Source organism: Hordeum vulgare, chromosome 6H, assembly GCF_904849725.1.
Source record: "Hordeum vulgare subsp. vulgare chromosome 6H, MorexV3_pseudomolecules_assembly, whole genome shotgun sequence".
Taxonomy (NCBI): domain Eukaryota; kingdom Viridiplantae; phylum Streptophyta; class Magnoliopsida; order Poales; family Poaceae; genus Hordeum; species Hordeum vulgare.
The window spans coordinates 386,742,142-386,814,230 of record NC_058523.1 but is presented as its reverse complement, the minus strand read 5'-3'; the positions used below and the strand labels follow the sequence as shown (position 1 = coordinate 386,814,230).

Here is a 72,089-nt window from a genome sequence, read left to right as displayed (position 1 = left end):
AAGATTCTTAGTAGGAGGTGTCCACATATCACCATTCGCATGCTGAAGCTCAAATTTGTCTTGAGTCCTTCTTGCTGTCTTTCCATCGGCAAATCCGTTGGCCTCGCCATGACAACACAGAAATTCGATGCAGCTGAGTTTCAGATCATGACACCGAAGGATTTCCATGTTTCCACTGATGCCCATCGCGTGCTCTTTGCTAAGCAGTTCAATACTTTTGTTCATGATTGTCCTGATGCATTTGCTGGTCTCACACGTCTGCATCTACAGAACATGAATTTTGGTGAATCAGATATACCCAACATACTTAGCTATTGCAAGCGGCTGGAGTCACTGTCTTTCTTCATGTGTGGCGCGGGGAGCAGTTCGGTGATGTATCTAGAACACGCTCAACTCGTCGAGCTTGTTATCTCCTATTGTCGATTCAAAACAGTGGAGGTCAAAAGTCTACCAAAGCTCCAAAGGATGACCTTTGGTGACTGGACCTGTGATGAAAATCCCTTGGTTCTTAATTTTGTCCCTCAGCTTTCAAAGCTCAGTCTTGCTAATCCAAACTTTTCGGGCAAGACCCTCAACTTAAGCAAGCTGCTTGCAAATGCCCCTACTGTAAACGATTTCTTTCTGGAGTTTCGAAGTGAAAAGGTACTCACTCTAATCATCTCTATCCATTGTTGTTTATTGTATGATGTTTGTATCTGATGGTAGTAACTTATGCATCACTTGATGATGCAATTTATGCACAACTTGCACGCATTATTACTTCTAATTTGTTTTATCTCTACCAGATTTGGGTTCAACCAGAATGCCCGAAAGTACTTGCTCCTTTGCTCGCCGAACTACGGTTTGTGAATCTGGACCATCTTCGCGAAGAATGTGATATCTCTTGGACAATGTTCCTTCTTGAAGCTGCACCATCAGTAGAGGACCTTTGCATCACAGTATGGGATCATAAGTGACGAAAGAAGTCACATGAGAGTTACTCCAAGAAAACAGATGTGAAGTGGGAGCCATCTGATCCTGATTTTAAACACAAGAATCTGGCGAGGCTAACTATTTACGGTTTCGAGTCCGATGACAATTTCACAGGATATGTCAGGCGTGTCATTCAAGCTGCGGTGAACATCAGGAAGGTATCTCTGCATGACAGGAAGGTGTGCAAGCTCTGTTCTGAAAAGTTCCCTCATGCCGAGGCTCGTCCTTCGGGTTACCCATGGACCAGCGAGGAGATGGATTTGTCGAGGAAGAAGATGGCAGCGGCGTCGGTGACGACCTGCCCTGATATTCACTTCTGCCCATAAGGTTGATTTGAACATGAATATGGTTGGAAGGAGCGATGTTGCTTTTCTGCTGAAATGTCCCTGGTCGCCGTAAGAGTAGGAGCTACCGTAGAGTCGTCTGTTCCCAGTGGCTGCTCCGCCCAGCAAGAGCAGTCCATGGTCGCCATAAAACATAAGAGTAGGGGCTGCCGCAGAGTCGTCTGTTCCGAGCGACCGCTCTGCCCGGCAAGAGCAGTCTCTAGTCTCCGTAGAGTAGGGGCTGCCGCAGAGTCGTTTGTTCCCAGCGGCCGGCTTCCTTGAAGAGAGGGAATACTTGCTGGTGGGGAGCAGATCTGTTGAAGATTTGAACGCTAGATAAGTTCATCATCGATCTCTACACTTGGCTCTCTTACCACAACATGTATATGACATTATGTGGGAGAAAGTTTGTGTGATTGTTTATCTGGCCGGCTATAGCTAGCACAAGTGAGCGTTCTAGTTCGTTAATTATATACTCCCTTCGAAAAAGATGTCAACGTGGAAATTTTGCGGGAAAAAAACCCTCAGTGAATTCCTAATAAACCTTGCACTCTCTCCGCTCGTCTCCCGCCGGAGATCCCCTACTCGGCTCCCTGCATCGGAGCTCTCCTGCTCGGCTCCCCGCACCGGAGCTCCCCTACTCGGGTCCCCACGCAGCTTGCCCAGGCGTCTCCGGAGCTCCCCCTCATTGTTTATCTCCTTCACCGTATTGTTGGAAATATGCCCTAGAGGCAATAATAAAGTGATTATTATTATATTTCTTTGTTCATGATAATTGTCTATTATTCATGCTATAATTGTATTAACCGAAAACCGTAATACGTGTGTGAATACATACACCACAACATGTTCCTAGTGAGCCTCTAGTTGGCTAGCTCGTTGATCAATGGATGATCATGGTTTCCTGATCATGGACATTGGATGTCATTGATAACGGGATCACATCATTAGGAGAATGATGTGATGGACAAGACCCAATTCTAAGCATAGCACAAAATCGAATAGTTTCGTGTGCTAGAGCTTTTATAATGTCAAGTACCATTTTCTTAGACCATGAGATTGTGCAACTTCCGGATACCGTAGGAGTGCTTTAGGTGTATCAAACGTCACAACGTAATTGGGTGATTGTAAAGGTGCACTACATGTATCTCCGAAAGTGTTTGTTGGGTTGATACGAATCGAGACTGGGATTTGTCGCTCCGTGTGACGGAGAGGTATCTTTGGGCCACTCGTAATGCATCATCATAATGAGCTCAATGTGACTAAGGAGTTAGTCACGGATGATGTGCTACAGAACGAGTGCTTGGCGAAGCCCTGCCGGAGAACCGCAAACTCCATCACCACCACGCCGACGTGCTGCCGGAGTTCTCCCTCAACTTCTCCTCCCTCCTTGCTGGATCAAGAAGGAGGAGACGTCTCCGGGCTGTAGGTGTGTTGAATGCGGAGACACCGAACGTTCGGTGTTTGGATCGGATCACCGCGAGTACGACTCCATCGACCGCGTTCATAGTAACGCTTCCACTTTGCGATCTTCAACGGTATGAAGATGCTCTTCCACACTCGTTGCTGGTTTCTCCTAGATGATCTTGGTGTGACGTAGGAATTTTTTTGAATTATTACTACGATCCCCAATAGTGGTGTTAGAGCATATTTCTCCATATGTGGTTTTAGTAATTGACGACAATTCCTATGGACTAATGGTTGCCTTAAGTTATATTTATAGGATTTGTCCATAGGCACTTCTTGAAGTCCATCTGTTGGGTTTGAGGAGTTTATATGATGACCAAGATGGTATTCAAGGTATTATCCAAAGAATGGTCATAGAGACACAAGGTTGATCAAGATCGTCAGACAAAGAGTAAATCAAGATGATCAACACACAAAGCGTACAAGATGTACCGAGAGGGATCAAGTGATCCCATGGTATGGTAAGCATTGTCCATTACGTGTTTTGTGTACTAACCCATGGTCTTGGTGAGAGTTCTATGTGGGGGTTAGGTGTGTTTCCATGGGCTTGCGTCAAAAGGAAGATCTCATACAACCCATGAAGGATGACATCAAGTGGTGATCGTCATCAAGATTGCGGTGTGCAAGTTCAAGTGGATCAGCACGAATATATCATGCTTGAAGCTTGCCGTCCATTGTGGTGGCAATGGACTTGTGAAGATATGCTGAAGAGTGGCTCACCCATAGTGAGTATGGGGAGCAATCAACTAGTCTTCATCAAGCCAACGCAATCAAGAAAGGTGGTCCATCTTGAGGAAGCCAAGATCATCATCTAGATCAAGAGGACGAGGTGCAAGGTATAGGTTTTCCCTTGATAGGTTTTCTGTTTTAGGATAGATTGTTGTATTGTCAAGAGGGGCTCTCAAGTGAGTAGCTTGATCGTATCGTTCGTTGAGAGCTCAAACCATTTGCATCCTTGCATCATACTTCTTGGTTCTTGTTTGGTGTTTCTCTTTGTGAGTTTTAGAGCTTACGGTCATCTTCATGACAAGCTTGAGTTCATCGAAAACGGAGTCCATATGCATCTTCTATGATGTTTTCGATGTTGGGAGTTTTTACCGGTCTTATTCGAAGAAGGCTTCTCACCATTTTATTATGGGCCTTTTCTCACTTGCTTCTTATTGATATTTCTATCAAGATTGTGTTAGCCCATGTCGTTAGCTTTCCAACAAACTTGGTTTCGTTGAATTCGGAGTCCGTATGCGAAAGTTAGAGCAGTTTCAGTATCCAGCGGTAGTACCGCTCCTCGTGCCAGCGATAGTACCACTCCTGGTACCAGCGGTAGTACTGCTCCCGTAGCTGTACTATCACCCCCGGAGCGGTAGCAATTTCTTACTACCTCTCCCTAGTGGTAGTACCGCTCTAGGATCGGTAGTACTGCTCCAGGTGGGCTGTAGTACCGCTTCGGGACAGTAGTACCTCTCTCTGAGCGGTTGTTCTTCGTCGGACTTTTTGCAAAGACTTTCTTTAGAGGTAGTACCGCCAGGGTCTAGCGGTAGTATCGCCACGGGCTAGTGGTAGTACCGCCAGGGCTAGCGGTAGTACCGCTGTGCTCGTGCTGTAAGTGGGGGTAACGGTCTGATTTCTTCCCCCACTATATAAAGGGGGTCTTCTTCCCCCTTGACTAATTTATCCGTTGAGCTTGTGTTCTTCCCCCATTGTTGACCTTCTTAGAGCTTGCTAACTCTCAATCCCTCCAATGATTCTTGCTAGTTCTTGAGGAAAAAGAGAGAGGAGATCTAGATCCACATCTCCACCAATCACTTTCTCCTCTATGTGAGGGGACCCCCTTGGATCTAGATCTTGGAGTTCTTTGTGAGCTCCTTGTTTGTCCTCTCATATTTCTCCATAGCTTTTGTTGTTGTGGAGGGATTTGAGTGTGAGGGACTTGACCACTTCATGTGTTCTTTCCATTGCATTAGTTGCATCGGTTTGAGTTCTCCACGGTGATACATGGAAGTGAGAAGTTGAGAAGCTTATTACCCTTTGGTACTTAGTACCCTAGAGATTGTTCTTCGTGGACACTTTGGCGTCCTAGAAGCTTGGTGGTGTCTCGGAGCTCAATCATTGTGGTGTAAAGCGTCGGGGTTTCCAATTAGTTTGTGGAGATTGCCCTGAGCAATTTGTATGGGTACTGGTGACTGCCCCCAAGGGTTGCCATTTGTACGGGTTCGATGACCGCCCTCAAGGGTCCCTTAGTGGAATCACATCATCTTGCATTGTGCGAGGGAGTGAAGAGATTACGGTGGCCTTACTGGCATCTTGGGGAGCATTGTGCCTCCACACCGCTCCAACGGAGATTAGAATCTGCAAGGGTGTGAACTTCGGGATACATCATCGTCTCCGCGTGCCTTGATTATCTCTTACCCGAACCCTTTACTTATGCACTTTACTTTGTGATAGCCATATTGTTTATTGTCATATATCTCGCTATCACTTAGTTATTTATCTTGCTTAGCATAAGGAGTTGGTGCACATAGGTGAGCCTAGTTGTTTTAGGTTTTGTGCTCGACAAATTAAACATTAGTTTTATTCCGCATTTGTTCAAGCCTAAACCATAATTATTTTAAAGCGCCTATTCACCCCCCTCTAGGCGACATCCACGTCCTTTCAATTGGTATCAGAGCTAGGTCTCTCTTTATTAGGTTCAACCACCTAGAGAGTAAGGATGTCGACTAGGGGTTTAGGATTCTCTGACACTCTTAGTTTCAATGGCACAAATTTTGATGTTTGGGTAATTCACATGCTTAATCACTTTAGGGTCATGGACCCAAACTTGGAGCGAATTGTAGATATGGGTTTTTCTCCTCCAAAGGATTCTCAAAATATATCTTTAGAGGATGATAAAAACTCTTATCTCAATGCTCAAGCTTCTAATGTGCTTTTTGATGCTTTGAGCAATGTAGTTATATTTCAACTCATGCCATTCTGGGATGCTCATGAGTTGTGGACAAAGCTTCAAGATAAATATGGTATGTCCAAGATTTGTGGGAATGATTGTTCTCCATCCACATCCGGTCGTGTGGTCTTCTCAACTTCATCTACTTTACCTACATGTGGATTGCCACAAGGTAATGATATGGTGAGTAGTGGAGATCATTGCAATGATGATAGTGGGCTTATTGTTGATGATCCTTCATCACTATATTATTGCAATGCTTCATCTTTGGGCATTAACACTTCGAGCACTCTAAATGTTTTACATGCTTGTGTTGATAGTCCTTGCATATCATGTAAAAAATTCTTGACTAAATCTCATGATGATATGCTTCCTATATCTTGTTGCCATGATAAAAAATGTATATATTTCCTCGAGTTGTTGTGCTAACAATGTAGAGGAAATTCATCACTCCATGGAACAAGATGTGGCCTTGAATGATGCTTCAAGGGATCCTACATCATCATCTATTGTTACTCACTTTTGCCTTATGGCTAAGGCTTCAAAGGTATCTCCTACTTTGAATCCCAATGTATCTCATGATGATGATGTTGATGATAATGAGGATGAGAATATTGATGAATAGAGTGATATTATTGCATCCTTCAAAATTAAGGGTGAAATGATTTTTAAATCTCTTTATAAAAATAAACTTGCTTGTTCCAACTTCTTGGAAATCATGTCTATTGCCACTCAGGGCAAGAAATACATTGAGGAGTTGGAAGCTCATCTCGAGGAGCATGATGCCACCATTGAGACAATGGAAGGTCATGAGCGTGATTACGCTAACGAGATCGCGGACCTATCTCAAGCTCTTGAAAATGAACAAACCACCAAGGAATCTCTTGAGGAAACCTTTGCTATAGAATTATCTAGATTAAAGGAATCCCATGATAGAGCTCTCGAGGTGGCTAATGATTTTAGAACTTAAAACGATAAGCTTGAAGTTGCACATGCTGAACTCATTGAGGACTATGAGCACCTCGAAAATGGCTCAAGGGCTATTAAGAGTTCACTCATCGAACTCACCGAGTGTCATGCTCAACTTCAAGCTTCATATGCTAAAGAGCTTGCCAAGTTGCCTTCTCCTCTTATTGTTAATAATGATGCTTGTGCTACTAACTCTACTTCTTGTGAAGCATCCATTTTAAAGGAGAATGTTGAGCTAAGGGCTCAACTTGAGTTGCTATCTAGCAATTATGGGAAATTGGAAGAAAGTCATGTAATGCCGACAAGCTCTCATTATGATATTCTAGTATCCCATAATGTGCTAAAATTAGCTCATGAGGCTATTACTACCAAGGTAACATTGAGTGAGCCTCATGTGGACATTAGCACTACTTCTAGTCAAAAAACTATATTGCCATGTGCTAGTCCTCGTAATTCATCTACTCATAATGTTGCTACATCTTGTAATGAATTACTTTCCATGCCTTGTTGCTCTAATAATGAAGCTTATACTTCCCCTAGTACTTGTGTTGATACTAACCATGTAGAGGAAATCAAAGAGCTCAAGGCCCAAGTCACTTCCTTGAAGAAAGGCTTGGAAAAGAGTCATGAAGAAATGTCCACACTCAACAATGTCTTGTGTGGGCAAAAATCCCCAAATGACAAAGATGAACTTGGATTCAACTCCAACAATAATAATAAGTCAAAAAGCTTCAATAAGAAGGGCCAAGAACAAGTCAAGAATTCGGCCAAGATTATTTGCTTCAAGTGCAAAATTGAAGGGCACCATGTTAGGTCTTGCCCACTAAAGAAGAAGCCCCAAAGTCACAAGCAACAAGGGAAACGGACACAAGTTGAATCACATACTCAAATACAAGTTGAATAAAGGCCCCTTCCCAAGAAGACCCAAGCCAACACTCTGCATGTTGAGAAATCAATAGGGAAGAAATTAAAGGGTAGATGTTGCTACTTTTGTCGTGAGAAGGGTCACTTCGCTTCTTCTTGCACGAGAGGTAATTTATCCAACCCAATCATTATTGATGATATCTGTTCTCTTGGTAAGGATAAGGTTGGCAATGTGTTTGCCAAGTTTGTTGGTACTCAAAGTGGTGTGAAGAAAAGTACCATTTGGGTTGCCAAGCCTATTGTGACTAACCTCTTAGGACCCAACGTGGTTGGGGACCAACAAGCTCAAACTTGATCAATAGGTGAATGTGGAGTACATTAGAGACTTGGATACATAATGAAGAATTAAGGGGTCTTCATCATCCATATTATCTCAAGCCAAGTCATTTGGATTATTGAGTTTCTATCTTATATCCAATGTGCCTCCTTACGATAACTTGTACTTAAACTGTTTACATTGTTAGTTGCTTGCCCCTTTGCATGTTGTGGTTTTGTACCTTGCATGTGTTTGTATATGTTGTGCTTCCAACTTGCTTATCTTGAGTAATCGAGTATGTGTATGTTGGTTTGCATATCATGTACATGTGAGTCTTGTATTAAGCCTTTTTGCATCTTGTTTGTATCTTTGTTGGCTCTTGCGAGAGAGTAACGGATTATCCCATTGTGGGGGAGTGATGTGCTTTGCACACCTCACAATCCTATAATTGTGTATACATGGGGAATGTGTATACATGGGGAATACCACTTAGTATTGATATTTCAAGATTATCTAGTTTCTATGTGGTATGTCTTACTCATGAGAAATTCAAATTCTATATGGTCCATTAATTATCTCTTGTTGGTTTTAATTTTCCACTTGTTAATATTGTTGGGTTATCACATTATGGGGGAGTAATATGCTATGTGCATATTACAAGCCTAGAAAATGTGTACATTTGAGGTATTGCCACTTAGTGTTGATATTGTAAATTATCTTGTTCCTAGGTGGCATGTTAGCTCTACAAATGTCATTTGCTTGCGTTTTATGGGTAAAGATGATCTTGGATATATTTGCGATCTACCAATGAGTATCATTTCCAAAATACTTCTTGTCCTTGACAATTGGTTTTCCCATCATGTGGTAGGAATTGCTAATCGTCTTTACATTGGATTTTGTGTTTCGTTTGTCTTCCTTGCCTCTTGTGGATCTATTTTAACATGTCTAGTGTTTTTATAGATGTAGAGAAAGTGATGATCCCATCTTGTGCATTTTGTATTTAAATGCAAATTCTATATAATGCACATCCCTTGGGGGAGCTATCCTATTTTCTTTAGAACACTCTCTTTATTCGCCCATCATAAAATCTTTTGATCCCCATCAAGTGTGTGTTGATGGGAGGCAAGTCTTGCTCTTTATGATGCTTTGTGCCATCATGAAAAATTTGTCGAGGGTTTGGTTTGTTGGAACCTAGCTCTCTTTTGGAAACTAGATACCTCGTGTTTTTTTCCTTCAATTGGTATCTTGTTTCCTTTTATTTGGCATGTGTAAATGGATATCTCATTCCTTTAGGTATGTTTTAATTGATATCCTTCAAGTGATAGTTTTTCGTTTGGTATCTTATTATCACTTGATACCTTGTCTTTTGGTGTATTATCAACTTTGTGTTGAGTTGATTCTTGAAAGCCTTGAGCATGCATATTTACTATATATAGCTTATTTTGCTTGCTTTCTTTCTTTGACCCAATATATAGGGGAAACTCCACCTTGTCATAAATTGGCTAAAGTGTGCATGAAATTCAAATTCATATCTATGTGCACATATGTATGTGGAGTTTGTCCTATGTATTGTTGGTTTTCTAACTCTTTGGTCCCAATGAGCTTGGGCACCATTTTGTTTGTTTTGTTGTTCCAGGAACAATTGGAGATGCGTTGGATGCTCGGCTAACCTATAAGGAAGGTGTTGAGACCATGTGATTATTGGAGCCAAGTTAGGATGATCAACGAACAACTATCTACTACATCAATCCAATGTTGTCTCGGTAACAAGTATCTACTTCATGCATTCATTTCTAGCAAAGGCCCAAACCTGTCTTTTCTTTTCCACGTTGCATCATGGCATGAATCTCTTGATTCGTTCTTGTAGTACTTGTTTCCTTTCTCAAAGCATCCAAACGATGATGTCTTATTGCTAGGTTGGATGTCTTTGATGTTCGTATGTTGGAAGTTCATATTGTACAATAAGAAAATATTAGGCCATGTGCTATGCTTCCAAGCAAAGATCTTATTGATATATTTATGACTTCCTTTTGGATATCTTGTTTGTTCCTTCTTGTAACCATTTAGTGTGTACATACTTCTTTGTGGATATATATCATCAGGATTGTCTTCTACTTAGAATCTTTTACACATGAGAGAAGTTACATCTCTAATTGATATCCTCTTTTCTTTGACGTCCACCGTTGCATTTCCTTTTTCAATTTTGGTGGCTTCGTGAAAGGATTTGTCTTGAGTGCATATCTTATTTTCCTACATCTTGATGCACACTTTGGCCGTGAAGATTATTTTTCCTCATGCTTGTATTGATGAGGGTTTTACCATTTCGATTGGTATCCCTCCTCTTGACAAGGTTCTTATTTCCTATTTTCACCATGGGTTGTGGCAAGCGTTGGTTCTTATTTTGTTTATTAGTAAGCTTGTGAACCCATTTTCTAGTATGTGTGCGTGGGAATGATATGTCTTGCACTTTGTTTCTCATTTCATCAAGACTATGTTGATGAGTAATGCTCATCCTTGTCTTAGTCTTCTCAAGTGCTTTGCCATGACTCACACACAATATTTTGGTTGAGCCTATTCTTAAGTTGCTTCTTTTACATGTTGCTCAACCATTTGTTTTGTGCAAGTGATATGCTTATTGTCTCATCTATATTCTTGCACTCGTTGTGTGTTTTTATTAATTTTGGGGGAGCAACGATCCTATTTTGTGCATGTAACGACTAAGATGCGGTCCTTTCCGATTTAGGGAACGAGGCCCCAAAATGGAAAGAAGCGCATCTAAGCGTTTCGCAAGCAAGATAAACATAGCACATACATAATAAAAGAATGACAAATAGGGAATCATTTGACATCTCATAGATAATATCAGAGTTTGCATCACACATTTATTCAGACAAGGTAGTTCCGCTACGGACTACATAACATGAGAAAAGGCTATGCTATCCCACATGCTTGCCCACGATCACGACCATGCCTCAGTCTTCTGGATAGTTCACATACAGGCGGTCGTTCTCCTCATCGTACTACCACACCGACTGCGTGCCATCTGGATCACCTGTGTCGGGCGTACCTGTACCTGTTGGGGTGTTGAAGTAATCTGTCAGCCACAGGGACTCAGCAATCTATGACCTCGGTACCGAAACTAGTCAAGGTATTAAGTAAGGAAAGTTCACTGTTTAGGTTGCAGCATCATAAGCATTTATGGTGGCTAACTTACGATGAACAAGATATAGATGTGGTGGTCTAGGCGAGCGGTCGAAGACTAGGTGATCACTAAGTGATCATGAACACCTACCTACGTCAAACATAACCCCACCATGTTCCCGATCGAAGAGAGATCTTCGAAGGGGACAGTCACGGTTACGCACACGGTTGGCAATTTTATTAGAATTAGTTCATGTTATCTAGAACCGGATGTTAACAAATATTCCAAGTTGCCACATAACCGCGGGCACGGCTTTCCGAAAGATTAAACCCTGCACGGGTGCTCCAACTAGTCCATCACAAACGGTCACGGGTCGCAAAGTAATCCTCTATCACGAATCTCGTCGGATTCCTTAGGGGAAAACCTCAACTCTGGGGAGAACCAAAGCTTCACCGGGATTCCTATACACAAGATATATTGCCAAGGTAAGACAAGACTAGCAGGACCTCCCGTCGTGTCGACGACCCCGATAAGAGCCGCGTATCTCAATCTCAGGACACGACGGATGAGCGATGGTTACCACGCCAAAACACCGAGTTGCCCCGGGGAGCGTAATAAGGTGCTCTGGGTTGGACCAACACTCATGAGGAGCACTGTCCCGGGTTGTTGATTAATTCCTCGGGGTAGCTATTCCCTATGCTAATTTATTATTAAGTGATTAGCAGATTAAAACCAATGTTGGGTCCTGCCGGACAAGTCTTAACACTACATGATTTATCAAGGGGGTCCCCATAACAACTCCGAACGTGTGAGGAGCGATCAGTTATGGAATCAAACACCGGTAGCCGAAAACTAAGGCGGCAATAATGGAACAAATCACCCGGCAAAAGTTAGGCCTTCCATCATTTACCAAGTATATAGGTGCATTAATTAAATAACAGAATCAGAACATAATGATATCAAAACTCATGTTATCACATGAGACAATTGCACGTGCAACTAGAAATGCTAACATTAGAAAAATATCAGTTTTCAGGGACTTAGTGAAATTCTCAGACTTTCACCACCTGTTTATGCTCTGAAGCATTTTGACAACACCAAAAGCAATATCTATAGGAAGTGAAATGTAATCAAAATTGACAGAGAGCTAGACAAACACAAAAGCTAAAACTCTCTAGTTGATTGCAAGGGCAGATTCCCAACACATGAACTTTTGCAAGCACAACTACAAGGGAAGAAAATATCAGCAGTTTCTCAGACTTAGTGAAAATCACAGATTTTCACTAAACTGACAATTTCAGCCACATGCCTACTTTGACAAAGCATAACTTGCACATACAAACTCCTAATCATAAAACAAAACCACCATGCTGTAGAGGGGTTCACCCTCTACTGCCACATCAAGGAATCACCCTCTTAGGCTCATCACATCACATGGAACCAAGCTCTAAACAAAGCATCAAACAAAAAAATGACATCTCCAGAAAGTGTTCCAAAGGGAAATCTGATTCCACCAATGGATTACTGGGATGATTCTACCCCAAAAACATATATAATACCTAGGTACTTGCATACAACAACTAGGCACAAAGCTAAGATGAAAAACTACATGGAATCACAAGGATGCAAATAGTGCTATATCACATGTGTTACACACTAGCTCATCACCTACACATGCATTTGCGCACACTCACAACTCCAATGGTGACATGAGGGTTTACACCTCATGTATGTGTGCCATAGCACATCACCATTCTCACACACATGCCTCAAGCATACACACACTCACATGCATTCACTCACATCAACTTCCACTATCACACACACATGTACGCTTGCAACACAAGAGCTCACTAAGGCAATACCATGCCTTGGGCATGTGGGTGTCACACACACATGCACACACACACATAATATCATGCATGCTTACATCTATAACAACACAAGGACATACTCCTACACATACACCAGTGCATAACACCACAAGCTCACAAACACAATCACTTGGGTGCTTGCACCACACAAGCACACACCTCAACATCACCTACACAAACATGTGGGTGCTTGCACCACACATATACTAGAAAACACCATGTGCACAACCTACACCTAGTGCACACTCACATACTAACACACACACATGTAAGCTTGCTCACACATACACCCAAGGATCACAATCTCCTACACATGCACATAACTAGAACAAGGTGAAAAACCTACTGGTGTTCATATTTTTGGCAAGACAACATTGCTGCCCAAGCATTACAACTAACTAACAAAGCAAAACAGCAAAACACAAAAAAATAACAAGAAAATAAAAAAAAGGATGGCCTGGGAATCAAACCCAAGACCTACTAGTCTAACACACCACCACACACCACTGTACTACACTTCTCTGGCTAGACAGAACAGAGAGAGTATACAGGATAAGCTATCTCCCCTACGCTACTGTGCCCAAGAAACAAAATAGCAAAAGGGGTGATGCCGCGGGGTTTCGAACCCACAACCATCTACTATGCAAAACACCACCTACGACTACGCTATGCTATCAAAACTTAACAGAGTAGAGGATGATACTCTTTTGGGTAACCCCTCTGTGCTCCTGCAACAGATCGGCGGCGACCGGAACAGGGGACGACCAACAATGAGGCTACGCCCCAAATTGATCCGCGGCTGCTTGCGGGGAGGAAGAGGGATCCACCTGGGACCCATTCCCGTGCCTACCACAGCAAGAGGAAGCCTGCCACGACGGCGCAACTATGCTCAGCTAGGCGGCGGCTACGGCGACGGAGCGGAGGCTCTACGGCCCTGGGATGCTACGCGCGAGGCGGAAAAGGAACATGAGGACGAGCAGCTCACCCTGGAGTTCCCGGGGACGATCGGCTTCGACGGAGAAGAAGAAGAGGAAGTAGCCCTCGCGCGACCCGCAGCTTGCTCCGGTGACGATGACGCGGAGGAGACGCCAGGAAGGAGGATTGGCCTCGCTAGCGTCGGGAATGGAATGGGGGTTGATCCCCCATCCTCGTGGACGGCTCGGGCTTGACGGAGACGTGTTGACGACGAGGGGAGGGACGACGGAACGCCGGCGGCGATCACTGAACCCTGAACCTCTCCTACAGATCTTACCTGACGGGGAGAGGGAGAGAGAGATGGAAGGGAGGTGGTGGTGCTTGGAGGGAGGACGCGGAACCCTAGGCAGCAGGGCACGCACACTGAGGTTATATAGGGCATCGACGTCCGTGAACTCACGGCGTCGCTACGCTCTCTCAACCTCGCGCCAGATACTGACAGAAGAAACAGGGGAAGGGAACAAGACGCCATCAGAGAGAAGGGAGGAACGCGCGTGGGCTGTTGCTGGGGCAAACAGAGAGGGACAAGATGGGCCACGGGAGGGGAAGGAGGCCCATGCTGGCGCTAGATAGAAGAAGAAGGAAAACCTTTTGGTTTTCCTATTTAAGACAAAGCCAGCAAACAATAAATCTCCTAGGTAATCTATGGCTTCAAAAATAAAGATAAAAATGCCCCTGGTCATAAGGAATTATGACCTATTTAAATAAAATGATAAAGGAATTATTGGAGCATTTAAATATTTACAAGACATAATTTAAATAACTGTTTTGTGAATATCTACCCCACTTAAACAAACTTTAAACCTAGCACCACATTCACCACAAATCACTTTGAAATATAAACATCTTTGAATAAGGGAAAGGGCAAGTAAAACTTGAGCTTTGAGAAAAATGGAGAGGGGGGTTTGAAACCTATTGAAATCTAGCAAATTTGCAACCCAATTACAAACCCCACTCCACATCACTTCACATAGAACCTCACACCACATAGCACATCCATGGAACAACAACAACAACAAAACAATGAAGGCATGGATGAATGGATGCAAGAATGCAAGGGTAGGCAAGCTAACATCACATGAAATAACACATGCGTAGATCTCACATGGCAATGACAAGATGGACCCACATACAAGAAGGTTCCAAATATGGCAAGTTACACTCTCACGCATTACAAACTCTCCCACACTACAAAAAGATCTCGTCCCGAGATCTAGGACTGAAAGAACTCTGGGAATTCAGAACGGAGGTGATCCTCGTGTTCCCAAGTGGCCTCTTTATCGGATGTGACCACTGCACCTTGAGAAATTTGATAGACTTGTTGCGGGTCTTGCGTTCAGTCGCCTCAAGAACCGCAACTGGATGCTCGCGATAGGATAGGTCGGGTTGAAGGTCGATGTCTTGAAGATGAACTGTGCGCTCGGGAGTCTTGAAGCATCTCCAGAGCTAAGAGACATGGAACACGTCTTGCACATTTGCAAAGTTTGAAGGGAGCCCAAGATGATACGCAAGGTCGCCTCTCTTGCCAACAACTCTAAAAGGACCCACGAAACAAGGCGCGAGATTGCCTTTGATGCCAAAACACTGTCTACCCTTCATAGGGGACACCTTGAGATAGACAAAGTCATCGAGCTCATAAGACATGTCATGATGCGTGCTATCATAATAGCTCTTCTGACGGGATTGCGCTGCTCTGAGATTATCCCGAATGACCCGACACATCTCTTCAGCTTCTTCTATCAAGTCATTCCCAAGAATCTGACGCTCGCCGATCTCAGACCAGCTGAGCGGGGTACGTCACTTCCTGCCATAGCGAATCTCAAACGGAGCTTTGCCTGAACTAGGTTGATAAATGTTGTTATACGAGAACTCAACGAAAGGCATGCAGTCTTCCCACTTCATGCCAAAAAGACTCTCTCCACTTGCCCGCTAGTCTGAGGATGAAAAGTTGTGCTGAATTGTATCTTCGTACCCATCGCAGACTGAAAAGAGTCCCAGAACTTGGAAGTGAAGATACTTACGCGATCCAAAGAAATCAACATAGGCACGCCGTGCAAAGATACTATCCTGGAAGTGTACAGATCTGCAAGCTGAGCTGTCGAAATGGATTCCTTGACTGGAAGAAAATGAGCCACTTTACTCAACTTGTCGATGACGACGATGGCATCGTTACCCTTCTTGGACTTCGGAAACCCGGTGACGAAATCCATCTCAATATGGTCGAACTTCCACTCGGGAATGGGCAATGGATGCAAAAGACCTGCTGGACATTGATGCTTGCTACTGCGACAACAGACCTTCCCTGGTACGACGCCAGGAATCCTGCTACTACGGCTACGCCTTTAGGGACTTCCTTGGAAAATATGCAAAGGATTTCCCCGCGGCCTTGGAGCCTTGCGGTGGTGTTCCCTTGAAGAGGAAAGGGTGATGTAGCACAGCGACGGTAAGTATTTCCCTCAGTTTTGAGAACCAAGGTATCGAACCAATGGAAGATCTCGTCAAGTCACAAGTACCTGCACAAACACAAAGAGCTTGCACCCAATGCTATGAAGGGGTTGTCAATCCCTTATAGATTGTTTACAAAGTGAGAACTGAAAGCAACAAAGTAAACAAGCAAAGTAAAAGTGAAAGTGGAAACAATAGGTGTGAATAGACCCGGGGGCCGTAGTGTTCACTAGTGGCTTCTCTCATGAAAGCAAGTAGATGGTGGGTGAACGAATTACTGTCGAGCAATAGATAGAACCGCACAAAGTCGTGACATTATCTAAGGCAATGATTATATCTATAGGCATCACGTCCAAAACAAGTAGACCGATACTTTCTGCATCTACTACTATTACTCCACACGTCGATCGCTATCCAGCATGCATCTAGTGTATTAAGTCCAAAAGAACAGAGTAACGTCTTAAGCAAGATGACATGATGTAGATCGACAGTCTCATATCTACGATAAAAGCCCATCTTGTTACCCTTGATGGCAACAACACGATGCGTGCCTTGCCGCCCCTTCTGTCACTGGGAAAGGTCACCACACGGTATGAACCCAAAACCAAGCACTTCTCCCATTGCAAGAATCATAGATCTAGTTGGCCAAACAAAACCCAAGACTCGGAGAGAGTTACAAGGATATCAAATCATGCATATAAGAAATCAGCAAAGACTCAAATATAATTCATAGATAATCTGATCACAAATCCACAATTCATCGGATCTCGACAAACACACCGCCAAAGAGGATTACATCGGATAGATCTCCATGAAGATCATGGAGAAGTTTGTATTGAAGATCCAAGAGAGATAAGAAGACATCTAGCTACTAATTACGGACCCGTAGGTCTGAAGTGGACTACTCACGAGTCATTGGAGAGGCGATGATGTTGATGTAGAAGCCCTCCAACTCCAAAATCCCCTCCGGCAGGGCACCGGGAAGGGTCTCCAGATGAGATCTCGCGGAAACGGAAGCTTGCGGCGGCGGGGAAGTGTTTTCGTGGATGCCCTGATTTTTTCTAGATTTTTAGGGAATTTATAGGCCAAAGACCTAGGGCAGGGGAGCGCCAGGGGGCCACAAGCTTGGTTGCCGCGGCCTCCCCCTGGCTGCGGCAACATGGCTTGTGGGCCCCCTGTGGGCCCACTGCCTTGGCCCTCAAGCCTCCCGATCTTCTGTCGTTCTGGAAAAATTTATTTCGGGGATTTTATTCCGTTTGGACCCCGAGGATTTAATCAACAACCCGGGCCAGTGCTCCTCATGAGTGTTGGTCCAAACTAGATTCGTGTGCGGGGCCAACCCGGGGCAACTCGGCAGATGTCTATCTGGCCACTGTACGCTGTGCTCATCCGTCGTGTCCTGAGACTGAGATACGCGGCTCTTATCGGGGTCGTCGACACGACGGGAGGTCCTTCTAGTCTTTTCTTACCTTAGCGATATATCTGGCGTATAGGAATCCCGGTGAAGCTTTGGTTCTCCCCAGAGTTGAGGTTTTCCTCTAAGGAATCTGACGAGATCACGAGATTCGTGATAGAGGATTACTTTGCGGCCCGTGACCGTTTATGATGGACTAGTTGGAGCACCCCTGCAGGGTTTAATCTTTTGGAAAGCCATGCCCACGGTTATGTGGCAACATGGATTATTTGTTAACATCCAGTTATAGATAACTTGAACTAACTCTAATAAAACTGCCAACTGTGTGCGTCACCGTGACTGTCTCTTTCGAAGACCTCTCTTCGATCGGGAACACGGTGGGGTTATGTTTGATGTAGGTAGGTGTTCAGGATCACTTAGTAATCACCTAGTCTTTGACCGCTCGCGTAGTCCACCACATCTACAACTTTGATCTTCGTAAGTTATCCACCATAAATGCTTAGGATGCTGCAACCTAAACACCGAACCTTCACCACCTAATAACTTGACTAGTTCCGGTACCAAGGTCATCGATTGCTGAGTCCCCGTGGCTCACAGATTACTTCAACACCCCGACAGGTACAGGTACGTGCGATGCAGGTGATCTAGATGGCACGCAGCTGGCGTGGCAGTACGATGAGGAGAACGACCGCCTGTACGTGAACTATCCAGAAGACCGAGGCCGTGGTCGTGATCGTGGGCAAGCATGCGGGATAGGATAGTCTTTTCCTTGTGTTATGTAGTCCGTAGCGGAACTACCTTGTTTGAATAAATGTGTGGATGCAAACTCTGATATTATCTATGTGAGATGGCAAATGAATGCCATGTTTGTCAATCTTAAATTATGTATGTGTTATGTTTATCTCGCTTGCGAAACGCTTAGATGCGCTTCTTTCCCTTTTGGGGCATCGCCCCCTAAATAGGAAAGGACCGCATCTTAGTCGTTACAGCTGATTTCAAAGATGTGTTGGAAAATTGTAAAGAAGGGAGAACATGGAATAAGTTCATCATTAATAATGGATTTGCGTTTCGTGCTAACAAGCTATGCATTCCAGCTAGCTCCTTTCGTCTTTTGTTGTTACAGGAGGCACACGGAGGAGGATTGATGGGACACTTTGGCATAAAGAAAACGGAGGACATACTTGCTACACATTTCTTTTGGCCAAGGATGCGACGGGATGTTGAGTGTTTTGTTGCTCACTGCACGACATGTCAAAAAGCTAAGTCATGACTTAATCCTCATGGTTTATATATGCCTTTGCCTGTACCTAGTGTTCCATGGGAGGATATATCTATGGACTTTGTTTTAGGTTTACCTCGAACAAAGAAGGGGAGGGATAGCATATTTTTTGTCGTGGACAAATTTTCTAAAATGGCACACTTTATACCATGTCATAAAAGTGATGATGCCACTAATGTGGCTGATTTGTTCTTTCGTGAAATTATCCGCTTGCATACTGTGCCAAATACGATTGTTTCAGATCGTGATCCTAAATTTCTTAGCCACTTTTAGCGATGTTTATGGGCTAAGTTGGGGACAAAATTACTTTTTAGTACTACATGTCACCCCCAAACTGATGGACAAACTGAAGTAGTCAATAGATCTTTGTCTACTATGCTTAGGGCTGTTTTGAAGAACAATCTAAAACTGTGGGAAGAATGCTTGCCTCATATTGAATTTGCTTATAATCGTTCGCTCCATTCTACTACAAAGATGTGGCCTTTTGAAGTTGTGTATGGTTTCCTACCTCGTGCACCTATTGATTTGTTACCTCTTCCATCTTCGGAGAAGGTTAATTTTGATGCTAAAGAACGTGCTGATTTGATATTAAAGATGCATGAGGTAACTAAGGAAAAGATTGAGCGCATGAATGCTAAATATAAACTTGCTGGTGATAAGGGTAGAAAACATGTTGTCTTTGCACCTGGAGATCTTGTTTGGTTGCATTTGCGTAAGGATAGGTTTCCTGATTTGCGCAAGTCAAAACTAACGCTGCATGCTGATGGTCCTTTCAAAGTGTTAGAGAAAATAAATGATAATGCATATAGACTTGAGCTGCCTGCAGATTTTGGGGGTTAGTCCCACTTTTAAGATTGCAGATTTGAAGCCATATTTGGGTGATGAAGATGAGCTTCCGTCGAGGACGACTTCAGTTCAAGAAGGGGAGGATGATGAGGACATCAACACCATTGTTAGACCCACAACCCTAGCCGGTATACATATTGGACCAGTTACTAGAGCTCGTGCACGCCAATTGAATTACGAGGTACTTTTGTTTCTTGGGAATACTTCTAATGTTCATGAACATATGATGTTTCCTAAGTTAGATACTTTTGTTGTGCTCATGAAAGAAGGACCTAGCATGGACAAGAAGGATATCCGTTGGAGCAGGATCAAGCATGGAGAAGAAGGTGCACGGGCGGGAGAGAACAATGGAGCTTCCACTCGTGATATTCGCACTCTAAAGGCACCATAAGGAGAGCATGAAGGCTTTGGACGAAATATTCAAGACGCCACTTTATAAATTTCGCCCATAGGCTATTATAGGTGTTGCGCCACCTTATTTTTGGGCCAGGCCCATGTAATTTCGAAATACCATAATATAAGCTATTTTTAGAGTACGTATGTGTGGGGAAACCGAGTTTAGGGATGTTTTCGGACCCCCTCCTCCAAGGGTCACGAAATTGCCTCTCTATTCCCTCATATATACAGCCCTTAGCGCACCGTTTAGACTTGGGTTTTGTTTAGATTACAAGTTCGCCATAGCTGCAACTTCGCCTTCTTCGTTTGTGTTCTACAACCAGACAAAGGCGTCACAGAACCGCACCTTTATCAATAAAGCTTTCCTCTTATATTCGCAATATCTTGATTGCATCTCGGTTTCTTGCTTGTTCTTCGTTTGCGTGCAGGAAACAGACCTTCGTGGTCAGGTTGATCATGCTCCGGCGTGGTCAATAACCTCTCGGAGTTGGTTTAGCGATTGCTAAGGCGCGACGTCCTCACACGTTCGTAGTCGTATCGTCAAAGTCTACTCCACCAAAATGATTCCCACGATCTCATCGAAAGACAGAGACAACTTCGCCTCTATCATTGTGGTCCACTTCCCTATGTTTACGGGGGTGCGGTAGTAGGCCTCTTTGTCCATATCCTTGAGATCTTCGGAGGCGTAGCCTAGTGTGTCGGTTAGATCTTCGACGATGGCGATCAAGTGGGTGGTGGGTGGGTCGTAGAAGTCCCCATAATCCACATCGGAGCCGATCTTTGAACAAGTCGGACTTCGGGTAAGCGAGATTTGGAGCGACTAGATTTGGTCGAGCATCTCGTATAACATCGAGAGGCTGACCTCACCAATCCTTTATGTGTTTTCGGAGTTAACCTCTACGACTTTCCGGGAAGGAAATCAATTCGGCAATAGTCGTTTCCCTTTGTCTTGACAGAGCGGTCAGTTCCAAGCTCGAGGCGTTCTCTCCGAGGAGGAGGAGACCAAGACCATGGTCGGACAGGGGACCCGGAGATAAGGCTTTGGGGTTTTGCACTTCACCGGATGAGGCCGTGAGGTTAGCGGGGAACAGATTGCCCCGTGAGTTGGTGGAGACTTCGAACTCTCCGAACCTTATCCAGTGACCGCGGACAAAACCACTGATTAGGCTAGGATGACCGGTTAGGTCCGTACTCAACGTCGAGTAGTCGAGCGCGGAGATGTATCCGGGGGCAAGGATGCCCTCGTCGCGGACTCGGTCGTCGATGATCAAGCGAGCCATCTATCTTTGCAGTGATCTAGCGACGGGACTCTCAATGAAAGCACCAATGTCGGCGTCAAAACCGGCAGATCTCGGTTAGGGGGTCCCGAACTATGGAGCTTAGATCGATGGATTGCAGGAGAGAGGGGGAGACAATGTTTACCCAGGTTTGGGCCCTCTTGCGGAGGTTAAACCCTACGTCTGCTTGATTATATTGATGGGGAACGATGATTACACAGTTGATCTACCTCAAGCTCGTATGAGCTAACCTTAGATCAGATGATGCCCTACTACGTATAGGGGCCTCCGATTTATATATACACCAGGTGATATGGAGCATCCCACGGACATCACCATGGAAATAGCCCCTTTGCTAAGTGACACGTGCTACATCTACTTCATACATATAAAGGTGAATATTCTCCTTTACAGGTGTCAGCTTGTGCCCTTCGAGGATGGTATACTACTTGACACTCCTCTCGTGTGCATGCATAGGTATTGCCGGAGCTTCCCAGATGATGAGGAGGAGTGCCAGCACCTCCATACGACTACACCATCGGCGAGGGAAGCGTGTAAGAGAAGGAAGAAGAATGAATATCGGCTTCTCAAAGACCCGGACCTTCCGGCCTGCCCGGAACCTCCGGACCCCAGAACTTCCGGCCTACCCGGACCTTCCGGCCTCCGTCGACAAGAGAAGCACCGAGGCGCGCCAACTCTTGGGTTATCCCGGACCTCGCCCGGAACCTCCGACGCCCGGAACTTCCGGCCTCAGCGCACCCGGAGCGCGCCAACACTCGGGAAACCCCGCACCCTGTCCAGACCTTCCCCGGAACTTCCGTCCTGGGCGTGCCACCACTCGGGCCCGAGGCCCATGTACCCCTCTCTCCCTCCTATCTCACCCTAGACTATATAAGGGTCTATTTGGGACTGCTTCAATTCACCAAAATCAGCTTTACTTCATCAAATTAATTGTGGAGCAGTTTCATACATAAGCTATAGCACTATCAAGAGAATGTTTGGCTTCCATCTAGCTCCAACTTAGAGAATAGAAAATTTGGTGGAAAGAATCTATTTGATTGGTTGAGGGGAAGGAAATGAAGGGGTATCCACTTACTGGTCGCAGTGGTGGGTAATTTTCCCCCAACTCCAGCTTCTAGTCTTTTTTGGAGCACCCTTTGAGGAGCTTCATAAAAAACTTTGAAGTTGTATCCCAGATTCTAGTTTTTTTTGTGGAGCAGCATATCGTGGAGCTACCCCGTATGGCTTGTTTTTTCTCGAGCAAAGCTGAATTTTAAGGAGCAGAGCAGTCCCAAACAGGCTCTAAATACTTGTCTCCCACCTTCGTTTTAGGGTTAGCTAACCTTATGCATATCATTTGTTAAGCATAGCTCCATCTACTACCTCCTCCCATGGAGATGCCTCCATGTGAGAAGACCACGTAGTGGATGACAAGGCCCCTTTTGAGGGAAGATCCCCTAGTGGATCCAAGGCACCATCTCCCCATGGGATTTGGGATGAACCCTACCATGTATCTTACTTTCCCTTTGTTGTTCATGTACCCTTGTGGATCTTGTGTGTGGTGAGTCTAGGGGATGTGTCATTGGTCTTGTTCTTAAGTGTTCCCCTGTGATTTCTCCTCGTTCTTCCCCGTATTCTTCGTGTTCTTGAGGAACCCCCCTCCAATTCGTGAAAGATCGACAACCACGGGTGTGCCCTTTATCATATTGGTATCAAGAGCCACTTCTTTGATGAATTTGGAGTCCCTCCCGTCGATTTCTAGCCTCAATTTTGTGCATTTTTGTCCCAATTCAAAAATCCCCACCAAAAACATCCATACCAAAAATTTTGTGACTTGGTTCTTGTGAGATTTTGTTGATTTTTTATCCTTGGAATTCATGTTTAGCAAGTAGATCTAGCTTCCCCTCCACGAAATTCCCCACAATTTTCTTCCGCCCCCCATCAAATTTGACCATGGAAATCGAGTTTCCGCCCCCATTTCCAGATCTGAAAACTGGGTTCATCCCAGAAGAAAAATCATGACCAGCAGAACTTCCGGTACCCCCGAGACCTTCCGGAGCCCGGAACTTTCGACCTAACCAGAGTGTGTGCATGGTTTCAGTTTCAGCCTTTTCACCGTTTCGGTGATAACTTCTACTCCCGAACTCTGATTTGAGTGTTCTTTGGCTCGTTTTGAAGCTATCGATGTGCCTGAGAATCTCATCTTGGTTTGACCACCATTTGACGCCATAAACTTTTTGAATTTTGGCATCTTTGCCTAGGCCTCCATCATAACCTCCGCATAGTTTTCCCACCATACTTTTCCGCCAACACAACCCTATTTTGTTTCAGATTTTGAGTTGCGGTTCCCATTTCCTAAGGTGTTTCAAATAATTAGGGACGGTTCGACATCGACAACACCGCAGCTCATCATCACCTCGGCCTCGACATCGACATCGGCCACTTCGCCTTTTCGCACCCAACCGTAAGCAAGGACGGTAACCTCGATGACATCATTGTCTATTTCCTTGCCATTGCTTTTATCGCTATGAGCCTATTGCGTACCTTAACTATTGAGACTAGCGAGTTGAGAATTGTCGTGCCACATTACTTGTGCACCGTAGTGATACTCTTATGTCGCATAGCTACATTTAGCGTGCGAACATCTTGTTAACTACTTTGTGCCATAAGTCTCTCCCATGCATACACATCATACTTGTCTCATATATATATATATATATAGAAACTCTATTCATCATCCAGGGTGCAGAATAGTTTATTCTTCACCCGAGATAATCTTACGATCAATTTACAAATAAATTACATTTGAAATACAAACAGTTACATTTATATTAAATCACTACGTAAAATTTGTCAAAAGAAAAACAAAAATATAGGTCACAAGACCAAAAAAATTGAATTTATTGTATTTTTTGCACTATTTTTGTATGTACGTAATTTTACGTGACATAAATATTTTTACATTGATTATATTTTTTTACGGTCTCATTTTACGTATAAAATAAGACAAAATTTACGGAGCGTAAAATTACGATGCATTGATGTTAAAATAGAGGAGGGTGAAAAATAACTATTCCTCATCCAGGGTGACGAATAGCGCGACCCTATAAAAAAGAGCAAAACAAGAAAAAACTTTTAAGCAAAAGAGGAGATACAAAAGAGCTTCTAAGAAATAGCAATAGCATCGCCAAATTGCATATCATATTGGTAGCATATCATAGCATACTTGATCATCTTGGATCATACATACATAACATACTTGGGATTGAAGATGTCACATTTACTCTTATAGGTTGGTGCAAAAGCGCGCATCTAGCCCATTTAAGCAATCGAGCTATTGTCTCTCAAGTATCCGTGCAACAAGAGCTTTTCCCGGTTCTCACATATTTTTTGCTCATTCCTTGGTTGCGCGGATCCCATTTATCTATCTGTTTGTGTTTTCCTAGTGCCACCATAGCTATTAATCTATTTGCTTTCCATTGCAATTTTGTGAATCTTCCTCAACATTTTCGATATCTTGACTAACATTTTGCTTGAATTTTGTGCCACTTGTCCTAACCGAGCCACTCGATAAGCTTTACTTGTAGGTGTGCGTGAACAAGTCTGGTACCAATTTCACTATTCTCTCCTTTCACATTGAGTGAAACGGGATATCCTCAACTTTGGGAATCTGTATTGGTATTGTTTATCTCATTTCCCACTCACCTTTGCTCGGGTGTTGTGATGGATAGGCAAAGCCCATCTTCTCCGGTCTTCAACGACAACGACGGTGCGAACAACTACATCACCCAAACACTTGAGTGGCTCGCCATCGATATACAGCACTCCGAAGCTTGGAGAAGATACTACATCGACAACAAGTTGGATGCACACACGAAGGAACTTTGACATGTGTTGGCCAACTACAAGTCTTCTTCCCCTTTGTCATCTTCAAGGCGGAGACGCTCAAGTCATACATCTTCTGAATGCAATCGACTACAAGCTTCGACGCCAGCATCAAGGCGAGTGACTACAAGCACGGATGACCCTTCCATCTTCGGAAGCATCCCATGAGGATGGCCGAGCACGGGAGTTTCCCTTAGGTCATAGAGGAGAGTGATGATGTGCCATCTTTGGCCTTCATCCATGACCATGGCGACAAGACGGTTGAGCATGGGATTTTCCTTCGACCACGACGGCGTCTCAAGATGAGTTGAGAGACTTTTGCCACCATATTGATGTTGGGGAACGTCGCATGGGAAACAAAAAATTTCTTACGCGCACGAAGACCTATCATGGTGATGTCCATCTACGAGAGGGGATTTCCGATCTATCTACCGTTGTAGATCACACAGCAGAAGCGTTAGTGAACGCGGTTGATGTAGTGGAACGTCCTCACGTTCCTCGATCCGCCCCGCGAACCGTCCCACGAACCGTCCCGCGATCCGTCCCACGATCTAGTGCCGAACGGACGCCACATTCGCGTTCAGCACACGTATGGCTCGACGATGATCTCGGCCTTCTTGATCCACCAAGAGAGACGGAGAGGTAGATGAGTTCTCCGGCAGCGTGACGGCGCTCCGGAGGTTGGTGGTGATCTAATCTCAGCAGGGCTCCGCCCGAGCTCCGCCGAAACGCGATCTAGAGGTAAAACCGTGGAGGTATGTGGTCGGGCTGCCTTGAAAAAGTTGTCTCAAATCAGCCCTAATAGCTCCATATATATAGGAGGAGGGAGGGGAAGCTTGCCTTGAGGCTCAAGGAGCCCCAAGGGCTGCGCACCAAGGGGAGGAGGTGTCCTCCTCCAATCCTAGTCCAACTAGGATTGGAAGGTGGAGTCCTTCTCTCCCTTCCCACCTCTTTTTTTTCTTTTCTCTTTGATTTTCTATCTACGGCGCATAGTGCCTTCTTGGGCTGTCCCACCAGCCCACCGAGAGCTAGTGCGCCACCCCCAAGGCCTATGGGCTTCCCCAGGGTGGGCTGCCCCCCCCCCCCCCCCCGGTGAACACTCGGAACCCATTCGTCATTCCCGGTAACTCCGAAAACCTTCCGGTAATCAAATGAGGTCATCCTATATATCAATCATCATTTCCGGACCATTCCGGAAACCCTCGTGACGTGCGTGATCTCATCCGGGACTCCGAACAACATTCGGTAACCAACCATATAACTCAAATACGCATAAAACAACGTCGAACCTTAAGTGTGCAGACCCTGCGGGTTCGAGAACTATGTAGACATGACCCGACTGACTCCTCGGTCAATATCCAATAGCGGGACCTGGATGCCCATATTGGATCCCACATATTCTACGAAGATCTTATCGTTTGAAACTCAGTGCCAGGGATTCATATAATCCCGTATGTCATTCCCTTTGTCCTTCGGTATGTTACTTGCCCGAGATTCGATCGTCAGTATCCGCATACCTATTTCAATCTCGTTTACCGGCAAGTCTCTTTACTCGTTCCGTAATACAAGATCCCACAACTTACACTAAGTTACATTGCTTGCAAGGCTTGTGTGTGATGTTGTATTACCGAGTGGGCCCTAAGATACCTCTCCGTCACACAGAGTGACAAATCCCAGTCTCGATCCATACTAACTCAACGAACACCTTCGGAGATACCTGTAGAGCATCTTTATAGTCACCCAGTTACGTTGCGACGTTTGATACACACTAAGCATTCCTCCAGTGTCAGTGAGTTATATGATCTCATGGTCATAGGAACAAATACTTGACACGCAGAAAACAGTAGCAACAAAATGACACGATCAACATGCTACGTCTATTAGTTTGGGTCTAGTCCATCACGTGATTCTCCTAATGACGTGATCCAGTTATCAAGCAAGAACACCTTGTACATAGTCAGAAGACCCTGACTATCTTTGATCAACTGGCTAGCCAACTAGAGGCTTGCTAGGGACAGTGGTTTGCCTATGTATCCACACATGTATATAAGTCTTCATTCAATACAATTATAGCATGGATAATAAACAATTATCTTGATACAGGAATTATAATAATAACTATATTTATTATTGCCTCTAGGGCATAATTCCAACATTCTCCCACTTGCACTAGAGTCAATAATCTAGCCCTCACATCACCATGCGAATTACATTGTAATAAATCTAACACCCATACAGTTCTGGTGTTGATCATGCTTTGCCCGTGGAAGAGGTTTAGTCAACGGGTCTGCTACATTCAGATCTGTGTGCACTTTGCATATATTTACGTCCTCCCTTTCGACGTAGTCGCGGATGAGGTTGAAGCGTCATTTGATGTGTCTGGTCTTCTTGTGAAACCGTGGTTCCTTTGCTAAGGCAATGGCACCCGTGTTGTCACAGCACAAGGTCATTGCATTCAGTGTGCTTGGCACCACTCCAAGATCCGTCATGAACTGCTTCATCCAGACACCCTCCTTAGCCGCCTCCGAGGTAGCCATGTACTCCGCTTCACATGTAGAATCAGCTACGACGCTTTGCTTGGAACTGCACCAGCTTACCGCACCCCCATTAAGAATAAATACGTATCCGGTCTGCGACTTAGAGTTGTCCGGATCTATGTCAAAGCTTGCATTGACGTAACCCTTTACGACAAGCTCTTCGTCACCTCCATACACGAGAAACATCTCCTTAGTCCTTTTCAGTTAATTCAGGATATTCTTGATCGCCGTCCAGCGATCCACTCCTGGATTACTCTGGAACCTGTCTGCCATACTTACGGTCAGGCTAACGTCCGGTCTAGTGCACACCATTGCATACATGATAGATCCTATGGCTGAAGCATAGGGGACGGTGCTCATATGCTCCCTATCTTTATCAGTTGATGGGCACTGAGTCTTACTCAATCTCGTACCTTGTAAAACTGGTAAGAACCCTTTCTTGGACTGTTCCATTTTGAACCTCTTCAAAACTTTATCAAGGTATGTGCTTTGTGAAAGTCCTATCAGGCGTTTCGATCTATCCCTGTAGATCTTAATGCCAAGAATGTAAGCAACTTCTCCTAGGTCCTTCGTAGAGAAACTTTTATTCAAGTAATCCTTTATGCTCTCCAAAAACTCTACATTGTTTCCAATCGGCAATATGTCATCCACATATAATATTAGAAACGCCACAGAGCTCCCACTCACTTTCTTGTAAATACAAGATTCTCCAACCACTTGTATAAACCCAAATGCTTTGATCACCTCATCAAAGCGTTTATTCCAACTCCGAGATGCCTGCACCAGTCCATAAATGGATCGCTGGAGCTTGCATACCTTGTTAGCATTTTAGGATCGACAAAACCTTCGGGTTGCATCATATACAACTCTTCCTTAAGGAAACCGTTAAGGAACGTCGTTTTGACATCCATCTGCCAGATTTCATAATCGAAAAATGCAGCTATTGCTAACATGATTCTGACGGACTTAAGCATCGCTGCGGGTGAGAATGTCTCATCGTAGTCAACTCCTTGAACTTGTGAAAAACCCTTTGCCACAAGTCGAGCTTTATAAATGGTTACATTGCCGTCAGCGTCCATCTTCTTCTTAAAGATCCATTTGTTCTGAATAGCCTTGCGGCCCTCAGGTAGTACTTCCAAAGTCCACACTTTGTTTTCATACATGGATCCTATCTCGGACTTCATGGCCTCCAGCCATTTGTTGGAATCTGGTCCCACCATTGCTTCTTCATAATTTGCAGGTTCATTGTTGTCTAACAACATGATTGAAAAACGGGATTACCGTACCACTCTGGAGCAGCACGTCGTCTCGTCGACCGGCGTGGTTCGATAGGAACTTGAACCGGAGTTTCATGATCATCATCATTAACTTCCTCCTCAACCGGCGTCGCAACGACAGAGGTTTCCCCTTGCCCTGCGCCACCATCTAGAGGGATGAGAGGTTCGACAACCTCATCAAGTTCTATCTTCCTCCCACTCAATTCTCTCGAGAGAAACTCCTTCTCGAGAAAAGCTCTGTTTTTAGCAACAAACACTTTTCCCTCGGATTTGAGATAGAAGGTGTACCCAACTATCTCTTTTGGGTAACCTATGAAGATGCACTTTTCTACTTTGGGTTCCAGCTTTTCAGGCTGAAGCTTTTTGACATAAGCATCACATCCCCAAACTTTAAGAAATGACAACTTTGGCCTTTTGCCACACCACGGTTCGTATGGTGTCGTCTCAACGGATTTTGATGGTGCCCTATTTAAAGTGAATGCAGCTGTGTCTAATGCATAACCCCAAAACGATAACGGCAAATCGGTAAGAGACATCATAGATCGCACCATCTCTAATAAAGTACGATTACGACGTTCGGACACACCATTACGTTGTGGTGTTCCAGGCGGTGTCAACTGTGAAATAATTCCACATTGTCTTAAGTGAGCACCAAACTTGAAACTCGGATATTCACCCCCACGATCAGACCGTAGGAACTTGATCTTCTTGTTACGATGATTTTCAACTTCACTCTGAAATTGCTTGAACTTTTCAAATGATTCAGACTTGTGCTTCATTAAGAATACATAACCATATCTACTCAAATCGTCAGTGAAGGTGAGAAAATAACGATATCCGCCGCGTGCCTCCACACGCATCGGACCGCACACATCGGTATGTATGATTTCCAACAAGTCACTGGCACGCTCCATTGTTCTGGAGAACGGAGTTTTAGTCATCTTGCCCATGAGGCATGGTTCGCACGTGTCAAGTGAATCAAAGTCAAGTGACTCCAAAAGTCCATCGGTATGGAGTTTCTTCATGCGCTTTACACCAATATGACCTAAGCGGCAGTGCCACAAAAACATGGCGCTATCATTGTTAACTCTAACTCTTTTGGTCTCAATGTTATGTATTTGTGTATTATCACTATCAAGATTCAATATGAACAATCCTCTCACATTGGGTGCATGACCATAAAAGATGTTACTCATAGAAATAGAACAACCATTATTCTCTGACTTAAAAGAGTAACCGTCTCGCAATAAACAAGATCCAGATATAATGTTCATGCTCAACGTAGGCACTAAATAACAATTATTCAAGTTCATAACTAATCATGATGGTAACTGAAGTGAAACTGTGCCGACGACGATTGCATCAACCTTGGAACCATTTCCTAAGCGCATCGTCACTTCATCTTTCGCCAGCCTTCGCCTATTCCGTAGTTCCTGCTTCGAGTTGCAAATATGAGCAACAGAACCAGTATCGAATACCCAGGCACTACTACAAGAGCCGGTTAAGTACACATCAATAACATGTATATCAAATATACCTGATTTTTCTTTGGCCGCCTTCTTATCAGCCACATACTTGGGGCAGTTGCGCTTCTAGTGACCCATACCCTTGCAATAGTAGCACTCTATTTCAGGCTTAGGTCCAGCTTTGGGTTTTTTCTTCGGATTGGCAACAGGCTTGCCGCTCTTCTTTGAATTACCCTTCTTCCCTTTGCCGTTTCTCTTGAAACTAGTGGTCTTATTCACCATGAGCACTTGATGCTCTTTACGGAGTTCAGACTGTGCGACTTTCAGCATCGCAAACAACTCGCCGGGTGACTTGTTCATCCCTTGCATGTTGTAGTTCAACACAAAGCCCATATAGCTTGGCGGGAGTGATTGAAGAATTCTGTCAGTGATAGCCTCTTGCGGGAGTTCAATCCCCAGCTCAGCTAGATGGTTTGAGTACCCAGACATTTTGAGCACATGTTCACTGACAAACGAATTCTCCTCCATCTTGCAAGCATAGAATTTATCGGAGGTCTCATACCTCTCGATCCATGCGTTCTTCTGAAAGATAAACTTCAACTCCTGGAACATCTCATATGCTCCATGACTCTCAAAGCGACGTTGAAGTCCCGGCTCTAAGCCATACAAGACTGCACATTGAACTACTGAGTAGTCCTCCTTACGTGTTTACCAAGCGTACTTAACATCTTGGTCAGCCATAGCGGGTGGTTCATCTCCTACCGCAGAATTAAGGACATAATCCTTCTTCCCAGCTTGTAGGATCAACTTAAGATTACGAGCCTAGTCTACAAAGTTGCTTCCATCATCTTTCAACTTAGCTTTCTCTAGGAACGTATTAAAATTCAGGGTGACTCTTGCGTGAGCCATGATCTACAACACAAATATATTCAAAGTGGACTTAGACTATGTTCAAGATAATTAGAGTTTAACTTAATCAAATTACTTGCTAAACTCCCACTCAAAAAGTACATCTCTCTAGTCATTTGAGTGGTTCATGACCCACTTACACTAGCTCAAGTCCGATCATCACGTGAGTTGAGTATAGTTTCAGTGATAAGCATCCCTATGCTAATCATATCAACTATATGATTCATGATCGACCTTTCGGTCTCATGTCTTCCGAGGCCATGTCTGCACATGCTAGGCTCGTCAAGCTTAACCCGAGTGTTCCGCGTGTGCAACTCTTTTGCACCCGTTGTATGTGAACGTTGAGTCTATCACACCCGATCATCACGTGGTGTCTCGAAACGACGAACTGTAGCAACGGTGCATAGTCGGGGAGAACACAATTTCGTCTTGAAATTTTAGTGAGAGATCACCTCATAATTCTACAGTCGTTCTAAGAAAAATAAGGTGCATAAAAGGATTAACATCACATGCAATTCATAAGTGACATGATATGGCCATCATCACGTGCTCCTTGATCTCCATCACGAAAGCACCGACACGATCTTCTTGTCACCGGCGCCACACCATGATCTCCATCAACGTGTCGCCATCGGGGTTATCGTGCTACTCATGCTATTACTACTAAAGCTACATCCTAGCAAAATAGTAAACGCATCTGCATGCACAAACGTTAGTTTAAAGACAACCCTATGGCTCCTGCCGGTTGCCGTACCATCGACGTGCAAGTCGATATTATCTATTACAACATGATCATCTCATACATCCAATATATCACATCACATCATTGGCCATATCACATCACAAGCATACCCTGCAAAAACAAGTTAGACGTTCTCTAATTTGTTGTTGCATGTTTTACGTGGTGACCATGGGTATCTAGTAGGATCGCATCTTACTTACGCAAACACCACAATGGAGATATATGAATTGCTATTTAACCTTATCCAAGGACCTCCTCGGTCAAATCCGATTCAACTAAAGTTGGAGAAACCGACACTTGCCAGTCATCTTTGAGCAACGGAGTTACTCATAGCGATGAAACTAGTCTCTCGTAAGCGTACGAGTAATGTCGGTCCAAGCCGCTTCAATCCAACAATACCGCGGAATCAAGAAAAGACTAAGGAGGGCACCAAGACGCACATCACCGCCCACAAAAACTTTTGTGTTCTACTCGAGATTACATCTACGCATGAACCTAGCTCATGATGCCACTGTTGGGGAACATCGCATGGGAAACAAAAATTTTCTTACGCGCACGAAGACCTATCATGGTGATGTCCATCTACGAGAGGGGATTTCCGATCTACGTACCCTTGTAGATCGCACAGCAGAAGCGTTAGTGAACGCGGTTGATGTAGTGGAACGTCCTCACGTCCCTCGACCCTCCCCGCGAATCGTCCCACGAACCGTCCCGCGATCCGTCCCACGATCTAGTGCCGAACGGACGGCACCTCCGCGTTCAGCACACGTACGGCTCGACGATGATCTCGGCCTTCTTAATCCAGCAAGAGAGACGGAGAGTTAGATGAGTTCTCCGGCAGCGTGACGGCGCTCCAGAGGTTGGTGGTGATCTAATCTCACCAGGGCTCCGCCCGAGCTCCGCCGAAACGCGATCTAGAGGTAAAACCGTGGAGGTATGTGGTCGGGCTGCCTTGAAAAAGTTATCTCAAATCAGCCCTAATATCTCCATATATATAGGAGGAGGGAGGGGAGGCTTGCCTTGAGGCTCAAGGAGCCCCAAGGGTTGCGCACCAAGGGGAGGAGTCCTCCTCCTCCAATACTAGTCCAACTAGGATTGGAAGGTGGAGTCCTTCTCTCCCTTCCCACCTCTTTTTTTTCTTTTCTCTTTGATTTTCTATCTATGGCGCATAGGGCCTTCTTAGGCTGTCCCACCAGCCCACCAAGGGCTGGTGCGCCACCCCCAAGGCCTATGGGCTTCCCCGGGGTGGGCTGCCCCCCCCCCCCCCGGTGAACACTCGGAACCCATTCGTCATTCCCGGTACATTCCCGGTAACTCCGAATACCTTCCGGTAATCAAATGAGGTCATACTATATATCAATCTTCGTTTCCGGACCATTCAGGAAACCCTCGTGACGTCCGTCATCTCATCCCGGACTCCGAACAACATTCGGTAACCAACCATATAACTCAAATACGCATAAAACAACGTTGAACCTTAAGTGTGCAGACCCTGCGGGTTCGAGAACTATGTAGACATGACCCGAGTGACTCCTCGGTCAATATCCAATAGCGGGACCTGGATGCCCATATTGGATCCCACATATTCTACGAAGATCTTATCGTTTGAACCTCAGTGTCAGGGATTCATATAATCCCGTATGTCATTCCCTTTGTCCTTCGGTATGTTACTTGCCCGAGATTCGATCGTCAGTATCCGCATACCTATTTCAATCTCGTTTACCGGCAAGTCTCTTTACTCGTTCCGTAATACAAGGTCCCGCAACTTACACTAAGTTACATTGCTTGCAAGGCTTGTGTGTGATGTTGTATTACCGAGTGGGCCCTAAGATACCTCTCTGTCACACGGAGTGACAAATCCCAATCTCGATCCATACTAACTCAACGAACACCTTCGAAGATGCCTGTAGAGCATATTTATAGTCACCCAGTTACGTTGCGACGTTTGATACACACAAAGCATTCCTCCGGTGTCAGTGAGTTATATGATCTCATGGTCATAGGAACAAATACTTGACACGCAGAAAACAGTAGCAACAAAATGACACGATCAACATGCTACGTCTATTAGTTTGGGTCTAGTCCATCACGTGATTCTCCTAATGACGTGATCCAGTTATCAAGCAACAACACCTTGTACACAGTCAGAAGACCCTGACTATCTTTGATCAACTGGCTAGCCAACTATAGGCTTGCTAGGGACAGTGTTTTGCCTATGTATCCACACATGTATATAAGTCTTCATTCAATACAATTATAGCATGGATAATAAACAATTATCTTGATACAGGAATTATAATAATAACTATATTGATTATTGCCTCTAGGGCATAATTCCAACAATTGAGAGTGTGAGTTACTTCACCACTAGCCCCATATATGATGAGTTGCCCCATTTCCCATGTGAGGAGGGCCACAATCCCCACCACTTGAGTGAGACGAGTGACTCCACCATATGTGACTTTGAGTGCAACTACCTAAAGGGAGTGAGTGAGCCAACACCACATAGAGCGAGTGAGGTAGTTGATACAACTTGTGAGGCCATTTTAATTTCTAACAACTTAACCTCTACCTCTATTGTGTCTTCTTCTTTGGTGCTAGGTCCCATACAGGATGTTGCGCCGATCCTCGATGACTTTGTTCCTCCTTTCGAGAAGATGATGGCCATTGTGGAAAATGATGCACCCACCACATGGTTCCATCACGATGAAGATGAGCACGAGTTGGTCTATGCCACCTCACCTACACCACATGAGTGGATTGAAAAGGGTAAAATAGGTGAAGGTGATGCTCTTGTCCCACCAGTGGACTATGTTGACATTGATTGTGTGCATGATGATGATTCCCATATTGCCATGTCTCATGATTATGCGACTTCTACATGTGATGAATTGCCCATTTATGATGAGTTTGACGATTCTCATGTGGAGTCTATCAGTTGCGATGCCATGTTGCATAGGATATCTTGTGAGAACTCTATGGGTCACATCATGTTTGACAATTCGCTTGACTTGTCATATGCTATGCATGAGATGAACCATATTGCATCTTTGCAATCTCATTGTAGTACCTATGCATAGGCTATAAAAATAAATCCAATTTGTGAATAAGACATAGATGACAAGCCCATGGTTATTGGCATTTGTTGTTCTTGTGATAATATTGCAATGTTTCCTTTGCATCATTTGCGCAATCGCTCACATATGCCATGCCATGATTACCATGCTTTGGATATGCATTATTTTGGATGTTGTCCATATTCTCCAAATTATGCTTCCCCTATTGCACCTCAGGAGACCCCTATAGTCCCTTCGTACATGTTAGGAGATTTTGATACATCCCATCCATTGCATGCTCCCCATAATTGTGTGCACCATATGCTTGTGCCACATAATTTTTGTAATTTGTGTCCAACTCATGTTGAACATAACAACTATCATTGCATGATGGATGACGTATTCCCTATACCATGCCTCAAATTTATTTGAGCATTGCATATATTGTGCTAACTCACACGTGCACATACACATCATAACGGATGATGTGTACATTTACCACGCACACACTTTGTTTTGTGTGTCTCCTTGTGTAGGTACACATGATTCTTCGTCAACCTCGCAAGTGCATCAGTTGACGAAACGAGCTCTAGAGAGCAACGGAGACATGCGCTACCATGGAGTGATTACCCTCCACCCACCCTCTTTGCGCAAATACTTCGCACATTTCTTCTACATGGCTCTCACATGGATATGGCTTATTGTACATTCCACTTATTATGCCCATATTGTCATGTTCACTTTGCATGATATGCTCATTTCTATGCCCTTGCCATGCATTTGTGACCCTTGCTTTGGATTGCATATGACACTATTGTATGACTTGTATGTGTATTTGCAAGCATGGTGAAGATATTTATCGTTATTTCCATGTTTTCTTTGTGCCCCATACCTATGATGATATATTGATCATATCTATTTTTCGTGCTTGCGACATGTCATGTGCATTGTCTATGCCAATTATTTGCTTACATGACATGATTGCGATGATTTCTTCTAGTATGTTGCATCTTCACACTTCTAGTTTGCACGACATGATCAATATGCTTGCCTATGTTGCATCACCAATGATTAATACTTGCTCATTTCATGCGGTTGATGACAACCATAGCCTTGCTTCACACATGAACGATTTTGCATATTGTCATATGTCTCCATGTGTTGCCTATTTCTTGCTATTGCCATGTATTGAGTGCAATGATGCTATTAATCTTGCTAATTATATTTCCCCCATAGCTTTCTCTCATGTTATTGGAGCTTTTGACATCTTTCATGTGAAGCATGCTTGTCCTCCTTCCTTGCAACATATGCCTTGTACCATGAATATTGCCATTGTTGCATCATATTATTCACGTTCTTGTGCTCCTGATGGTTTGTGCAAGAGAATAGAACCATCATGATGAATGATGTGTTCATATACCATGCACATACATTCTTTGTTTTGTTGTCTGTATGTGCAAGATGCTTCGAGTACAGGTCAACTTCCACATCACGTGAGTTGACAATTCGAGCTCTTGAGAGCGAGCCATGCTACACCGACGTGTTTCTTCATCGTGCTTGCTTGCACATCGGCATTGTGACGGTCGCACAAGGTCACGCTTTTGAGGCGACATCCTTCTTGAGCGTGGATATTGTGGCTCATCCTACTTGTGTTGCTTGTACCATGACATATATTGGTCATCTTGGACCACCTACTTGCACACATGTTAGTGATATAGAATTTCTTCACGAATGCCACATTGCTTGACTTGAGTTCCTCACACATGATGACCACCTGCTCTTTCTATTGTGTTGAGTGCCACACCATCTTCACTACACCATGTGCACATTATGCTTGGATTGCCTTGCACTTTGGATTGCTCCATGTGTTTAGACACTTCATTTTATTTGATGTTGTGAGTGATTTGTATGCCTACCATAGACCATTCGTTGAGCACTTTGTGCATAATTTCTATGATCTTGAGGTGGATGCTTGTTATATTGCCACATATATATGCATCCCTACCTCACCATTGCATACTTGTTTCCATGATTGCATCGTGTGTGCTCAATTTATATGCTTGCATGACATGCCACAATCCTTTGTCAAACCATATGATATGCATGAGGACAGCACTTGCTCGGTTATTCACCACTTGAATGCTTGGTTTTGCTCTAACGCTAACCACATTTGTTTTTCCAAGTGTTTGTCGTATTTTCACCTTTCGCGGGAATTCGTAGATGTTGAGACATTAGAGAGTGCCCTTTTAGAGCTTGATGATGCTCAGCGCTTGGTGATCGTCCACTTCTACACAGCGATGCCATCTCCTTCCCATGGTGATTTAGATTCTGATCCGAGGATGAATCTTTCCCAAGGGGGAGGGGATGATACGGAGCATCCGACATACATCACCATGGCAAGAGCCCTTTGCTAAGTGAAACGTGCTACATCTACTTCATACATATAAAGGTGAATCTTCTCCTTTACACGTGTGAGCTTGTGCCCTTCGAGGATGGTATACTACTTGACACTCCTCTCGTGTGCATGCATTGGTATTGCTGGAGCTTCATGGATGACGAGGAGGAGTGCCAGCACCTACGTACGACTACACCATCTGTGGGGGAAGCCTGGAAGAGAAGGAAGAAGAAGGAATATTAGCTTGTGGGAAGCCCGGACCTTCCAGCCTTCCTGAAATCTTCGGACCCCGGAACTTCCGGCCTACCCGGACCTTCCGGCCTCCGGCGACACGAGAAGCACCGAGGCACGCCAACTCTTAGGTTAGCCCGGACCCCGCCCAGAACCTCCGATGCCCAGAACTTCCGGCCTCAGCGCACCCTGTCCGGACCTTCCCCGGAACTTCCAGTCGGCCGGGAACTTCCGTCCTGGGCGTGCCACCGCTCGGGACAGAGGCCCATGTACCCCTCTCTCCCTCCTATCTCATCCTAGATTATAAATACTTGTGTCCCACCTACGTTTTAGGGTAAGCTAAGCTTATGCATATAATTTGTTGATCATAGCTCCATCTACTACCTCCTCCCATGAAGATACCTCCATGTGAGAAGACCACGTAGTGGATGCCAAGGCCCCTTTCGAGGGAAGATCCCTTAGTGGGTTGAAGGCCCATTCTCCCCATGGGATTTGGGATGAACTCTACCATGTATCTTACTTTCCCTTTGTTGTTCATGTACCCTTGTGGATCTTATGTGTGGTGAGTCTAGTGATCCCCTATTGGATTCAAGGCCCCATCTCCCCATGGGATTTGGGATGAACTCTACCATGTATCTTACTTTCCCTTTGTTGTTCATGTACCCTTGTGGATCTTGTCTGTGGTGAGTCTAGTGGATGTGCCATTGGTCTTGTCCTTGAGTGTTCCCCTGTGATTTCTCCTCGTTCTTCCCCGTGTTCTTCGTGTTCTTGAGGAATCCCCCTCCAATTTGTGAAATATTGACACCCACGGGCGTGCCCCGTATCACCAGGACCCCTAGGGTTACATGTTATCGATATAGATCGGTAGTAGACGGGCCGAACACGTTATCTTGTCTTGGAGTGCACGCCTGTCTTCGGAGCTTTCCATCCTGATCACGTAGTCATGAGATAATCTGGTTCTTCAATAACGCAGCCATATGATCGGCCCATGAGGGACAACCCGACTGCGCGAGGACCCCTTAATTTGGAACTCCCTCAACAAGCAAGATGTGAACGGTGCCCTCACTCGTAACAAGGCAAGATTGGTACCACAAGGCTACTCCCAAGTCGAGGGCATTGAGTACGGTGAAATATTCGCTCTTGTTTCTTGCCTTGAATCTATCTGCATGTTTCTTGCATTTGCTTCTCATCATAACTTCAAATTATACCAAATGGATGTGAAGAGTGGATTTCTTAATGGTCCCCTTAAGTAGTTGATTTATGTCGAGCTACCCCCGGGGTACGAGGATCCCAAGTTCCCTAATCATGTTTATGTTCTCGATAAGGCACTCTATGGCCTTAAACAAGCCCCTGTGCGTGGTATGAGCACCTTACTGAGATGTTACATGACCGTGGATTTCAAGTTGGGAAAATTGACCCCACTATTTTTACTAAGAAGGTCAATGGGAGTTTGTTCATATGCCAACTATTTATTGATGATATTATCTTTGGTTCTCCTAACAAAGCTTTTAATGAAGAATTCGCCGCACTAATGACTAAGGAGTTTGAGATGTCTATGGGAGAGTTGAAGTTTTTCCTTGGATTCGAAGTCAAGCAACGAAGTCAAGGAACCATCATCAATCAAGCAAAATATACTCAAGACATGCTCAAAAGGTTCAAGATGGATGATCTCAAACTGGTCAAGGCCAACACTCCCATGCCTCTCAACTGTCATCTTGACCTCGATCCCAATGGTAAAGTTGTGGATCAAAACGTATATCACTCTATGATCAGCTCTGTGCTTTACCTTTGTGCATCTAGACTAGATATTATGTTGAGTGTGGGAATTTGTGCACGATTTCAATCCGCACCTAAGGAAAGTCACTATGTGGCGGTCAAGCAAATCTTTTGATATTCGGCTCATACCCCAATCTTTGGCTTATAGTATCCCAAAGGTGCTTCATTTGATCTCATAGGATATTCAGACTCGAATTGGGCGGGTGACCGTGTGCACAGGAAGTCAACTTCCGGAGGTTGCCAATTCCTTGGTTGCTCTCTCATAAGTTGGTCTTCCAAGAAACAAAGTTGTGTTCCTCTCTCGTCCATCGGGGCTGAGTATGTAGCTGCTGCAAGTTGTTGTGCTCAGTTTCTTTGGATGAGGCAAACTTTAAAGGATTACGGTGTCACAAGTCACAAAGTGCCTCTTTATTGTGATAATATAAGTGCTATCTCAATCTCCAATAACCCGGTTCAACCATCCAAGACGAAGCACAACAGTATTCGTCACCACTTCATCCAGGATCACATCAAGCGTGGGGAGATTGATCTCATTTACCTTAACACTAATGATCAACTTGCGAATATTTTCACGAACCCTTTGAATGAAGCAATATTTTGCGAGTTAAGGCGTGAGCTAAATATCATTAATTTGAGCAATGTGGTTTGAAATTAGGCACAACCCACCACTCTCATCATTCTATTTTGTTTAGATGTAGGCATGAATTTAGGGGGACTTTTGTTCTCTCAATGAACTCTCCCTCCCCCTATTATGCATAAATCGATCAAATCTTTCGCAATAGTCACTGTTGATGATACATGTGCTTCAAAGACGATTTTTGGTCATGGGCCCAAGGTTAAAATCTTCGCGGTGCCATACCAACTGACTCAAACATAGGTGGCCTCGGCCACCGCCCCTCTTCCACACAAGTTCTTTTTGTTTATTGCATGAACGGTCACTCCATAATGCGTTCTACTTCTCGTTTTGCACTATTTTAAGGTGGAGTACCTTCTTAATTTTGTGCCTTTATTCTCTCCTTTGCATAGTCAAATAGGTCTCAATTGTGTGCCTTTATTCTCTTCATATTTTAAGGCGGTTGTTGCTTGGGTCACAGGCGGTACTACCGCTCCAGCGGTACTACCGTGCTGATGGGCGGTACTACCGCCTCGAGGAGTTTGTGGGGAGTTAAGATTGGGGCAGGCCCCCATACCCATTCCCTCCCTCTCCCCACGCCTCTCCCTCTCTATGGCGACCAAGAACATCACCGGAGGCCGGCTCCAGATCCCTCTATCCGTGTCGCCCTCCACTTTTTCGTCCAGTGGGATCTCTCCGCCCATCTCCCTACACTTTTTCATTCATTGCGCAATCATTTTAAGAAAATGTATCCGTGGGCTATTATTAAGGAGGGATGTTAGTGTTGGGTTTGACTGTTAGCCGCAATACCATGTGTAAAAAAAGTAATAAACAAAAGGTAGTATATCATTCTCCAAAAACATCTTCTGCATATTTCTTTTGCTACTTTATCACGGTCAAAAGGTGCAAGTGCTAATTTATTTAGCAACTCCCAAAGTGAAATAAATTAAAATCTCCCAAAGTGGTGCCATACATTAGAGGATTATTGTACCTTTTCTTTAGTCTAATCTCTCTCACTTTAATTATTAACATTATCCATCAGGATACAGTGTAGATCAAGAGTGACGGAGACATGGATTAAGGCCCTAGGTAATGCTAGAAGAGCATATTTGGCTAGGCTATGTACCTCGAAATTGGAAGATCTTTAGTGGGCCGCATTTGAGTGTTCTTCATAACCTTAATGTTGTGTTAAAATGGGCACATGGTCTTAAGAATGTAGATTGGCCCGAGCCCAATCTTAATAGGTCCACCACATGAGAGATATGCACATACGGTTTTTTTACTGTTCTGACCCACGGGGTGTAAAATATTTCACAGAACGAACTCAATCTGAAAGTATTTCTGGATCTGACCCTTTTAGAAATGCCAGAGCCCGTGGCGTTGCTGCTCCACGTCGAAACGCGAGTCTACCGTGGCGTTTCTGGTCCACATTGAAACGTCAGTCTACGGACGCGTTGCAGTCCATGTAGAAATGCCGCAGCTTCTAGCGTTGCAGCCTACACAGCAACGCCAATGCTCATGGCGTTGCTTCCATCACATGGTGTCAGGCTATTTCCTTATGTCTATAGATGATGAGCTAGCATGGCACAACCACATGCAGCTGTGGTAGCAACACTGTGCTTGCGCGCGACAAGAGAAGGGAAGAGGACGCGCATAGGCACAGCCACATGCAGCTGCGGTAGCAGCACTGTGCCATCACATGGTTGCCAGCACTGTGCCATCACATGGTAGCAACATTGTTCTTGGATAACTTTGTGTATGATGATTCAGAGTTAGTACTAGGTCTCTGCTTACGTTGTTTTGTATTCTTGTCATGGCACTTGTTACTTCTATGTCTGGTGAATTATTTCATAGTGCCATCTAGCATAACTAATGATTATGTATCTATGCTGCTTTCATAGAATATATTTAGTAGTTTAGCATATAAGCAGTGGCTATCTATTTATATTTAGCATTGTTTAGAAGAATACATTTATGTTTTCAGGTTTCCAAGTATGCCATTCTCTTGGTGGTGGTACTGGATCAGGCATGGGGACACTTTGATATCAAAGATCAAGGAGGAGTACCCAGACCGCATGATGTTAACATTCTTTGTTTTCCCTTCACCGGAAGTATCTGATACTGTGGTTGAGCCTTACAATGCCACTCTTTCGGTCCATCAGTTGGTTGAGAATGCAGATGAGTGCATGGTTCTTGACAACGAGGCCCTTTATGACATCTGTTTCAGGACTCTTAAGCTGACCACTCCCAGCTGTAATTTGAATAATTTTTAGTGCATGCTATAATATGCATGATGACTTTGAGCATGATGTGTAGTCTAATTTTGAATAATTTTTAGTGCATGCTATAATATGCTCAATAACACAAATATTGATGCTGAATTTCTATTCACAGCTGGAAAACTGAAAAATGATGTAGTTCATTGGCTTACCTTTTTGGAATATTTCTCCAAATTATTCCTTTATAGCAGTTTTGGTTTTCTTAGACATGGTATAAAACTCTAATTGCACTCTTGTGCTTGAGTTATTTGCTCAGGGCTTTCATTTATCTAAACTCTAATTGCACTTCTTCACTATTACACTATTTCAAATACTACATTATTACCATTCAAACATGTCTTGGTTGAGATTTTGCTTATAGGTTGAATATGTGAGAATGACTGTTATTTGTCATGGTAATCTGAAAACGTGTCTGTGACTATATGTGTTAGTTATTGTTTCATCATGGATGCTATTTTAGAATTATAGCAGATATTTTCGGTCGGTCAAAGCGTCAACCATGTGATGGCACAGTGCTGCTACCACAGCTGCATGTGGCTGTGCCTATGCGCGTCCTCTTCCCTTCTCTTGTCGCGCACAGGCACAGTGCTACTACCACAGCTGCATGTGGCTGTGCCATGCTAGCTCATCATCCATAGACATAAGGAAATAGCCTCACACCATGTGATGGCAGCAACACCATGAGCGTTGGCGTTGCTGTGTAGGCTGCAAAGCCAGAAGCTGCGGCGTTTCTACATGGACTGCAACGCGTTCGTAGACTGGCGTTTCAATGTGAACCAGAAACGCCATGGTAGACTGGCGTTTCTACATGGAGTAGCAATGCCAGGGGCTCTGACGTTTTTAAAAGGGTCAGATCTGGAAATACTTTTAGATTGAGTTCGCCCTGTGAATTTTTTACACCGTGTGGCTTAGAACAGTAAAAAAAATCCTACACATACATCGTCGTTGTCTAAAAAAAACACACACATCGTCTGCCCTAACGCTGTCCCCTCCCCACCCACCCACCGCACCACCCTCCAGCGGCGGCGGACAGAGATCAGGTGACTTGCACGTTTGCATGTCACCGTCTGACTTGCGGCCTAAATTCAAATTTAAACATTGCAAAAAAATCTGAAAAAAAAGTCATGCATGTTTACATCACATATTAAGAAACCCCTAAAACATTCAGATCAAAATTCGAAACATACACCGAGAAATAAAAAAGAGAAACTCAGATGTGAATAGTCTACACACAACCATTCGTGACTATTCATGACAGATTTCTCTTTTTTTGTTTCTTGATGTATGTTTCGAATTTTGATCTAAATTTTTTAGGGGTTATTTTAATATGTACTGTGAACATGTATGATTTTTTTAGATTTTTTTACAATGTTTAAATTTAAATTTAAATCGCAAGTCACGCGGTGACTTACAAAGGTGCATGTCACCTTATCTGTGTCCGGCGGCTGCTACCGATCTCCTCCCGGAGTTGTCCCCTAAACCAGTTCCGCTCCAGATGCTACCTCCCAGATGATGAAGGGAGATCAAATTCATTCTGCAGACGGATTCGAAGAAGGAAGGGTCAGGTGCCAATTTCTTCGTTCTACCTTCGGATTCCAAGAGGAAAGGGGTCAATTTCGGTCTGTATTAGAAAAAGGAGTTGTTTTTGTATGTCTGCGTCGCGTGAGATAATAGTAAACCTGTCTGTTTACGGATTCTACACCGGCTTGAAGGGGATTCGGAAGCCTCCTCCGTCTCCGTCTCTTCTTTTGGGATTAGGATCCGAGGAGGCTATATAATAGGACCAGGCTGGACGCTGACGATTGTCGCACACAGAGGGGGTCATCATTTCAAGATTCGTTTTTGTTTGTGTTCTGTTTATCGACGCAAGCTGGTCTTTTTTGACATCGCATCAGCATGAAGTTTAACAGGGGTCGCCGCCACCGACCTAACGTAAGTCGTTGCTTATGTTTTGTTATTGTTATATATGTTTCATTCATTTTATGTAAATCAATTTATCGATCTATCACCGATGACTAATTTTCCTTCCACCTTGCAAAATGCAGTTGAAGACAGAAGTTGGTAGTGGAGACATGCCAAGCATCTTGCCTGGCAATATACAAGCTTGTAATGGGGACAGGCTAAGTGAACTGCCTGTCGATGTGCTGCTCAACATTCTCGAGAGGGTGGGCACACTTGATGCTGTAAGAACCTGCATCCTTTCGAAGCAAATGCAGATGCTGCCAAATATGCTCTCACAGATCGTTATTGATCTCAGCCCTCGTGATTTGTTTCAAAAAAGTCATGTTGTGGCTGATGTGACCAACAAGATTCTTAGTAGGAGGTGTCCACATATCACCATTCGCATGCTGAAGCTCAAATTTGTCTTGAGTCCTTCTTGCTGTCTTTCCATCGGCAAATCCGTTGGCCTCGCCATGACAACACAGAAATTCGATGCAGCTGAGTTTCAGATCATGACACCGAAGGATTTCCATGTTTCCACTGATGCCCATCGCGTGCTCTTTGCTAAGCAGTTCAATACTTTTGTTCGCGATTGTCCTGATGCATTTGCTGGTCTCACACGTCTGCATGTACAGAACATGAATTTTGGTGAATCAGACATACCCAACATACTTAGCTATTGCAAGCGGCTGGAGTCACTGTCTTTCTTCATGTGTGGCGCGGGGAGCAGTTCGGTGCTGTATCTAGAACACGCTCAACTCGTCGAGCTTGTTATCTCCTATTGTCGATTCAAAACAGTGGAGGTCAAAAGTCTACCAAAGCTCCAAAGGATGACCTTTGGTGATTGGACCTGTGATGAAAATCCCTTGGTTCTTAATTTTGTCCCTCAGCTTTCAAAGCTCAGTCTTGCTAATCCAAACTTTTCGGGCAAGACCCTCAACTTAAGCAAGCTGCTTGCAAATGCCCCTACTGTAAACGATTTGTTTCTGGAGTTTCGAAGTGAAAAGGTACTCACTCTAATCATCTCTATCCATTGTTGTTTATTGTATGATGTTTGTATCTGATGGTAGTAACTTATGCATCACTTGATGATGCAATTTATGCACCACTTGCACGCATTATTACTTCTAATTTGTTTTATCTCTACCAGATTTGGGTTCAACCAGAATGCCCGAAAGTGCTTGCTCCTTTGCTCGCCAAACTACGGTTTGTGAATCTGGACCATCTTCGTGAAGAATGTGATATCTCTTGGACAATGTTCCTTCTTGAAGCTGCACCATCAGTAGAGGACCTTTGCATCACAGTATGGGATCATAAGTGCCGAAGGAAGTCACATGAGAGTTACTCCAAGAAAACAGATGTGAAGTGGAAGCCATCTGGTCCTGATTTTAAACACAAGAATCTGGCGAGACTAACTATTTACGGTTTCCAGTCCGATGACAATTTCACAGGATATGTCAGGCGTGTCATTCAAGCTGCGGTGAACATCAGGAAGGTATCTCTGCACGACAGGAAGGTGTGCGAGCTCTGTTCTGAAAAGTTTCCTCATGCCGAGGCTCGTCCTTCGGGTTATCCACGGACCAGCGAGGAGATGGATTTGTCGAGGAAGAAGATGGCAGCGGCGTCGGCGACGACCTGCCCTGATATTCACTTCTGCTCATAAGGTTGATTTGAACATGAATATGGTTGGAAGGAGCGATGTTGCTTTTCTGCTGAAATGTACCCCCTCTTGTCCATAAAAGTAAGACGTTTTAGACTGACCATACATGTATCTAAACGTCTTTTATTATATTTATTATTATGAAGAGAGGGAGTATCTCGTCTATCAATTTGTTGGAAGAAATCGTTGAATTATTCCTGAATGGATAAAATAAGCACGTCTATGGTGAATACGGTCAATATACTGTTATTTTTTCTTCCTCCTTTCCAAAATATAAGGTGCGCTTTTTATATATGTGAGCCATGGCGCTCGCTGTTTTTCTTGGACACGCAAGTCCCTGGTCGCCGTAAGAGGAGGGTCTGCCGCAGAGTGGCCTGTTCCCAGCGGCTCGCAGTCGTCTGTTCCCAGTGACCGCTCCGGCCAGCAAGAGCAGTCCCTGGTCGCCGTAAGAGTAGGAGCTGCCGTAGAGTCGTCTGTTCCCAGTGGCCGCTCCGCCCAGCAAGAGCAGTCCATGGTCGCCATAAAACATACGAGTAGGGGCTGCCGCAGAGTCGTCTGTTCCGAGCGACCGCTCTGCCCAGCAAGAGCAGTCTCTAGTCGCCGTAGAGTAGGGGCTGCCTGTTCCCAGCGGCCGGCTTCCTTGAACAGAGGGAATACTTGCTGGTGGGGAGCAGATCTGCTGAAGATTTGAACGCTAGATAAGAGCATCTCTAGTGAACCTGTAAATTTGGACATGTATATTTTCATATACACGTCCATATACACTTTGCTAAATTTTACACATTTCAGTTTTTCAATGGAACGTGTATACAGGACGTGGAAATCAGAACGTGTATATTTCAACGGCTATATTTCCAAATGTCTTTGTAATGTAGTGTTATCAATAAAATAGGATAAAGCATTAAATAGTTCTTACAACAACTAGGATAAAGCATCAAATAGTTCTTACAACAACTAGGATAAAGCATCAAATAGTTCTTACTCTAGGCGACGAGCAAGGATCTCATTCTGCTTAGTTTGGTAGAACTGCTTTTGCATATAAGTCATACCACTAGTGTCTATGAGCATGACCCTCTCATCTAATTCAAACTGTCTTCGTGCATCCTCCCTCTCGTTTCGTGCATCCTCCTTCTTTTTCAGTGCAATCTCCTCTTTTCGCAATTCAAATTGTTGTGCATAGCGAGCATTTTTTGCCGCCTCTTTGATGTCATCCTTTTCTTGCTTTGCTGCCCACACAGTTTCTAATGACAACTTGCAAGCACTGTCATCAGCTTTACCTTTCCGCAATTTGTCCTTCTTCACACCATCAGGTCTTTGCTCATGTTCAAGAGCATCCCTGTGTATCGAGGTAGCATCAGTGCGTATCGTGGATGCATCAGCTAGATCATTGGTGGATGTGCCCGGACTTGCACCAACGGTCTTCTTTTGTTTCTTACGAGAAGTTTCAAGTTCTTTTGCCTGCCACTTTGGATACTTCGAAAGCTCGACATAGTAATGCATCAATATGAAAGGCTTCTTCTTTTTAAGATCCATTTCCTTGAACATAATGTGTGCATCGTTTGTCTGCACATATAAATGTATTGTGAAAATCTGCACATCACATATAGAATATTGCACAACACATATAGAACTACAAGATAGACACATACCTTTTCTTCTATAGTCCTTCCGTTTTCTTCCCTATTTAAAATCTGCTGAAGGCAACCACAAAATCTAGCTGTCTCTTTGTTAATCAATGTGTAACGGCAATTGATTGCATTAGCATTACGCTCCAGCCAGATCTGGCCAGCGGTGCGGCGGCCGCCCGACGTCCCGCGCCTCCTCTCTACCGACGGGAATGGAAAATAGAAGGGAGGGAGAGAGCTTACCAGAGGGGAGTGGTCGCCGGCGAGCTTCGATGGCCTCTAGACGGATGAGGGAGGATGGCGGGAGCAGGGCGGGAGGATGGCGGGAGCAGCTGTTTCCGTCTTCCACGAGCGTGGCCGAGGCGTGTTTATTTCCACGCCTCGTGGATGGACGTGTAAAACTTGCATCGTGTATATTTACCATCCACCTCCATATACACCATCCACTAGAGATGCTCTAAGTTCATCATTGATCTCTGCACTTGGGTCTCTTACCACAACATGTACTATATGACATTATGTGGGAGAAAGTTTGTGTGAAAGTTTGTACGAGTGAGTGTTCTAGTTCGTTTATTATATACTCCCTTCGAAAAAAGATGTCAACGTGGAAATTTTGGGAAAAAAAACTCCTCCGTGAATTCTTGATAAACCTTGCACTCTCCGCTCGTCTCCCCCGATCGTCTCCCGCCGGAGATCCCCTGCTCGGCTCCCTGCACCGGAGCTCTCCTGCTCGGGTCCCTGCACCAGAGTTCCCCTACTCGGGTCCCCACGCAGCTTGCCCAGGCGTCTCCAGAGCTCCCCCTCAGTGTTTATCTCCTCCACCGTGTTGTTGGAAATATGCCCTAGAGGCAATAATAAAGTGATTATTATTATATTTCCTTGTTCATGATAATTGTCTATTATTCATGCTATAATTGTATTAACCGGAAACCGTAATACATATGTGAATACATAAACCACAACATGTCCCTAGTGAGCCTCTAGTTGGCTAGCTCGTTGATCAATCGATGGTCATGGTTTCCTGATCATGGACATTATATGTCATTGATAACGGGATCACATCATTAGGAGAATAATGTGATGGACAAGACCCAATTCTAAGCATAGCACAAGATCGTATAGTTCATCTGCTAGAGCTTTTATAATGTCAAGTATCATTTTCTAAGACCATGAGATTGTGCAACTCCCAGATACCGTAGGAGTGTTTTGGTGTATCAAACGTCACAACGTAACTGTGTGATTATAAAGGTGCACTACATGTATCTCCAAAAGTGTCTGTTGGGTTGATACGAATCGAGAATGGGATTTGTCGCTCCGTGTGACGGAGAGGTATCTCTGGGCCCACTCGTAATGCATCATCATAATGAGCTCAATGTGAATAAGGAGTTAGCCACGAGATGATGTGCTACAGAACGAGTGCTTGGCGAAGCCCTGCTGGAGAACCTCAAACTCCATCGCCACCACGCCGACGTGCTGCCGGAGTTCTCCCTCAACTTCTCCTCCCTCCTTGCTGGATCAAGAAGGAGGAGACGTCCCCGGGCTTTAGGTGTGTTGAACGCGAAGACACCGAACGTTCGTTGTTTGGATCGGATCACCACAAGTACGACTCCATCGACCGCGTTCATAGTAACGCTTCCGCTTTGCGATCTTCAACGGTATGAAGATGTTCTTCCTCACTCGTTGCTGGTTTCTCGTAGATGATCTTGGTGTGACGTAGGAATTTTTTTGAATTATTACTACGAGGCATCCGAGCTAGGTCTATGCGTAGATTCTATGCATGAGTAGAACACAAGTAAGTTGTGGGCGATGATTTGGTCAATTTACTTACCGTTACTAGTCTTATCTTGATTCGGCGGCATCGTGGGATGAAGCGGCCCGGACCGATTTTAAACGTACTCTTACGTGAGACTGGTTCCATCGCCCGACATGCACTTGTTGCATAAGGTGGCTAGCGGATGTCTGTCTCTCCCACTTTCGTCGGATCGGATTCGATGAAGAGGGTCCTTATGAAGGGTAGATAGCAATTGGCATATCACCGTTGTGGTTGTGACGTAACGTAGGTAAGAATCGTTCTTGCGAGAAACCCATAGCAGCCACGTAAAACTTGCAACAACAATTAAAGGATGTCTAACTTGTTTTTTCAGGGTATGATATGTGATGTGATATGGAAAAAAGGATGTGATGACATATATGTGATGTATGAGATTGATCATGTTCTTGTAATAGTATTCACGACTTGCATGTCGATGAGTAAGACAATCGGAGGAGCCATATGAGTTGTCTTAATTTATTGTATGAGATGCAACGCCATGTGATTACTTTACTTTATTGCTAACTGTTAGCCATAGTAGTAGAAGTAATAGTTGGCGAGACGACTTAATGAAGACACAATGATGGAGATCATGGTGTCATGCCGGTGACAATGATGATCATGCCGTGCCCCGAAGATGGAGATCAAAGGAGCAAGACGATATTCGCCATATCATGTCATATATGATTTGCGTGTGATGTTTATCATGTTTTCATATCTTATTTGCTTAGAACGACGATAGTAAATAAGATGATCCCTCACTAAAATTTCAAGAAAAGTGTTCCCCTTAAGTGTGCACCGTTGCGAAGGATCGTTGTTTCGAAGCACCACGTGATTATCGGGTGTGATAGATTCTAACATTCGCATACAACAGGTGTAAGCCAGATTCACACACGCAAAACACTAGGGTTGACTTGAGGAGCCTAGCATGTACAGACATGGCCTCGGAACACGAGAGACCGAAAGGTCGAACATGAGTCGTATGGAGATACGATCAACATGGAGATGTTCACCATTGATGACTAGTCTGTCTCACGTGATGATCAGACACGGCCTAGTCGATGTGGATCATGTATCACTTGGATGACTAGAGGGATGTCTATCTGAGTGGGAGTTCATTAAATAATTTGATAAGATGAACTTAATTATCATGAACTTAGTCTAAATTGTCTTTACAATCTATATTGTAGATCCAATGGCCAACGCACATGTCCCACTGAACTTCAAAGCGTTCCTAGAGAAAACCAAGTTGAAAGACGATGGAAGAAACTATGCGGACTGGGTCCGTAACTTGAGGCTCATCCTCATAGCTTCCAAGAAAATGTATGTCCTTGATGCACCGCTAGGTGAAGCACCCGTTTTCCCGGCGGCTCAAGACGTTATGAACGCCTGGCAGTCACGTAGTGATGATTACTCCCTGGTTCAGTGTGGCATGCTTTACAGTTTAGAACCGGGGCTACAAAAGCGTTTTGAGCAACATGGAGCATATGAGATGTTCCAAGAGCTAAAACTGGTTTTCCAAGCTCATGCCCGGGTCGAGAGATATGAAGTCTCCGACAAGTTCTTCAGTTGTAAGATCGAGGAAAATGGGTCTGTCAGCGAGCACATACTCAGAATGTCTGGGTCGCACAACCGCTTGTCTCAGCTAGGAGTTAACCTTCCGTATGACTCGATCATTGACAGAATTCTCTAGTCGCTTCCACCTAGCTATAAGAGCTTTGTGATGAACTACAACATGCAAGGGATGGAGAAGACCATTCCCGAGTTGTATTCAATGCTGAAATCAACGGAGGTGGAAATCAAGAAAGGACATCAGGTGTTGATGGTGAATAAGACCGCCAGTTTTCAAGAAAGGCAAGGGTAAGAAGAACTTCAAGAAGGACGACAAAGCAGTTGCCGCGCCCGGTAAACCAGTTGTAGGGAAGAAGCTAAAGAATGGACCCAAGCCTGAGACTGAGTGCTACTGTTGCAAGGGAAACGACCACTGGAAGCGGAACTGCCCCAAGTACTTAGCGGATAAGAAGGCCGGCAACGTCAAAGGTATATATGATATACAAGTTATTGATGTGTACCTTACCAGCATTTGTAGTAGCTCTTGGGTATTTGATACCGGTGCAGTTGCTCACATTTGTAACTCAAAACAGGAGCTGCGGAATAAGCGGAGGCTGGCGAAGGACGAGGTGATGATGCGCGTCGGGAATGGTTCCAAGGTCGATGTGATCGCCGTCAGCACGTTGCCTCTACATCTACCTTCGAGATAAGTTTTAAACCTTAATAATTGTTATGCGAGATGGCTACTCATTTAAATCTGAGAATAATGGTTGTTCTATTTATATGAGAGATATGTTTTATGGTCATGCCCCACTGGTCAATGGTTTATTCTTAATGAATCTCGAACGTGACGTTACACATATTCATAGTGTGAGTACCAAAAGATGTAAGGCTGATAATGATAGTCCCACATACTTGTGGCACTGCCGCCTTGGTCATATTGGTGTCAAACGCATGAAGAAACTCCATACAGATGGACTTTTGGAGTCTCCTGATTTTGAATCATTTCACAGATGTGAACCGTGCCTCATGGGCAAGATGACTAAGACTCCGTTCTCCGGAACAATGGAGTGAGCAACCAACTTGTTGGAAATAATACATATTGATGTATGCGGTCCAATGAGCGTAGAGGCTCGCGGTGGCTATCGTTATGTTCTCACCCTCACTGATGACTTAAGCAGATATGGGTATGTCTACTTAATGAAACACAAGTCTGGAACCTTTGAAAGGTTCAAGGAATTTCAGAGTGAGGTAGAGAATCAACGTGACAAGAAAATAAAGTTCTTGCGATCTGATCGTGGAGGAGAATATTTAAGTCACGAGTTTGACACACACTTAAGAAAATGTGGAATTGTTTCACAACTCATGCCGCCTGACACACCTCAGCGTAACTGTGTGTGTGAACGTCGTAATCGCACTTTATTGGATATGGTGTGATCTATGATGTCTCTTAGTGATCTACCACTATCGGTTTGGGGATATGCATTGGAAACTGTCGCATTCACTTTAAATAGGGCATCGTCTAAACCCGTTGAGACGACACCGTATGAATTATGGTTTGGCAAGAAACCTAAGTTGTCGTTTCTAAAAGTTTGGGGATGCGATGCTTAGGTCAAGAAACTTCAACCTAAAAAGCTCGAACCCAAATCGGAGAAGTGTGTCTTCATAGGATACCCTAAGGAAACTATTGGGTATACCTTCTATCTCAGATCCGAATGCAAGATCTTTATGTTGGGGAACGTAGTAATTTCAAAAAAATTCTACATCACACAAGGATCTATCTATGGAGAAACCAGCAACAAGTAATGGGGTAGAGCATCTTCATATCTTTGAAGATCGCTAAGCGGAAGCGTTGCTAGAACGCGGTTGATGGAGTCGTACTCGCAGCGATTCAGATCGCGGTGGATTCCGATCTATGTGCCGAACAACGGTGCCTACGCGTTTGATAACCCACAAGTATAGGGGATCACAACTGTTTCCGAGGGTAGAGTATTCAACCCAAATTTATTGATTCGACTCAAGGGGAAGCCAAAGAATATTCTAAAGTATTAGAAGTTGAGTTGTCAATTCAACCACACCTGAAAGATTTAGTATCTGCAACAAAGTATCAGTAGCAAAGCAGGGTGATAGCAGCAGTAGTAACAGTAACTAGTAGCAGCAAAGTAACAACATTAGTAGCAGAGTAACAACAGTAGCAACAGAGTAACAGTAGCAGCAGTGACAGCAGTAGAAGCAAAGTAACGTAGCAAGGACCAGTAGGAAAAGACTCGTAGGCATTGGATCGGTGAAGGATGATTATGCCGGATGCTATTCATCATGCAACAGTTATAACATGGAGAGATATGTAACTAGCTCCAGTTCGTCAATGTAATGTAGGCATGTATTCCGTATGTAGTCATACGTGCTGAGGGAAAAGAACTTGCATGACATTTATTGTCCATCCCTCCCGTGGCAGCGGGGTCCTAATGGAAACTACGGGATATTAAGGTTCTCCTTTTAATAAAGAACCGGACCAACGCATTAACACTTCGTGAATACATGAACTCCTCATACTATGGTCATCTCCGGGAGTGGTTCCGGCTATTTTCACTCCGGGGTTGCCGGGTCATAACACATAGTAGGTGACTACAACTTGCAAGATAGGATCAAGAACACACATATATTGGCGAGAACATGATAGGTTCAGATCTGAAATCATGGCACTCCGGCCCTAGTGACAAGCATTAAGCATGGCAAAGTAGTAGCAACATCAATCTCAGAACATAGTGGATACTAGGGATCAATCCCCGTCAAAACTAACTCGATTACATGATAGATCTCATCCAACCCATCACCGTCCAGCAAGCCTACGATGAGATTACTCACGAACGGTGAAGAGCATCATGGAATTGGCAATGAAGGAAGGTTGATGATGACGATGTCGACGATTTCCCCTCTCCGGAGCCCAAAACGGACTCCAGATCTGCCCTCCAGATGAAGAACAGGAGGTGGCGGCGCTTCCGTATTGTAAAACGCGATGAACTCTTCTCTTTTATTTTTTCCGGGCGAGACGGGCTAAATAGAGCTGAGATTGAAGGCGGTGGAGCATTGTGGCCCCACAAACCTGCCAGGCGCGGCCAGGGGGGGGGGCGCCTGGTGGGCATGTGGGCTCACGTCTCCACTTCCTCCACTGATTCTTGCGCGAGTATTTTTTATATATTCCACAAAAATTCTCTGTAAATTTTCAGGTCGTTCCGAGAACTTTTATTTCTGCGCAAAAACAACACCATGGCAATTCTGCTGAAAACAGCGTTAGTCCGTGTTAGTTCCATTCAAATCATGCAAATTAGAGTCCAAAACAAGGGCAAAAGAGTTCGGAAAAGTAGATACGACGGAGACGTATCAACTCCCCCAATCTTAAAGCCTTGCTTGTCCTCAAGCAATTCAGTTGACAAACTGAAAGAGACAAAAGAAAAACTTTTAGGAACTCTGTTTGATCTTGTTGTTGCAACTATGTCTAATTCATAACCAGAATTTCAGCAAGATCACAAGCTAACCACATAAGCAAATGACATCTAGGTCTCACGGTAAACTCATATCAATGGCATAATCAACTAGCGAGCAAATAATAATAAGTCTCAAACGTCAACACTTCAATCAAAACAGTCATGAAGCAGTACGAACAGGTGGTATCTCGCTAGCTCTTTCTGAGACCGCAAAACATAAATGCAGAGCACCTTCAAAGACCAAGGGCTGACTAAACATTGTAATTCATGGCAAAGAAGATCCAGTCACAGTCATACTCAATCACATTTAAAAGCAAAGCATAAAAATGACAGAGGTGCTCTCTAATTGGTGCTTTTATAAGAGGAGGATGACTCAACAGGAACATAAATAGACACGCCCTTCATAGAGGGAAGCATTGATTTGCAGAGGTGCCAGAGCTCAAGCTTTAAAAACAGAGATAATAATTTTGGGTGGCATGCTTTCATTGTCAATGCAATGACCAAGACTTCTCACCATCTTCCACACTACACATGCTATAGGCGGTTCCCAAACAGAAAAATAAAGTTTTGACTCCCCCACCACTGATCAATCACACTCCATGACTAGTCGAATACTCGGGTGCCGTCCAAACCAACATCAACCCAGGGGGTGTTTTGTTTGCAATTATCTTTTCGATTTGAGCATGGAACTGGGAATTCCAATTACCGGCCCCTTTCTCGTGAATTATAGTGAATAAACACATATCGAGGATAACACGCCTAGCATGGAAGATACTGATAGCCCCGTGTCACCACATGAGCGGTTCAGGCATGCAAAACAGATTATTTCTTGAAGGTTTAGAGAGTGGCACATGCAAATTTACTTGGAACGGCAGGTAGATACCACATATAGGTAGGTATGGTGGACTCATATGGAACAACTTTGGGTTTATGGAAGTGGATGCACAAGCATTATTCCCGCTTAGTACAAGTGAAGGCTAGCAAAAGATTGGGAAGCGACCAACTAGAGAGCGACAACAGTCATCAAAATGCATTGAAACTAACTAACATTGAGTGCAAGCATGAGTAGGACATAAATCACCATGAACATGAATATCATAGAGGCTATGTTGATTCTGTTTCAACTACATGCATAAACATACGCCAAGTCAAGCCACTTGAAACATTCAAAGGAGGATACCATCCTATCATACTACATCATAGTTATCTCAAAATTCATGTTGGCATCCAAGGCAAACCATTATAAGCTCCTAGCTAATTAACCATGGCATCAGAAACTATGATCTCTAAGTTGTCATTGCAAACATGTTTCTCTCACAACAAAGCTGAATCAGGAACGATGAGCTAGTCATATTTAGAAAAACAAAATAGATCGAGTTCATACCAACTTTTCGAGGCTCAGTCACTTCATCATATATCGTCATTATTGCCTTTCATTTGCACGACCGAATGATGTGAACAATAATAAGCGTGCTCATGCATTGAACTAGAGCTGGAATCTGTAGGAAAACACAAAGGAGAAGACAAAGTAATATGGCTCTATAATAGATAAACATATATGAATGCGAGAGCCACTAAACATTGTAACCATGGTATTCTACCTTGACCCAAAGAAAAAGAAAACTATTTACACGGGAAAGCTCCCAACAAGCAAAAGAAGAAAAGAAAATGTTTTTGGATTTTTCTCAAACTAGACAAACACACAAAAAGAAAATGAGAAAAAGAAAATAAACTAGCATGGATGATACAGTGACAAAGTGTGAACACCGACGAACAAAGTGAAAGCATAAGCAAGAATGTAAAGTCGGTGAGAAAAACGTACTCCCCCAAGCTTAGGCTTTTGGCCAAAGTTGGTCTACTCCCAAGGAGGGAAATAACCAACTCCGGGGTACTCCGGAGTGGACTGAGGATGCCACTGCTGTGTGAGCTCCTCTGGCTCCCACTGATAAACTGGAGTCTGGTACTCGACTGGTGGCTCGGGCACGGGCACCTGTGGTTGGGCTAAGCCCCAATATGCGTAGATGTCCGAGGGCATAACAATGTACCTACCTGCATGAAGATTGAACAAAGAAGGAGCAGGCAAAGTAATAGTCTCACGAGTACCCTGACTAAATACCAGGTTATAAATCATCCTTCTATTTATATCTCTATCAAGAAAGTCATGGCAAACCATGCTATCATAATCTAGATATCTCTCGGGAAGAAGAATCTCTTCTTCCTCGTCCAGTCTAATAGGTATCTCAAAATGTCTGGCAAGACGAGTAGCATAGATACCTCCATAGAAAAGGCCTTTAGAACGGTTCGTGTTCAACCGTTGAGCTACTATAGCGCCCAAGCTATATGTTTTGTCATTATAAAGGGCTTCACGCAAGACCGGCTTCACGCAAGACCGCAAGATCTGGGGAGCTAAGGGACCCAGCATTCCCACGGCCAATCAAACATTTTCCCACGAATAATGAGAAGTACTGAAGCACGGGAAAATGTATGCTAGCAGCTCTAGCGCAAGACACTCCTCTCCTAGAGCAATTGTATCAATGACAGCCTCCAAGTCCCGTGGACGAGGTTCATGAATATCCCCAACATAAGGTAATTTGCAAACAATGCAAAAATCCTGGAGTGACATGCGCTAGGGGATATCATATAATTTGAACTCAACCATAGGAGGATTCTTCCTTGGATATAAGTTAAAGCTTTGCACGAAAATATTAGTGAGGAGGAGGTATTGCGGACAATTATCTTCAACGAAGGCGGTAAGGCATGCGGTCTCCACCAAGTGATAAAAGTCCTCATAAAGTCCAGAGGCGCGTAGGAACACGTCGCTTGGCCATTCGCACGCTCGAACTTCTGCAACTCGAGGGACCGGATACTTGGGCTTCTTCTCACTTCCATCATCCTTGGGGTCACGGCTTGAAGAGCCTCTTAAGAACCTCCTCATCTTTTCCCTTTTCTATCTCTGAAAAGTTTTGAAATTTTTAGTGACTCTAAGGAAAAGTGAACAAGGCTCAACAAAACTCATAGCAACTACTCCCACAAGTGCCTAGAGGCCATATTACGCATCAAAACTACTTGGGACCAGCTAAAATTAGCATGCAAAGCTCAAAAACATGGTCACCAAGGCAGCAAAAATACACGAAGTATAAGGCACTAGAGCAAAAACTAATTGGACCAATGGAGGAGTCACTTACCAAGGAGCAATTTCCCCAAAACAGTTCGGAGAATGGTGCTTTGAGCAAGGAGATCAAAAATCCCAGCAAGAAGAGCAAGAACACAGGTTTGAGCTGCGAAACGATTTTTTCTGGAGGTAGGAGAAGCAGATGGGAGCTAGAATGAGTGGAGGGGGTGCATGTGGGCCCCAGAAGCCAGGTAGGCGTGGCCAGGGGGTGCCCGCGCCTCCAGGGCTTGTGGCCCACTAGTGCAGCCCCCAGACTAGCTCTTCGTCTCAGTATTTTTCAAAAATTCCAGAAAAAATCATACTTGATTTTCAGGACGTTCGGAGAACTTTTATTTTCCGGGTACTTTTCGACGGGACGCTAAAACAGAAAACAGGGAAAATGAAACTAAATCTATCATTTTTCTTCTAAGCAACCGAAGGTGAAAGCTTGGAACCGAGGTTTGTGACCCTCGATTCATCCATCTCATGGTCGTCGAAAGAAATCTGTCAATGAGGTTGATCAAGTCTCCTTGACAAACCTTTTCGAATCGCAAAAGAAGACGAAGAATTTTCGAATAGTCACTAGGTTACCTCAATGGGGATGTGAATCTCCCCAACAAGCAAATCATACTTCATCTTAATAGGAGGAATAGGGCATTCAAAGCTCCCAATAAGAATCGATGAAGTTTTTTCGATAGCGTTGATGCAATGTAATCGATATTGTTTCTTTGGAAAGTGCACTGTATGCTCATTACTATTGACATGGAAAGTGACATTGCCTTTCTTGCAATCTATAATAGCCCCTGCGGTGTTTAAAAAGGTTCTTCCAAGGATGACCGCCATGGCATCGTCCTCGGGAATATCTAGAATAACAAAGTCTGTTAAGATAGTGACGTTTGCAACCACAACAGGCACATCCTCGCAAATGCCGATAGGGAAAGCAGTTGATTTGTCGGCCATTTGCAGAGAAATTTCAATGGGTGTCAACTTATCCAGTTCAAGCCTACGATAAAGAGAGATAGGCATAACACTAACACCGGCTCCAAGGTCGCATAAAGCAGTTCTAACGTAGTTGCCTTTAATGGAGCAAGGTATAGTGGGCACTCTGGGATCACCTAGTTTCTTAGGAGTTCCACCCTTGAAGGTATAATTAGCGAGCATGGTGGAAATCTCAACCTCAGGTATCCTCCTCTTATTAGTCACAATATCCTTCATGTACTTAGCATACGGCGACATTTTGAGCATATCTGTCAAACGCATTTGCAGAAAGACATGTCTAATCATTTCAACAAATCGCTCAAAATCCTCATCATCCCTTTTCTTGGATGGTTTGGGAGGAAAGGGCATGGGTTTCTGAACCCATGGTTCCCTTTCTTTACCATGCTTCCTAGCAGCGAAGTCGTTCTTATCGTATCTCTTATTCTTAGGTTGTGGGTTATCAAGATCAACACTAGGTTCAATCTTCACATCCTTATCATTGCTAGGTTGAGCATCTTCATGAACATCACTATTGATATCATCATTAGGTTCATGTTCATCAACAGATTGTGTTTCAGCATCAGAGACAGAGAAATCGTTTAGACTCTCAGGTGTAGCAGCAACAGGGTTGCTAGCATGCAGGTTCCTATCATCTCTCTTCTTCTCTCTAGGATGACTAGGTGCATCAGTGCTAACTCCTTGAGAATCTTGTTCAATTCTCTTAGGATGACCCTCAGGATACAAAGGTTCCTGAGTCATTCTACCGCCTCTAGTGACGATCCTGATAGAATTGTCATTCAACTCGTTGAGCAAGTCATTTTGAGCCTTAAGTACTTGTTCTACGTGAGTAGTAACCATTGAGGCATGTTTACTCAGAAGCTTAAGATCATTGACATTTCTGTCCACAGAAGCACTTAAATGACTAAGCTTACGAGCATTCTGTTCCAATTGTTTGCTAACATAATCATTGAAACTTTGTTGTTTGGCAACAAAGTTATCAAATTCATCCAGGCATAAGCTAGCAGGTTTATCAAAAGGAATATCACTCTCATTGAATCTACGCAGAGAATTTACTTCTACTACCTGTATCGGGTTCTCAAGACCATGGATCTCTTCGATAGGTGGTAGATTTTTGACATCTTCTGATTTAATGCCTTTCTCTCGCATAGATTTCTTAGCTTCTTGCATATCTTCGGGACTGAGGAATAGAATACCTCTTTCCTTCGGAGTTGGCTTAGGAGGTGGTTCGGGAATAGTCCAAGCATTCTCATTGCACAAGATGTTATTCAGTAGGATCTCAGCTTGTTCTATGGTTCATTCCCTAAAAACACAACCAGCACAACTATCTAGGTGGTCTCTAGAAGCATCGGTAAGTCCATTATAGAAGATATCAAGTATTTCATTCTTCTCAAGAGGGTGATCAGGCAAAGCATTCAGTAGCTGGACGAGCCTCCCCCAAGCTTGTGGGAGACTCTCTTCCTCAACTTGCGCAAAGTTGTATATTTCCTGCAAGGCAGCTTGCCTCTTATAGGCAGTGAAATATTTTTCAGAGAAGTAGTAGACCATATCCTGGGGGCTACGCACACAACCAGGAGCAAGAGAAGTGAACCAGGTTTTAGCATCATCCTTTAGGGAGAATGGAAACAGCCTAAGGATATAGTAGTGGCGGATCTTTTCCTCACTCGTGAATAGGGTGGCTATATCGTGCAGTTTGGTAAGATGGGCTACAACCGTTTCATACTCATAACCGTGAAAAGGATCAGATTCGACCAGAGTGATTAACTCAGGGTCGACAAAGAATTCATAATCCTTATCGTCACAAAGATAGGCGAAGTAGCAAACTTCGGGTCGTATTTCATCCTAGCGTTCAAAGATTTTTCTTTCCACTTGCGCAGTAAATTCTCAACATCATAGCTATCCTTACAAGCAAGAAAGTCCTCAGCTGTCTCTCCCTCCATAACATAACACTCAGGCATATCAGGCAATTCATGTCTAGAAGAGCTTGTTCTAGCAGGCAAAATAGCAGGTTCTACTTCTATAGTATCAACAATTTCAGAAGTATCATCACATCTAGAAGCAACTCTAGCAATTTGTGCATCAAGGAATGCACCTAGTGGCAAAGCAGTATCAAGCATAGCATCATCAGGCAAAGCAGTATCAAGCATAGCATCATCATAAGCATCATGGGCAGCACAAGTAGCATCATCAAGCACATGCGACATATCAAGATTTCTAGCAGGAGGTGGTGTCGCAAACTTACTCATAACTGAAGGTGAATCAAGTGCAGAGCTAGATGGCAGTTCCTTACCTGTCCTCGTAGTTGAGGGCAAGACTTTAGTTCTTGGATCTTTCGGATTCCTCATAGTGACCAAGAGACGTAAATCCCAAGTGACTTAGAGAATATTGCTAAGCCTCCCCGGCAACGGTGCTAGAAAATAGTCTTGATAACCCACAAGTATAGGGGATCGCAACAGTTTTCGAGGGTAGAGTATTCAACCCAAATTTGTTGATTCGAGTCAAGGGGAAGGCAAAGGATATTCTCAAGTATTAGCGGTTGAGTTGTCAATTCAACCACACCTGAAAGATTTAGTATCTGCAGCAAAGTATCAGTAGAAAAGTAGGGTGATAGCAGCAGTAGCAACAGTAACCAGTAGCAGCAAAGTAACAACAGTAGCAGCAGAGTAACAACAGTAGCAACAGAGTAAGAGTAGCAGTAGTGACAACAGTTGCAGCAAAGTAACGTAGCAAGGACCAGTAGGAAAAGACTCGTAGGCATTGGATCGGTGATGGATGATTATGCCGGATGCTATTCATCATGCAACAGTTATAACATGGAGAGATATGTAACTAGCTCCAGTTCGTCAATGTAATGTAGGCATGTATTCCGTATGTAGTCATACGTGCTGAGGGAAAAGAACTTGCATGACATTTATTGTCCATCCCTCCCGTGGCAGCGGGGTCCTAATGGAAACTACGGGATATTAAGGTTCTCCTTTTAATAAAGAACCGGACCAACGCATTAACACTTAGTGAATACATGAACTCCTCATACTATGGTCATCTCCGGGAGTGGTTCCGCCTATTGTCACTCTGGGGTTGCCGGGTCATAACACATAGTAGGTGACTACAACTTGCAAGATAGGATCAAGAACACACATATATTGGCGAGAACATAATAGGTTCAGATCTGAAATCATGGTACTCGGGCCCTAGTGACAAGCATTAAGCATGACAAAGTAGTAGCAACATCAATCTCAAAACATAGTGGATACTAGGGATCAATCCCCGTCAAAACTAACTCGATTACATGATAGACCTCATCCAACCCATCACTGTCCAGCAAGCCTACGATGAGATTACTCACGAACAGTGAAGAGCATCATGGAATTGGTGACGAAGGAATGTTGATGATGACGATGGCGATGATTTCCCCTCTTCGGAGCCCAAAACGGACTCCAGATCTGCCCACGAGATGAAGAACAGGAGGTGGCGGCGCCTCCGTATCGTAAAACGCGATGAACTCTTCTCTTTTATTTTTTTTCGGACGAGACGGACTAAATAGAGCTGAGATTGGAGGCGGTGGAGCGTTGTGGGCCCCACAAGCCTGCTAGGCGCGACCAGGGGGGCCGCGCCTGCTGGGCTTGTGGGCTCACGGCTCCACTTCCTCTGTTGATTCTTGCGCCAGTATTTTTATATATTCCACAAAAATTCTCCGTAAATTTTCAGGTCATTCCGAGAACTTTTATTTCTGCGCAAAAACAACACCATGACAATTCTGCTGAAAACAGCATTAGTCCGGGTTAGTTCCATTCAAATCATGCAAAACAAGGGCAAAAGAGTTTGGAAAAGTAGATACGACGAAGACGTATCAGCGTTCAACACACGTGGAGTCCGATGATGTCTCCAACGCCTTGATCCAGCAAGGAGGGAGGAGATGCCGAGGGAGACTCCGGCAGCACGACGACGTGGTGACGGTGGAGCTGCATGGTACTCCGACAGGGCTTCGCCAAGCACTATGAAGGACGAGGAGGAGGAGGAGTAGGGCTGCGCCGAGAGAGAGAGATTGTTGTCTCAAATCAGCCCCAAATCCCTCACTACATATAGGAGGAGAGGGAAGAGGGTGCCCACCCTTAGGGTTTCCCACCCTAAGGGTGCGGCAGCCCTAGATGGCCCTTGGGGCGGCGGCAAAGGTGGAGGCGCCCTAGGGTGGGTCTTGAGGCCCAAGGTGGCCTCCCCACGCCTAGGGTTTTGCCTCCTCCACCCCTTGCCGCGCCTTGGGCTGATTGTGGAGGCGCACCAGCCCACTTAGGGGCTGGTTCTCACCCACTTTTAGCCCATGTAGCAGCTTGGGGCTGGTGGCCCTTGCCGGTGGACCCCCGGAACCCTTCTGGTGGTCCCGGTACATTACCGGTGTCACCCGAAACACTTCCGGTGACAAAATCCTCACTTTCTATATATGAATCTTTACCTCTGGACCATTCCGGAACTCCTCATGACGTCCGTGACTCCGAACAACCTTCGGTAACCACGTACACTATTCCCATATAACCCTAGCGTCATCGAACCTTAAGTGTGTAGAACCTACGGGTTCGGGAAGCATGCAGACATGACCAAGACACCTCTCCGGTCAATAACCAACAGCGGGGTATGGATATCCATGTTGGTTCCCAAATGTTCCACGATGACCTGATCAGGTGAACCACGATGTCCGGGATTCAATCAATCCCATATACAATTCCCTTTGTCTACCGGTATGACACTTGCCCGAGATTCGATCGTCGGTATCCCTATACCTTGTTCAATCTCGTTACTGGCAAGTCTCTTTACTCGTTCTTTAGCACATCATCTCGTGGCTAACTCCTTAGTCACATTGAGCTCATTGTGATGATGCTTTACTGAGTGGGCCCAGAGATACCTCTTCGTCACACGGAGTGACAAATCCCAGTCTCGATTCGTACAACCTAACAGATACTTTCGAAGATACCTATAGTGCACCTTTATAATCACCCAGTTATGTTGTGACTTTTGATACACCCAAAGCACTCCTATGGTATCCGGGAGTTGCACAATCTCATGGTCTAAGGAAATGATACTGACATTAGAAAAGCTTTAGCAAACGAACAACACGATCTAGTGCTATGCTTAGGATTGGGTCTTGTCCATCACATCATTCTCCTAATGATGTGATCCCGTTATCAATGACATCCAATGTCCATGATCAGGAAACCATGATCATCTATTGATCAACGAGCTAGCTAACTAGAGGCTCACTAGGGACATGTTGTGGTCTATGTATTCACACATGTATTATGGTTTCCGGTTATTACAAATATAGCATGAATAATAGACAATTATCATGAACAAGGAAATATAATAATAACCAATTTATTATTGCCTCTAGGGCATATTTCCAACACTTTGTTGCCAAGAATGGATCCTTTCTGGAGAAATAGTTTCTCTCGAAAGAAGTGAGTGGTTGGAAAGTAGAACTTGATGAGGTAATTGTACCTCCTCTCGAACCAGAGAGTAGCGCGGCACAGGAAAGTGTTTCTGGGGTGCCTGGAACGGCTAGGGAGGAAGTTAATGATGATGATCATGAAACTTCGGATCAAATTGCTACTGAACTTCGTAGGTCCACGAGGACACGTTCCGCACCAGAGTGGTACGACAACCCTGTCATGGAAATCATGTTGTTGGACAACAGTGAACCTTCGAACTATGAAGAAGCGATGGCGGGCCCAGATTCCAATAAATGGCTTGAAGCCATGAAATCCGAGATAGGATCCATGTATGAGAACAAAGTATGGACTTGGGGTGGACTTGCCCGAAGATCGGCGAGCCATAGAAAATAAATGGATCTTTAAGAAGAAGACTGGCGCGGATGGTAATGTGAACATCTATAAGGCTCGACTTGTCGCTAAGGGTTATCGACAAGTTCAAGGAATTGACTACGATGAGACTTTTTCACCCGTAGCGATGCCAAAATCCGTCCGAATCATGTTAGTAGTTGCCACATTTTATGATTATGAGATGTGGCAATAGGACGTCAAAACAGCAATCCTTAACGACTTTCTTAAGGAAGAACTGTATATGATACAGCCGGAAGGTTTGGTCGATCTTAATAATGCTGAGAAGGTACGCAAGCTCGAACGCTCCATCTATGGACTGGTGCAAGCATCTCGGAGTTGGAACATTCGCTTTGATGAGGTGATCAAAGTGTTTGGGTTTGTACAGTCTTATGGAGAAGCCTGCATTTACAAGAAAGTGAGTGGGAGCTCTGTAGCATTTCTCATATTATATGTAGATGACATATTGTTAATGGGAAATGATATAGAACTTTTGGAAAGCATAAAGGCCTATTTGAATAAGTGCTTTTCAATGAAGGACCTTGGAGAAGCTGCTTACATATTAGGCATCAAGATCTATAGAGATAGATCGAGACGCCTCATTGGTCTTTCACAAAGCACATACATTGACAAGATATTGAAAAATTTCAATATGGATAAGTCCAAGAAGGGGTTCTTGCCTGTATTGCAAGGTGTGAGGTTGAGCACAGCTCAACGACCGACCATGGCAGAAGGTAGAGAAAAGATGAGTACCATCCCCTATGCTTCAACATAGGCTCTATTATGTATGCCATGTTGTGAACCAGACCTGATGTGAACCTTGCCATAAGTTTGGTAGGGAGGTACCAAAGTGATCGAGGAGTGGATCACTTGACAGCGGTCAAGAATATCCTTAAGTACCTGAAAAGGACTAAATATATGTTTCTCGTTTATGGAGGTGCCGAAAAGCTCGTCGTAAAGGGTTACATCGATGCTAGCTTCGACACAGATCCGGATGACTCCAAATCGCAAACCGGATACGTGTATATTTTGAATGGTGGGGCAGTCAGCTAGTACAGTTGCAAGCAAAACGTCATGGCGGCATCTTCATGTGAAGCGAGTACATAGCTACTCCGGAAGCAGCACAGGAAGGAGTCTGGATGAAGGAGTTCATCACCGACCTAGGAGTTCATCACATGAGGAGTTCCGGAATGGTCCGGAGGTAAAGATTTATATATGGGAAGTCCGCTTCGGCCACCGGAAAGGTTTCGGGGTTTATCGCTATTGTAACGGGACCACCAAAAGGGTATCAAGGGTCCACCGGGAGGGTCCACCTGACCCGGAGGGCTACATGGGCTGAAAGGGGAAGGGAACCAGCCCCTGGTGGGCTGGTGCGAGCCAAGGAGGAGGCCCAAGGCGCATGAGGGGCCAAACCCTAGGGCGTGGGGGCTGCCTTGGGTGGCAAGCCACCACCTAGGGCGCTGCCCCTCCTTCATCTAGGGCTGCCGCACCACCTAGGGTTTCCCTAGGGGTGGCCGCACCCCTCCCCTCCCTCTTATAAATACCGGAGGTATTGGGAGGGCTGCACGCACACACACGTCTCTCTCTCCCTCGGCGCAGCCCTACCTCTCCACATCTCCTCCTCCGCGGTGCTTGGCGAAGCCCTGCCGGAGAACCGCAAACTCCATCGCCACCACGCCGTCGTGCTGTCTGAGTTCTCCCTCAACTTCTCCTCCCTCCTTGCTGGATCAAGAAGGAGGAGACGTCCCCGGGCTGTAGGTGTGTTGAACGCGGAGACACCAAACGTTTGGTGTTTGGATCGGATCGCCGCTAGTATGACTCCATCTACCGTGTTCATAGTAACACTTCCGCTTTGCGATCTTCAACGGTATGAAGATGCTCTTCCTCATTCGTTGCTGGTTTCTCCTAGATGATCTTGGTGTGACGTAGGATTTTTTTGAATTATTACTACGATCCCCAACACGTGTTGCTTCCCCAGGCGAGGAGAAGGCTCGTTTTTTCTAGATCTGCTCTCCATCGGACGTGCACTTCCCTGATGGTGGCGAGCCGGAGCTGGGCTTGCCCGTCGTCCACCTCACCGTCAAACTCGTCCACGAAACCGGTCCCTGCCAACCTCGTACACCTTGCCGCCAACCTTGTCCGACGGCAGAAGCTCTCCACTTTCCCCCTGATGGCAACAACAATCATCCCCACCTTCGCCACCACTCCGGCTTCCCACAAAGACAGAGCAAAGGTGAGAATCCCAAACTGTCAAATTTTACAGAATTAAGTGAAGTTGGCAAGTGGCAACAGGGAAGAAGAAAATTCAGTATTAGCAGTTAGCACTAGCAACGGAGAGCAAGTGATCAATGTGTCTGCAGATCTGTTCTTGGTAGTTTTTGAGTAATATGGTAGCCATCTCAGTACTTTGGATGGAGTAGTTTGGGTTTAATCTCCTGTGACAATTAACACAGTTTCATAATTCTAGCTAAATTTTGCTTCATTCCTTAAGGCATTATTAGTTTCTTCTTGTTACTCCTTGTATCGGCTAGATGTCTCCGCTCCCGCAGTTGCTAGATGTCTCCGCTCCCACCCCCGCTCCGCTCCCACCCCTCCCTAGCCTAGGTTAGCCCACCCCCACCACGCCGCCGCCGATTCCCGCCGACAGCGCTCCTACAAGCCCCACCCCACCTCCATGGCGTCTCCCAGTGCCTCCCCTTCCCGCTCCCACGACAGCGTCTCCTTCGGCGAGCGCCGCTGGGCCGAGTCCGATGGGGAGTCCTCCTCGACGCGCTCGTACTGTGAGGTCGCGCGCACGCAGGCGGCCCTGCTGCGACTTGCTGCCGCCGCGCCGGAGGCGGCATGCCCCGCGGTGGCCACGGCGACGGCTGCGGGCAAGCTCCCCGCCAAGGACCACCTGGGACCCCGCTCCGAGGTGCACCGCGTCGGACGTGAGGTCACTCTGGACGCGGACGGTTCCAGCATCCCCGGCGCAAACTCCACCGCCCGCCTCGTCGTACGCCTGCGCCGAGCCCGCCATGCCCGCGCAGCCCCTCCCCGGAGGAGGTTTCCGGCATGTGCTTCCATTGCCTAGACCGCTACCACAGGGTGAGGGACTGCACCAATGATGTCAGGTGCCGGCGGTGCCTCATCTCCGGCCATGTTTCCCGCGACTGCGAGACCCACCTGCGCGCCAAGCCTGCGCCTCTGCCCGCCGCCGCGCCGCGTGCTGCACCCGCACGCCAAGCTGCAGCCCCACCCCCTCCGGCCCCAACTCCGGCAGTGCCGATGGCCGCTGGCCCTGCGCTAGCGCGCATCATCATGGCTCGCTCCGTTGAGATGGAGGAGGCGGAGGTGGTGCTGTCCCGCGCCCTAGTGGCCACCATCGCTGGAACCAGGCCGCGTGTGACCCCGGAGGACGTCGCCGGCGAGATGTACCGCTCGTTCCAGCTCGAGGAGGGGGACTTCACGGTCCACTCCCACCACCCCGAGGATTTCCTCATCATCTTCGGCTCCCAGCACTCCATGGACCGACTCCGCGGCGAACACTTCGTGCGAGGAATGCACTTGACCCTCACGCTTCGTCCCTGGAGCAAGCTCGCTCATACCGGCTGCGGCGCGTTCGAGTATCGCGTTGAGCTCGAGCTCCGCAGTATTCCCGCCCATGCCTGGCACCTCGCAATGGCAGAGCACATCCTCGGACCCAGCATGTGGATCGAGTGCCTCCACCCACACACGCGTTCTCGCGCAGACCTAGGCGTGTTCCGCCTCTCTGGCCGCGCCCACGACCCCAGCCTCATCCGCCGCTCCGGCGAACTCGAGATCGTTGAGCTCATCCCATCCGGCTCCACATCCGTCGCGCCCTCCGTCCGCACGCTCATCTACCCCTTCACGGTCGCGCTCTCTCACTCCGAGGTGGACAAAGCGGTCGCCCGTAGCAAGGGGGACAACGCAGACCCTAGCGACGACAGCGGAGGGGCTGCAACGGGCAACGACCTGGCCACTGGCCCAGGGCCTGACTGCGCCTGCCGCCGCGGCCGCAAGCGCCGCCGCAATGATGCGCCGCCGGCCGGCCGTGCAGATGGCATGGCAATCGACACCCTCGGCTGGCACACGGCAGGCCGTGCGCTCCGAGCCGACGGGGTGGCCGTCTCTAACTGGCCATCTACTCGCTCGGCAGCGCCGCCGCCTGTACGCTACGCGGGGAACAAGATGGACGACTGGCCTGGTCAGCGTGGCGGGGCCTAGCACCCTTGTCGCTTTGCCAAAAGGGGAAAGCGGGTTTGGCAGCCAAAGGGGCCACCCCCTGTGGCCGCTCCTGCGAAAGCTGCCGTGCCAACAGCGCCCTGCCCGACAGGATCAGAAGCACCGCCAGCTGGCGAGCACCCATTGGCCTAGAACCCACCCACGACTGCGGCCCGAACCAACGACGATTCAAACCGCATGTCGCCTAGCGCACGGTCGTGCGGACACATTGGACCCACCAACGCTGCGACCCACCAGGGCGCACCTTGGGATCAGGAGGACCCCCCTCCCAGCAGCGACGTACCGGACACCCAGCCAGCGGGCCCATCTGCGCCCCTGGCATTGATCCTGTGTCGAGACAAAGTGGCGGTTCGCTTGGGTCACGCCCTGCTACTAGTTTGGAGTCTTCTGTAGACTGGCCCACACGCAGCCTGGCGCGGGAGGACGAGACTAACGGTGTCTCCACCGCCACACCGGCCGGTATTGACCCCGACGAGGACGGCCCATGCGAAGGCCCAGACGCAGCAACCCCGGGTGCAGGCCCACCTCCACTCGGGCCCCTTGCGCTACTGGGCCAGGAGCAGAGCTTTGTAGCTGAGACGCCATGCACGCCGCAGCTGATCGACGACGAGCGTGCACCCGTGTCGGCTACCCCAACGCCTGGCAAGTTTGCTTCGCCACCGGTCACGATGCGTCGCACAGGAGTGCGGAAGACGAGGCCTCGCGCGCTCACGCTGGGGGAATTCCTCACGACCGCCACCAAATACCTCAACGCTGCTCTCCCCGCGCCCGACAGACGACCACGACATCGCCCATTGAACTTCTCCCCCACCCAGCGCGGCGGCAGATCAGCCACCAAAGCTGCACAGTCAGCCGCTCCTCCGACCGCGGAGAGAAGGGCATAGGTCCAAATCCTGCGCACACTCGGCATCATCGGGCTAGACCAGAAGATCACGCAGGCCGAGATGCGCGCCTATGATGGGGTCTTCGCCACGCCCATCCCCTTGACTGTGCTCGCAGCCATCGCTGCCTTGGTGGACCGGGAGATCCCATCTACCTTCGAGGAAGCGTCGAGTCCCTCCGACCCCATCGTCGCCACTGTCGCGACTTAGCCATGTCGCACCGCAAGGCCCGTCGATCTCGTGTCTATGGATCACGGCCTTCAGATAGTTGTGGCAAATGTGTGAGGCATGAACGCCCGCGCGCACAGGTCGAGCATTAGGTCGCTCCTTGGCACAACGAATGCATCGGTTGTATGTCTGCAAGAAACTAAGATGTCATTGATCTTCTCGTCGACCGTCCTCGAGGCGTTGGGATCAGAGTTCGATGATTACACGTACTTACCCGCCGATGGGTCGAGAGGAGGCATCCTCCTAGCATGGAAAAGCAAAGTGGTGTCTATCATAGACCCTTTGTTCACCACAAACGCTGTCTCCGCCAAGCTCTCTACCGCGACAGGGACGCCATGGTGGATCACCGTGGTATACGGACCACAGGACGACGCGGCAAAAATAGCGTTCATGCAAGAGCTCCATGATGTGCGTGCAGGCTGCAATGGCCCATGGATGGTATGTGGGGATTTTAACCTCATATACAAAGACGAGGACAAGAACAATGGGAATCTTAATAGGCGCATGATGGGCCGCTTCCGACGCCTCATAAACGACCTGGCGCTCAAGGAGATCTACCTAAACGGACGGCGGTATACCTGGTCCAGCGGGCAGTCACCGCCCACCCAGGTCCACTTCGACCGTGTGCTGTGCACATCCGACTGGGAGGACATGCACGGAGAATGCCACCTACGCTGCCTTGCGTCCGTTATATCGGACCACAGCCTGCTGCTCCTGGATTGCTCGCCACTGCCAAAAGGACGCCCACGGTTCCATTTTGAAGATTTCTGGCTACGCCTAGATGGCTTCCAGGAAACGGTGCAAGTTGCATGGCACTCTGTCCACGACGACGACCCATTCCGGCGCCTTGCGCTTCGCCTCCAAGCCACTACGCGTAGCTTGACTAGCTGGAGTGCGCGCTCCGTCGGGAATGTGAAACACAAGCTTGTGATAGCCAGGGAGCTATGCCTGCGCTTCGATGGTGCGGAAGAGACCCGGATCCTTACCCCCAGCGAGCAATTGCTGCACAAGCAGTTGAGGCTGGTCCACCTCGGCCTGGCCTCCCTGGAGCGCTCCATCGCACGCCAACGGTCGCGCATCACCATGCTCCAGGACGGAGACGCCAACACCTCGTCCTTCCATCGACAATGCACCTACCGCAGGCAGAAGAACAGAATCCATACCCTAAACGTTCATGATTGGATTCTTACGGACCAGAGGGATATGGTGGAGGCGGCCTTCGAGCACTTTGACGCGCTGTTGGGCACTCCGGTGGAGCGCGACTGCGCGCTAGACCTCGAGCAGCTCATCGAGCCTCGCGACCTGCTCGACCTAGACGCGCCCTTTGGGGCCGACGAGATCTGGAACGTCGTGAAGCGACTGCCGACCCAGAAGGCGCCTGGACCGGATGGATTCACTGCTGAGTTCATCCGTGCCTGCTGGGATATTATCCAGCGTGACTACGTCGCCGTGTTCCAGCAGCTCTACGAGATGCGAGGGCGAGGGTTTGGCCGGCTCAACCAGGCCCTCCTCACGCTGATTCCGAAGTGACCCGATGCGAGCAGCCTGGGCGACTATCGCCCAATAAGCTTGATACACCTCGTGGCGAAAACCTTCGCCAAGGTTCTGTCCTTGCGACTCGCGCCAAAGCTGAATGACCTGGTGAGCTGCAACCAGAACGCGTTCATCCCCGGCCGCAGCCTCCACGACAACTTTGTCCTGGTGAGGCAATCAGCCCGGATGCTGCACCAGCTGGGAGCGCCACGAGTGCTGCTCAAACTCGACCTAGCGCGTGCCTTCGACTCCATAGCTTGGCCCTTCTTGTTCGAGGTGCTGCGCCGGTTCGGGTTCCGAGATAGATTCCTGGAGTGGCTAGCAATCTTGTTGTCCACGTCAAGCACTAGGGTGCTCGTCAACGGGGAGCCTAGCCCTCCCATATGGCGCCGGCGCGGGCTTCGCCAAGGTGACCCGCTATCACCGCAGCTGTTCGTCCTCGCCGTCGACGTGCTGGGAAGGCTGGTCAAGCGCGCTGTCGATCTGGGTATC

The 72,089-nt window shown here is 45.8% G+C and overlaps 2 protein-coding genes and 1 pseudogene across 2 annotated transcripts; 2 read left to right on the top strand and 1 right to left on the bottom strand.

Annotated features, from left to right (window-relative positions):
• Nucleotides 1-1,718, top strand: part of LOC123403972 — a 2,161-nt pseudogene extending 443 nt beyond the window's left edge.
• Nucleotides 1,719-44,090: 42,372 nt separating this feature from the next.
• Nucleotides 44,091-46,443, top strand: LOC123402495. Its single transcript, XM_045096418.1, has 3 exons — nt 44,091-44,595; nt 44,709-45,611; nt 45,755-46,443. The coding sequence occupies exons 1-3, from the start codon at nt 44,560-44,562 to the stop codon at nt 46,265-46,267; spliced, it is 1,452 nt and encodes a 483-aa protein (XP_044952353.1). The 5' UTR covers nt 44,091-44,559; the 3' UTR covers nt 46,268-46,443.
• A 731-nt stretch (nt 46,444-47,174) lies between these two features.
• On the bottom strand, nt 47,175-48,313 carry LOC123405512. The gene is made up of 3 exons (XM_045099171.1): nt 48,133-48,313; nt 47,914-48,089; nt 47,175-47,827 (listed from the first exon to the last, which is right to left on the bottom strand). The coding sequence occupies exons 1-3, from the start codon at nt 48,311-48,313 to the stop codon at nt 47,243-47,245; spliced, it is 942 nt and encodes a 313-aa protein (XP_044955106.1). The 3' UTR covers nt 47,175-47,242.
• Nucleotides 48,314-72,089: the final 23,776 nt, after the last annotated feature.

Bases quoted from the DNA above. Each gene is read 5' to 3' on its own strand.
- LOC123405512 (XM_045099171.1), bottom strand. From the start codon at position 48,313: ATGGTAAATATACACGATGCAAGTTTTACACGTCCATCCACGAGGCGT. The intron at 48,090-48,132 runs GTAAGCTCTCTC...TCCCGTCGGTAG, and splicing joins CCGGCGACCACTCCCCTCTG to AGAGGAGGCGCGGGACGTCG. The intron at 47,828-47,913 runs GTATGTGTCTAT...TTATATGTGCAG, and splicing joins GAAGGACTATAGAAGAAAAG to ACAAACGATGCACACATTAT.
- LOC123402495 (XM_045096418.1), top strand. From the start codon at position 44,560: ATGAAGTTTAACAGGGGTCGCCGCCACCGACCTAAC. The intron at 44,596-44,708 runs GTAAGTCGTTGC...TGCAAAATGCAG, and splicing joins GTCGCCGCCACCGACCTAAC to TTGAAGACAGAAGTTGGTAG. The intron at 45,612-45,754 runs GTACTCACTCTA...TATCTCTACCAG, and splicing joins TGGAGTTTCGAAGTGAAAAG to ATTTGGGTTCAACCAGAATG.